Source organism: Oryza glaberrima, chromosome 5, assembly GCF_000147395.1.
Source record: "Oryza glaberrima chromosome 5, OglaRS2, whole genome shotgun sequence".
Taxonomy (NCBI): Eukaryota; Viridiplantae; Streptophyta; class Magnoliopsida; order Poales; family Poaceae; genus Oryza; species Oryza glaberrima.
The window spans coordinates 12,263,041-12,334,360 of NC_068330.1; the positions used below are offsets into that span (position 1 = coordinate 12,263,041).

The window sequence follows — 71,320 nt, forward strand, 5'->3', positions numbered from 1 at the left end:
ACATGTTAGTAGCATAGTACATAGTGGAAGTAGATATTTTATTTGGAAATTATGCATTGCAAGCATAGCTAGTCTTCATTAATTGGGTAATATTGACGGTCGAAATTGGTCGATAACGACCATCAACAGAGGCCACCGAAGGCTTCTTCATGCCTCATCTGGAGGGCACGGTGCTGCCGTCAGCTCCTCCTTGCCTGCTGTCCTGTTGGGTGTCGAGAGAGAGGAGAAGGTGGAAGGTAGAAGGGTATGCATATGATATGTGGGACCACCCGATGTTATAATATTTTTTTAATTGAAATATTGCTGACTAGGCTGCCACGTGGGTAACATGTCAGACTAAAACCTCCTTCTCAATTGAGGGGGTTATTTCGCTGGTTTGAAAACTTGAGGGTGTTAAACGTCTAGTTTTACAGTTTAGAGGGATAATTCGGAGTGACACAAATAATTTAGGAGGGTAATTCGAACTCTTCCTTAAGTAATAAATAGAAAGAATTAAAGGACGTCAGTTCTTCGGCTACACAACGAGATAAACAATTATCTCTCTCCTAGACAATCGAATGAATGTTTTAATTTACATGTGCATTATAAGAACAATCCGATGGTCATGATTTAAATTATGGTATGATTAATACATATTGAGTTTCTTTCATTTATATAGAATAGAAAAAACTTGGTAAACCTAAGTACCCATCTTCCCTATAGTTCACCAATTGCACTCCTATATACAAACCTCATTCATGAAATCCAACGATCCAAAATGAACGAATCCAATGGCTCGCATCGTCCCACGGACCCCCTCACCTCCCTGCACCGCACACACCCCCTCTCTCCCCTCCTCTCTCTCTCTCTCTCTCACCTGGAAATCACTCGTGCATCCCACACCAACCGCGACGCCCCACCATTGCCCTCCCTCCCTCAAAGTGCTCCCGGCTCCCTCATACCCCTTGTCGCCGCATGCCCTCCACACTGCCGCTGGCACTCCCCACCGTGCGCCGCCCCCGGCCTTCCCTGCCACAAAGGCTTGCCCCTCCTCTCCGGCATCATTCATCATCTCCACCTTAGCCGCCAAGCTACCGGTCATCGAGCAGAATGATAGCTTTTTTATGAGAGACACAAAAGAATGGGCGTTTCTCAGTTAACTCAATGTACAAAGCAATCATGTATAGGGAAGTCGTTTCTAAAAAGGACATGATTTAGAAACTCAGAATACAATTTTCTTGTGGTACTCAAAGAGTGGAGTAATTTTAGCAAAGGATAATTTAGCCAAAAGGAAGTAGAAGGGTAGTGTTAAGTGTTGTTTTTGTGATTCTAACGAATCAATTCAGTGCCTTTTCTTTGATTGTATTTTGGCAAGATTCATGTGGAATGCAGTCTATATATCTTTTGGAATTCACCCGCCTAGGAATGTTGCTAGAATGTTCGGGAATTGGCAGAAGGGGGTTCAGCCCAAGTTAAGGGCTCAAATCCTTGTGGGGATGGGAACTTTGTGTTGGGTGGTTTGGTTATGCCGGAATGATGTAGTCTTTGATGGCTCCAATACTAATTTTTTGTTGCAGGTGATTTTCAGGGGGGCCTTTTGGACAAGACAATGGTCTTTCCTACTTAAGGAGGAAGATGGCCAAAAAGTGAGAGAAGGTTGCTTGATGCTGGAGAAGAGAGTTTTTGGCTTTTCTGCAATGAAGGGATTGAACTTAAGAAAACGATTAGGATATTAATACTATCTTGTTTTCTTATGTGGTACGGTTGAAACTTTGTATTAACTTTTTAAGAATTGTTGTTTCTAGAGCCTAAGTGGTTGAAACTTTGTATTAACTTTTTAAGAATTGTTGTTTCTAGAGCCTAAGTGCTCGGGTCTAGTTGCTTCAGATGGTGTTAAACCTTTTGTAAGGGTGTGAGTCTATATACTCTTTATAAGTTTCGTTGAGACTGTGTACATCTTTTTGGATGTAGAGGCCGGTTTAATCCATTATAAAAAAAAAAGAAGCCGGTCGTGATCTGCAGCCGCTGGGCCGCGGGTCGCGATCTGAACAGATCAGTCCGACCGCAATCGCTGTTTCTTTTGCTGCAGAACCTGGAAAGGTCAGGATAGCACCGATATGCACTAGATTTTGACCTATACTTGCCTGCCCTTTTCTGCTCACTAGGGATCATGATATACGATAGGCATTTCAGACCAATACTTGCCACTGTTTTAATTCTCTTTTCTGTTTCCATGATCATCATGTCAAGAGGGGCAAACCTGACAGAAAAATCTCAACTGAAATCATTTGTGAAACCAGTGCAACACTGCAACGATGAGAGTGAGAATTAGTCTGGCAAATGAAAAAAATTACAAATTATGGGTTCCACTCATATATATCTCAGTCAATCACAGCAGTATCTTGGGGAATTTCAACTGAATTCTATTTTGCACAACCACAAACCTATTCACAAACATGATTGGTACTTTTGAGAGAAAAACTGGTGAGAAATCTATCTTCTTGAAAGTTTAGCTAAAGAGTATTCTTAATCAAAACACTAATATAAGAATTAGATTTACTGGACAATTGAGCAGCTGTGAATGGTTGTTTAATGCTATATAAAATTACTAATTGAATTGCAATGTCAATTGGCTGAATTAATTTTCTTCTATAAGATTGGACCAATCTAGAAGGGAATACACTTGCCTAAACTTTTCTGCTAATTGAGGTATAACTGGTACCACGCCTCATATGCAATGAAATGCAAATATTATTAGCTGTATCAATAGGACAAGCAGAAGAATCTAAGATGCAAAAAGGAAATGCAGTATATATCTAAGCTGCAAAATGTTTGTTATTTCTCAACTGTGTATGTATACATTGAAGTCATTTGACTTGTGCTATATCATGGAATAAAAATATATGACAGTATATCTCTATTCATCAAGGAAAGACTCCCCCGCGTCGCTCTCATGGGGGCGGCTCAGGGTGGGGGGGGGGGGGGTCCCTAGCCGCCCGCGCCGCCACACCCTCTTCCCCCTACTCCACCTCGCCGCCACCGGAGCTCGCCGAAGGCAAAGCCGGCGGTGAGCCAGGAATGCGGCGGCGAGGCCCATACGGCTCGGCGGAACCGCCCTCTGCATGAGGAGGACGGAGATGGCCGACGATGGCGCGCCCGGAGGTGGAGTCAGCCGTTTGGCTTGGGGCAGCTGGTCCGGCACCCTTGTGGCCGGATCTGGTCCCCTACCTGCAGGCCAACGCGGTGGGCGACACGACGGAGCCGGATTGGGGCAGCGAGCGGCGGCAAGGGAGGACACGGGTCCCAGCCGGCGAGGCAGCCGCGAGGCGGTGGTGGCCCTCAGCCCGGTGATGGGGCGGCCGGATCCGGTGCCCATTGGCCAGATCCGCCGCCCTCCTGGCCGAATGACGACGGCGAGCTGCCTAGGCGAGGTGGGGACCGGTGTGCCCTCACCAGCGCAGGGAAGGCTGTGGGAGGCCGGCGACGGAGGACGGAGCCGGGCGACGGGCGCGTGACGGAGGCGGGGGGCTGGTGCTGTGACGGAGGCGGGGGGCGGGTGCGCCCACTGGCGGTTGCGGGTGGCCCTTGTGCGCGGAGGCAGTGGCGGCCACCAGCTGCGCCCACCGGCATCTTGGCAGCGACGCAGCGGGGCGCTCATGGTGCCGATGGCTAGCCGAGCCTCGACAGCCGGTCCCATGGCCGCATCGGCCGGTGGTTGGTGCAGCAGTGGATGGCGGCGGCTTGGCGGACTTGTGAGCCTGCCTGAGCTGTGGGTGGTGGGCTAGGCTTGGCGGCTAAAGGGACGATGTGGCGGTCTGGCGACGTTCGTTGTGTGGATGGGTTGTGTGGTTTTGGATGACGCTGGCGAAAGCCTGTGCTGGCCTTTGGTTGGCTTGACGACGGCGGCACCATTAGGTTTCGTTCCCCTCCTTGGAGGCGTTGTTATGGCATCTCCCTCACTACCAAGAACCTTTCCCATGCAAGGATGGTCGTTCGTGGACCCCAGCGTCGAAGCTCTATAAGCCTAGCTTTTCGGCGAGGCCTTCGTCTCCTAGGTTCGGTTCTTGATGTGATGAGTGTCCAACTTTCTTCGTTTTCTTCTAAGTGAAGTCGGAGCTGCTTTGTTGGGGTGCGATGAAGCTAGGCAACGATAACACGTTGCAGTTTTCGAGGGGTGTTGGTGTTAGCTGTGTACAAGAAGTGGTGCTCTGGTAACTTGGGCTGATGTTCAAAGTGGACAATCAATGTCTTGCTTGTTTTCTGTGATGCCTTTGGCAATGATGATGTGATAGCGGTGGAGTCGGAGCTGCTATGTCGCTAGGCGACAAGCCCGGTAACGATAACATTTGCCTCACGAAGCCGAAGCCTTTGTGTCGCTTACAACAAGCTCTTTATCGATAGTTGTTTTGGGCTCCACCATTTTTCCTTTTTCCACGGTGTTGGTAGCTTAAGTTAGTGTTGTGGTTTTTGCGCAGTTTTCCCCTAGTTAACTGTGCATTGTAAGGTTTGGTCTCGTTTTCTCCTTAAAATGAGACACATTCTTCTTTATATAAAACGTCGGCAACGGCCTGACTGTTCGAAAAAAAAAAATATGACAGTACAAATATCTATTGCAACGAAACAATCTCACTATATATGCTTTTGAATCTATTGCAGGTGTATATCTCAACAATTCAACAAGGATGATATAACTGCTTATGAAATTTCTTGCTCCTGCATCCTGTCTCTGATATTCAGTTGTTTATTCTGTCAATTTTTCGGCAGGAATTATCAATTCATCTTAGTGCTTTGCATTGTCAAATGGCAGGTGTCCAAAAGCATCTCAGATAAAATCTTTCAGTCTTGAATTTTTAATTTGTTTTTAAGAGCTTGGCCATATTATGTTATTCTCTTACCTTTGCCTGCAGCGATAAGGAAGCCTATAGTTACTTGGTCTTGGACAGCGGATGATCAATGCAATAGTGGCCAGTGCAGGGTAATCTTTCAATGAATATAATTGCTGGAAACAAACAATATATTTGTCAATATTCGTACTGTTGCCTTAGTGTCTGTATGCATGTTTGTACATTGCTAAAAGACCGATGAGAGGATAATTAGAGGGATTGAGAATAATCAGTAAATACACTTCTCAGTTTCGTGTTTCTCCCGGATAGATATGGGAGCAAGACAACAGGTGATGATGAGAACTGGAACACAAGCTAAGCTACATGTTCAATGATACTCAGGTACCTCGCTCTGCCAACAAGTATGTTCAATCCTTGCCTAGAAATTTCGATTGATCAATTTTGTTTATTTTTAAATAAGTGCTAATGATGTATGCAGGTTTCTGATCTCCGTGTTTCAGCTTACTACTGCAATGGACAATACCGTTGGAACGTCATGAAAAGATTAAGTGGCAAGAAAAGAACAAGCAATGGACAATCTCCATTAATTCCGCATACACTTGGGGAGGCCGGGCGCCTGGACGCTTGCAAAAACTGGTGTCTGTCACTGGTATTCAGAGTAAAAAACTTCACTTTCCGATTGCTTGATAGAAAACTGAAAAACTTAAGTTCATGTTAATATATGAACCCTTAATGACGATAATAAGAGTTGGATTTTTTTTTTAATTTTCTGCCAAACACGACCACCACTCAGATCGATATGGCTCGATTCATACTTCATCTTTTGGTAGGTTTTCAGTTGGTACTGTTTTTCATGTTTTACATGAAATTTATGTACTACGCTAGCATTCCATTGATCGAATTTACTGCCCTGGAACTCCTTATAACTTCTATCAAAACATCTCATTTTACAGGATAGATTCATGCATTTCGAATAGGAAAAGGTACGAATTACCCCCCTGAACTATCACGGTCGACCGAATTACCCTCCTGTCCACAAAACCGGACATTCTTCACCCCCAACTTTGCAAACCAGACAAATAACCCCCCTGGCTCAATCCGCGGTGGTTTTGATCCTACGTGGTATTCCAGTCAGCAATTCATTTATAAAAAAATAGGTGGGCCCCATCTGTCAGTTTCTCTCTCTTTTATCTCTTTCCCAATCTCTCACTCTCTCTCTCTCTCTCTCTTCTCCATCAGCGTTCCATCAGAGGCCGCACCTGTCAGGGCCGACGCCGCCGCCGACGTCCAGACCGGCTGCCGCACCATGCTCGGCCTTATCGTCACCGGGATCGCCGGCGGTGCCCTCGTGTAGGCGGCGCTCACCGAGGCCGCCAAGCCCATCAAGCTCGGCCCCCCGCCACCGCCCTCCGGTGAAGGAGAGGTTCTACCTGCAGCCGCTGCCGCCGGTGGGAGGCGGCGGCGAGGGCGAAGGAGGTGAGGTGGCAGTGGGCGCGAGCGGCTGGCGGCACACGATGAGCCGAGGTCGGCGCCGGGTGCCGGTGCGGAGGTGGGCTCGGGTGGCGGGCGAGGAGCTGAGGCCGGCAGCTAGCGAGCGTGGGCGGCGAGCGGGTGCGGAGGCAGCTGCAGGTGGCGGGTGAGGAACCGACGACGGCAGCCGGGCGGGCAAAGGCGGGCGTGGCGGCGGGCGAGAAGCCGAGGACAGCAGCAGGGATGGCTACGAGCGGCGGGCGGGCAAGGAGTGGCGCCGACGGGCGGCCGGTGGTGGGCGAGGCAAGCGGCTCTTCTACGGTCGCGCCGCCGTGAGGCGCCTACCAATCCCGGACGCCAATGACGAGCACGTCGGACTCCGTCGATGACGACGACGAGAAGCTCTGCCTGGGGGAGTGGTGCTCGTTGCGGTTGTACCTCTACTTGACACTGGCGACGGTGCCCACGGCGAGCATGAGGTCTAGCTCCGCCGCTTCCTATCACACCCTGAAGTTCTTCTCCCAAGCCTAAATTAATTAATAAATGGTCTCAAGAAATTATCTGTGTATTGGCAAGAGAGAAACCCTATTTTAATAAATGCAAATAATAATCAGAAATGGCATGTGCAATTTTTCTTGGGTTCTACATGTCAAAATATGCTAACAAGATTTTCAGTGGAATTTTCAGAGCTCTAGAAATAATTTTAACCAATTTAAAATGAGCACAAGCAATTATTAAATCCCTAGAAATCCCTTTTTTCCTTTTTTTTTCTTTTTCCCCTTTTTCCTTCGAATGGGCCATCGGCCCATTCTCCTCTCCCCTCCCCTCCCCGCGCGCTAGCTGGGCCGGCTCGAGGCCGAGGCCCAGCGAGCGGCCACCGCGCCCCCCTCTCTCCGGGCCACTGACAGGTGGGGCCCACCTGTCGGGCCCATCCCCTACCTACGGCCGGCACCGCCTCGCGCCGCTGCCGCCCGCCTCTCCCGTGCCTCCCGTGTCACGTCGCCCACTTCTCGCACTCGGCTCGCACGTCCCGCAACCGCCACCCCCTCTCCCGCCCGCACGCCCGCGCCGAGATGGCCGGGATTCAATTTTTGAATCCCGCCTTTCTCTCCAACCCACCTCCCCCACGTCGCCGGCCGATTCGCGGCCCTCCCGGCCACGTCTCTCCCCCTCGCACCTATATAAAGCACCCCTGTCCCCTCCTCCACCTTTTTCCTGTTCTTGCCGAGCTCTCCCGTGTACTCCACCGCCCTAGCGCCGCGCACCACCCACCGCCGCCACTTTAGCCACCTCCGGCCACCGCTCGCCGCCGTTAGAGCCGCCAAGCCTCGCCGTCGCCTCCGTCGGCTCCGCAAGCCCACAGGCCACGCCGTCCACTCCTTCCCCGTCGAAATATGCCACCGGGAGCCGTCCTCCATCGCGCGCCGGTGAGCCCCTCCATTGCCGCTGCCTTCAGCCGGCGTTCCCGCCCCTTTTCGCACCATCTCGCCCTTTCTAAATTGCCCCATTTTGTTCCCTAGGTTTCCCCGGAGCCTGTCCCGCCGTCGCCGTCGCCTTCCGCCACTCGCCGTCATCGATCGTCGTCAGTGAGGCCCCTCCCCCTTTTCCCCTTTCTCTCCCGCGCCGCCTAGCGTTGCCGCTTAGCCGCCTAGCCGCCGCCACTAGCGCCGCGCCCGGCCGCGCGCCGCCTCCGCCGTCGGATCTACCCTCGGGTAGATCGGGGCTGTCCGTTACTGCCCGCGTGGCAAGCCCACGTGACCGCCACGTCGGCGCCACGTGTGCGCCACGTGGCGCTCCCCTCTCCCGATTCTGTGGACTCGGTCCACCGTGGACCGGCGTCCCCGAGCCGATGACATGTGGGGCCCGCATGTCGGCGCCCCCTTGTGCTGACATCACTAGGATTAATTATTGCGCAATAAATCAATTAATGTTTTCCTTTTTATAGTAAAAACACAGTGAATCTTCTAAAATTCATAGAAAATTCATCCGTGCTCTGTTTAAGCCCATTCAAGTATCAGTAAGTCAAGAAAAATGCAAATAATCCATTAAAAATGGTTTTGTTCTTTGTTTCAGTTGTCTTTTAGCCTATTTGCATTGTTTGCTTTGTATGTCGCATAGATTCCAGCTCTCCCGACGCTCCGGTGTACTTCGAGATAGTCTTCGAAGTTCCTCCGGCCATAGAGCAAGGCAAGTCATGCTTGTCACTTGAACATATTGATCCCATATTGCAAATGCTTTTTAAATATTGCATTGTTTTATAATGCTACCATGGGATGTTTACCTACTGGATCGCTTAGCCATGCTTAGATCAACTAGTACACAATGGGGGAATTACATTAATGCATACACTTTAGATTCTAGTATTGATGTTGGATTAGTGCCACCACTTTGGTGTTGGTTAATTAAAATATATTAAATGGTGGGCTGTGGGTACATGGTTTTGTTGGTCGCGCCCATGGCAATTAAGGACCGGTTCGCGGGAAACCCTAGAAGAATTCCTTGTACTTACCACAAGCCAGCATGGGCAACTGCTGGGCTTGTAGTGTAGCTTTCCTCTAGCTGACGCATCCAGGCAAGGGTGGGCGTGATGGAGCGGGATGGGCCCTGCGACAGCCTTTGTCACTTCCGGATTCACCTAGGCACGAGAGGAGACTGCCCGCTGCCTTGCGAGGAGTGGGGGTGAAACCTGAGGTGTGGTGTGCTTGGTTAGAGGGGGTTATCTGAAGGGTCCTGTCACGGCCTTTTTCCGGTATGTCGTGGTGGCATGTCAGTGCACGAGAACGTGTCGTGGGGCTGTGTCTTGTGGATACAGTTGTACACCTCTGATCAAAGTAAAACTATTCGAATAGCCGTGCCTGTGGTTATGGGCGGTCAACCAGATTCATCATGATTAGTCTCACCTCTAGCTTAGCTTAATGGAACTGATTAGTTCAGTTGATGGTTTGGGCCTGTCTCAACGTGGTGTAGCGTTGAGCAGTGATTGGTTTAATACTGGTTAATTACTACAACTATTTTACTACTTTCAACTACTGTTTATAAATGCTAGCTTTACGCAAATGAACCCCCTTTAGCCTTCTTTGATTATATCCTGCATCATACCCTCCGTTCTGGTATGACTTGCTGAGTACAGTGGGTAGTACTCAGTCTTGCTCTATCTCCCAACCCTCAGAGTTCAAGTACGCTTCCGATGGTGGTTTCTCCGAGGAGTAGGCTTCGTCTGTGCTGTCGAGGATGCCTGTGGAGTGGTGTTCCCGCTGCAATCCAAGTCAAGGCTTAGCTCTAGTTATCTTTTAATTTCCGCTGTATTTATGTAAGACTTTTATAATGTTTGTAAGACGTGGATCTGTATGTCAACTTTATCGTTTGTGTACACTGGCCGGACCTAGACAGGGGTTTTAATGCACGTTCTGCTTGAAATTCTATTCGGGAATTTCAGGGCGTGACACCGCCTCCTCCTCGTCGTCGATGTCCTCCGCGAACTCCTCCTCAGGGCTCTGTGTACTCGACCGCCGGCACGAGACACGGGCCACGGGCAGACCGCGAGCCACGGGCCGCCGCCTCCAGCGATGCCGCCTCGCCTCGCGCCTCCGCCCCGTCCACCCCCGTGCACCGCCGCCCACCGCCCCCAGGCACCGCCGCCCTCCACCCGTCCGCCGCCGCTCGCCGCCAGCCGTGCCCGCCGCTGCCACTCGCGCCGCCGCCCACATCCTCCCCTACACCACCCCATGACCATGAGAGAGAGAGAGAGAGTGAAGAGAGAGGAAGAGGGGAAGGGCACGTGGTTTCCACATTTTTTAAAAATAGAAAATGCTGACTGGGTTGCCACATGTATGCCACGTAGGACAAAACCGCTCAGAATTGGATCGAGAGGGGTAAGTCATCCGGTATTGAAAGTTCAGGGTGAACAATATCTGGTTTTCGGGTTCATGGGTGTAATTCAGTCGACCATGATAGTTCAGGGGGGTAATTCGTACTTTTTTCTTTCGAATATGTACAAGTCATAGATCCATGTAAATATAAATGTCAATTTTCATGTTGCAGGGGTGGCTCATTACCAGTTGCATTAGATTTTATGTTGTACATAACACTCTAAAATGATGGATCCTTTTCTTTGTGATGCTGATCAGGGATAGCTTAGATCAGAGGGAGGGAAGCATGAGGAGAATGCTTTCATGGCTTCGGCAGCTGTTTGGAGTAGTGCAATTCTTCTCTCACCGCACGACGACAATACTCCTGTTTGAAATACATGAATTTATTAAGGGCATCAATAATTATATGGTTTCAAAAGATAAAAAAGTTGCAGTGTTATGTTAGACGCGTGGCTATGTAATTAACAATATAATTATTCTATATTCTTTTTTCATCAATCTTAAATATATCTTATAATTCTTGATTGTAAATCATGTATTTTTTTATTTGGTTTAACACTAAATATTGTCGTAGCGTTAGCACGGATATATTACTAGTATTTAGAAGTACAAGATTTATCTAAGTAGTACTCCCTCCGTCAAAAAGAAAACTCAATTTCTAGAATTTGAATTTTGTAAAAAAAAATAAACTTCTACCATCCTACCTACCCTTAGTACATAAAACGAGAAGTTTTATCCCTTAAATATTCTTTACCTACCTATCACCATTACTATATTTTCCAATGAGGGTCATTTTAGTTATTTTTACTTCTCATTAAATTTGTCTTAGGATGCTAGGAATGCTCTTTTTATGGGATGGAGGGAGTACATCATAGACTGCGTTCGGCAAGAGGAGCTGGGAACCCACTCTCTCTCTCTCTTTTTCCATACGCCACGCTTTTTAAACTATTAAATGGTGTATTTTTTGAAAAAAAATTCTATATGAAAGTTGCTCAAAAAATCATATGGATCTATTTTTAAAAACAAATTAGCCAATACTTAATTAAGCATGCGCTAATGAACCGTTCCGTTTTCTGTGTGGGAGGGATTAAGTTCTCATCCTTACTGCCGAAAGCAACCTAAAGAACTTGGCCGTGTTCGTTGCGGGAGGTTCACAACCGGAACCGAAACAATACGCACAAAAAACGGAACGGTCCATTAGTGCATGATTAATTAAGTATTAGCTTTTTTTTAAATATGGATCAATATGATTTTTTAAATAACTTTTTACAGAAATTTTTAAAAATGTATCATTTAGTAGTTTAAAAAAAATGCACGTGGAAAAAGAGAGGAGGGGAGTTGGGAACAGGGGAAACCAACGCAGCATTAGGAAACCGGGTAGTAAGACCCTGTTTAGATGGGACAACTTTAAGTCCCTATCACATCGGATGTTTAGACACTAATTATAAATATTAAACATAGACTATTAATAAAACCCATCCATAATCTTGGACTAATTCGCGAGACGAATCTATTAAGTCTAATTAATCCATGATTAGTCTATGTGATGCTACAGTAAACATTCTCTAATTATGGATTAATTAGGCTTAAAAAATTTGTCTCACAAATTAGCTTTCATTTATGTAATTAGTTTTGTAAGTAGTTTATATTTAATACTCTAAATTAGTATCTAAATACATAGACTAAAGGTAAGTCACTCGATCCAAACACCACCTAAGCCTCTAGCTGACTAGCAGCAATAAAACAGCAATAAAGGTCGATGATTGCCGAGCCTGTCCCTTGTTTCAAAATATAAAAGAAATTTTATTTAAATTGGAGTGCAATACAAGCATTTATGTAATGATGGTACACAATACAAGCATTTATATGCACTAATTGCCTTGATTCCCACCACTTCGATGATTCCAGAGCAAATCAGATTCTTCTCAAGAAAATCAATTCAAAAAATAACAACTGAAGTAAAAAAAAAAACAGATTTGAAGGAAGAGATGTCTCACTAACTTTTTTTAAGAAAAAATTATAAACGTATTGGAATTGAATATAGGTCCATGGAGGTGAAACCCTACACCCCTTGTCACTACACTAAATGCATCTCACAACTGAAGTGACTAAAAACATTTTTTTTAACGTGCTAAACAACTTAGATGTCTATGGGTTCACTTATGCGTATGCTTATCAAGCAAATGCTATAAAATAAATCATGATAAGAAACACAAAATCAATATCAAAATTCAATTTAAAAATCAAATTTCGGCTATAAAATAACTCATAATGAGAAATCATAAATCAACATAAAATTTAAATTTTGTTTTTCAAGTATAAGCATCAGTGGAATGCTGGGACCGTTAGAAATTTTTATTTATATTATTTTTTTGGAAAAGAGAGTAGGATATTGTGCCTAGCACTTATCTATTACTTTATGTGGGACCCACTTTTATGGGACCTAAATATCAGTGATGGTGGTGGTGAGGCAGACTCACCACCGCCAGATGGAACATTTACGGCCTCATATTTTCGCTTATGCATGTGCTAATCAGCCAAAATTTGAATTTTCAACTTTAAAATTGATGCCGAATTTAAGGTTTTTCCATCAAAATTTATTTTTTACCCTTTGCTTTTAGATCACTAAAAACACATATATAAAAGTTTTATTCACAAATTACTTTTCGTTTGCAAATATAACGTTTGGCTTCTTACACGAATAAGTGAATCGATAAGGCTATTAAAGAAGTAAAGATGTAGTATATTACTTCCTCCTCCATCCGTCCAAAATAAGTTGCTTTTGTACATAAATTTAATTTAGACCTAGCATATGTTCAAATTCGAGTATTTTTTTTTGAACGACTCGCACGAGACGGTGCGAAGTTCTATTGATATAGCAGGAAAAAATTATAAGATTACAATCCTGAAGGGTCATAACCAGGAGAAAGAAAAAAATATACCACCACCCACACACTGGTAGCGCCAACACACACGACCAGGAGAAGGTTAGCACCAGACCGGCCGCCGCTAGACCAACAAAGGAACACAGACGAGATCACCCTACAACAAGGGAATGCCAAAACGACGTCTTCAAGAAGAAAAGTGACGGAAAACCGCCGCCACCGTCCATCAGGGCTCAAAGGAGCCAAGACTGGGCTTTCGCCCGGCAATCACCCTTGAGGGGTGAGACAGCACGACAACGCCCTCAGGAGGGGGAATTAACCATCGTTGTCGGTCCGGCCAAGACCGGGCTGGGTTTTCACCCGCCACTCACCACCTACGAATCTACGGCTGATGCACCGATGCTCCACCACCACTCAAACTCTGCTGACATGTGGGGCCCCTGCACCGACGCCCCCCGCCGGCCAGCCTTCGTGCGCCGAAGACCGCGCCACACCCACCGGCAGCTCCACCACGCACCGAGGTCGCCTCTTCCACCGCCGGCCGCGTCTCTCGCACGAAGCCGGCCTCGTCCACCAAACGCGCCTCTCGCGCCAATCCGGCCTCCCTCCATCGGCTGCGCCTCTCGTGCCAAGCCGGCCTCCATCTCCGCCGCCCGCGCCTCTCGCGCCGAGCCGGCCTCCGCTGCCATCGGCTACGCCACTCTGCGTCCAGCCGGTCTCTGACCCCTCCTCCAAACGATGTTGTGCCGGCCGATGCAGCCGTCTGCCGCGCCCTCAGCAAGCCGTCCGAGGCCACCATGCCTCCCCCCACCACCGTCACGGTCACCATCACCTCACCGTCGCCGCCGTCACCACACACCCGACTCCTTCCCCGCCTCCACTGCCGCATCCTTCGACGTCGCCGCCGTCTCCTTATTCACGGCCGCCATCGCCGATGTCGCTGTCTCCAGCCACCAATGCCAGCAGCCGCCGTCGCAAACCGCCGCCGCCGCCAACGCAGCCACCCCAACACCGTTGCCAAGCTCTCCGCTGCCGTCGCGACCACCACCAGCTGCCGCGACCGCCCCCAGCCGCCTAGGCGAGGCTGTGGATCCGGCCGCCGATGCCAGTCTCGCCGCCAGATCCTGCCTCCATCGCCAGCCTCGCCGCCATCTCCAACCCCGCCGCCGACGCCCCCAACAAGAGAAGCAGCATGCCGCCAGCACGCATGCCATCCCCGTCGCCGTCTTCCCTGCCACCGTCGTCGCCTTCCCCGGCGCCAGCCGCCACCAACTGCCGCCGCCACCCCGCCACCTTCAATCCCCACCGCCACCACCACCAACTACCGCCGCTACCTCACACCGACCCGCCGCCGGCGGCCTCTCCTCCAGATCCGGCCGCGGCGGCCCGGATCTGGGCGGTCTTCGCCGTCCTGCACGTGGCCCCCCACCGCGACGGGAGAGGGAGACGAAGACGAGGGTGAAGCCCCGGCACCGCTGACCTTGCGGCCGCGCGGCTTTGCCGGCAGCCGCTCGGGCGATGGCGAGGCGGCGGAGGGAGGAGGGGGGAGGAGCGGGTGACGCCGGTGGTTTCCGCCTCCCGTGTCGCCCGTGGGTAGGACGACGCTGGGGCTTGACTCATACACTGAATAAATTCGAGTATAAAAGTGAACTTATTTTAGGATGGATATAACACAAAGTTATTGAGTGGTGTACTTATTTTCTGTTCTAAGCTACAACTTCATTGTTTTTGCTTAACACGAAGTTTCTTTAAAAGTCAAATAAATCTATTTATCATGTTCTCAATAATTGATAATTAATTAATAATGTGCTAACGGTTTAACATGTTTAACGTGCTTAAAAAAATCCAAGTGATGCCTCTGTCCCAACGCCTGTGTTTAATTCGAACCCACGAAATAATAAAAAAATATAGTATTCTATTTATCCTGAAATATACTACTACACTGTTCCATAAAAAGATAAACACTAGGTACGAATCTCTACACACATATGTCTAAATTCGTAGCTAGGATTGAACTCTTTTTACGGAGGGTACTACCTCAGTAAAAAAAATTAAGATGGGACCTAACCTGGTACTGATGTTTTTCAGAGATTGAGTAAATGTAAGCACATAATTCTAGAACGGACATCTAGGGGTGGGTGTTCGGTGGGGACCGAACATTCGGTCCGGTCTATTCGGTCTTTTAAAAGTTCGGACTTTCAAATGCACAAACTGAATTTATCCCCAGAGAAATAGAGACCGGAGATTCAGTTAACCGAAAGTTCGGTTTCGGTCTTGGGGCAAACCGAAGGCAAAAGAGACGTGAGTAGGCAGGCTTCGTCTCCAACAATGGCAGGCAACTGGTAGTGTCGAAACAAGATTTCGGCAATACTTAAAAGGGGTGACTATCAAGCTAGAAAAGTGGATGGGTTTGAAGACAAGGAATTTTATACATGTTTAGGCCTTCTTATTCAAGAAGTAATACCCTACTCCTGTCCGGGGATGATTCCGCCGAGTGTATTATTGATCGTATGATCTGGGGAAAAAAGGTCGTCCCGAGAGGAGCCCGGACCCCTCCTTATATAGGGGAAGGGGTCCGTATTACAAAATACAGTCCATATTCCTAATGGAATATGTGATTACAGATAAAATACAATCGTAACCGACTAGGATCTCGGGTATTTCCTTGACATACAAGTTAGAAACTAACCCGAGTCCTCATAAAGATATTCTATCTATATTTGGTACCATGTATCCAACTAAACTATAACTGCCGTGTAGATATGGGATATCCATATCTCCACAGTAGCCCCCGAGACCTTTGCAGTCGACGAAATAGCTTTCTTAGAAGAAAAAGCAATAATCCGAGTGCTTCAATTCTTCCTGCTCTGGCCTGCCGAGTACTAAAATCAAAAACTGTGAAGGGCAAAAATAAAACATGGTGCATCGAGTAGATACACCTAATAGGTGTAGCCCCCAACTATATGGTTAGTTAAAAAAACTAAACATGTAGTTAAGAACCAAGTGGTTTTACAACCAAACGTCATATAACAAAGCACGCATGGTATTCAGTAAAATACCCAGCCGACTGCTTCTTAGCTTTAATATATCAAGAATAAAAATTATGAAAAGGCCCGAGTGACAAACACTCAAAAGGTCCACAAAAATACATATTTAACTAGAATCCGAGTATGAAACTCTTAAAATGATCCACCAAATATGATAAAAATCATGGTAATTAAGAAGTTTAATAGCCTAGGCTATAACTCTTACCATAATCAAAATAAGCATATAACATGCCAAGAAAATGACTCTTAATAAACTAGTCATCTTGAATCAACCCAAACAGCTTTTGCAGCCTAACAAAGCTTGCAAAAATAGTATAACACCTTTCTGTCGGGCACCTTTTTATTTGCATCGTGGTAATTCCAAAGAATTATCAAACTGCGTTAAAAAGGATTTTAACAGCATCGGGTCACATCATTGTGAGCACATATTGCCAAAGCAAAACGCGCCTAAGTCCCTAGGGATCACAACGGGCCACGCTGGTAATAATATTGGGCTAAAGTACTGTACAGGCCCAGGCCCATTAGCACTCCCGATACCCTAACAAAACACAGAAGTCCAAGCAACAGTTCGACTTCCCCGCCGAAACTCTCGCCATTTGCCCACTCCTTGCTACAGTACAAAGCTGCGCCGACGAAGCTAGGGTTCATCAATCCGCCCCAATCCGTTCTCAGAAATCCACGAAACTTCTCCACGCGCCCACCGCACGGATTCCCCATTCCCCTCCAGCTATTTCTCAGACCGAATCAGATCATTCGACTTGCATCCATGGCGGAAGAGAGAGAAAGTTTCGAGAGTCAGTGGGCGCCCTCTGACGTGACGGAGGAGAATCTGAAGGAAATGGTGGCGCACGGCGTTCTTCCGGCGAAGGAGATCATCGGGTGGCGACCGGCGTTCGGCGAAGCATTCCCAACCCCGGATACACACGAGGTCGTGGTATTTTCTCACTTCTTTTATGGTGGATTTTCTCTTCCAACTTCAAGATTCTTCCGTGGAATTTTGAGCTTCTATGGAATTAGCCTGCATCACCTGAATCCAAACTCCATAGTGCACATTGCCAATTTCATTCATGCCTGCGAAGCTTTTCTGGGCATCAGGCCAAATTTCGCCTTATTCCGCCGAATCTTCTTCCTCAAACCCCAACCGAACAGGAGCAAACCATGCGTGGTTGGGGGCGCTGGCTTCCAACTCAGAGGAACACTAAGCCAAAAGTATTTCTCCATGCCCTTCAAGACCTCAAACAAAGGCTGGCATGCAAACTGGTTTTACGTTCAAAATCCTGAACCCGCACTCCCCGAGTACTCCTGTCTTCCTCCAGTTTACCAGGACACATGGAATTCATTGCCTATGGGAGATGAAGCTGCTCAGGCGGTGGAATTGATGGAACGCATGCTAAAGCTGAAGGAACAAGGTTTGCAGGGAGAACAAATCACTCGACACTTCATCAAAAGTCGGTTAGCCCCAATTAAAGAGAGATCCCGCACGGCTTTTGAATTTGACGGCAAACATGATCCAAATCGGGAAGACCCAGATTCCCTTGACTTTAAGGTCATGAAAGAAAGAATGTACAAGATCTTCTCAAATGCTATTGTCGTCAACTATTCACATCTGTTGCCACTCATGCCATTCAATGCATTCAACCCTCCTCCACCGGTATGTACTCAAACACTTCAACCTTCCTCAAAATATGATCTCGTCTTTTTGTTAAATCAATTGACAGTGGAAGATATTATGTCTAGGAATTTGCTCTGATGAAGTCGGATCCCCCAATCGCTCAGCGCCGATCACCTCGCCGTCAAACTGGTCAGGGGAGCGGGGCACCAAAGATCCGGTCCGAAGCCCAGCCCAACACCTCTAATCCAGCCGGCTAGTCAGATTCCCATAAGAGGAAGTTAGTGCTGAGTGACGACGAAGGCGACGACGCTGAAAAGCCTGGAGATAGAGAAACAACCAGAAAACTACCAAAGCAGGCTATTCCAAAGAAGAAAACATCTAGTCATCCTACGCCAAAGATCAGGAAGTCTTCCAGGTACAAATCATATAATGATCTTCCTTGTATTGATGCACACCCAGCATGGAAATAATACTGATAACAAAAACTTGTAGGAAACCATCTGATTCGGCTAATATGGAAACAAGCTCTTCCAAAGAAACCAGGCCGACTGCCGCGGATCACCCGAGTGACAATCAGCCGGCAACCGATAATGTAAAAATCGGTGATCAACCCCCGACTGGAAACCAATCGGCTGAAGCTGAAGCCGGAGCTAATTAGGAGCCCCCGACTGGAAACCAGTCAGACACAGGGCCAAGCCAAGAGATTCCAAAAGTTGGAGCCCAAGCAGACAGCCCTCGCGGTCAAGACGCCAGCAGTGACCGAAGGTCTGGATCTCCTTCAAAGGCATCTGAGTCCACTCGTCCTCATCCAGAAATCATCACGGGTAAACACTTTGCCTGAAACCACGTTGATCTAACTGACTCTATTTGATTGTTTGACCATTATCCATGGATGCATTAGGACCAATGATTGGTGATGAAGAGGAAATTCTCCGGATACAAGCGGCCGAAGATTCGCGCCCTCCCATTCTGGTCAAGTGGTGGGATGACGACTTGCAACCCCAAGGAATTGTGATAAACCGGCGAAAAGAAGACGAAGAGGTATGCCTACTGAAAAAGGCACTCGGCCAGGCGACTCGCATTGTAAATGTAAGTTCTTTGACGCCTGACCTCAACCATCTTGTTCGCCATTTAGCTCGAGCGCTAATAAAATTGTTTTGCAGAGGATTTACCTTAGGAATGAAGCGAAAACCACAACCCTAGAGAAATTAGTTCCTCATCTTGGAACCCTTGAAGCCGTCAGAGATCAACTGCACGAGGCAAAAGAGCTTGCCAAGAAAGCTGAGCACGATCTAAGAGATCGGATTGCCCAGCTCCAGGAGTCTAACTTCGAACTGAGTGGCTCGTCAAAAGGTATACACAAAATCTGTCTGACTAACTTGCACTGTCATCTTTGTAACTTCAATTAATCGGAGTCAATGTAGTGCAAGCCGCCAAGATATCTCAATTGGAGAAACGAATTCAGAATCTGGAAAAAGATAAAGCAGAGCTGGCGAGTCAGAGGGACTCAGCTTTAAAGGACGTTGAAGGTACCATCAATTGATACTCCAAAAGCCATTGCCTTCTGTATGCTGACTCGTTAATATAAATCTGTTGATGCAGACCGCAAGATCAAGTCGCAAGCCCAATTCGACATCCTGGTCGGCAAAATCAAAAGACTTGAAGGGGCCGACTGTGATAACGACGCAACCCTTGCAAGTATCGGGCCGACTGAATTAAGGCTGCTTCGCGGGCCTCTTCCAGCCGGTGTAGGTCATCCACTCGGTCGTCTCCGTAGCGCTCTTCGCGAAAATTGCGAAAACGCAAAGATTCAAATTCTACTTCACTAGGCAACATTGCTTCCGCTCCATAAACCAGGAAGAATGGCGACTGGCCCGTAGCCCGACTGGGGGTGGTGCGCAAGGACCAAAGTACAGATGGCAGCTATTCCACCCATTTGCTGGCATAGGGATTCAGTCGGTCAAAAACTCGTGCATTTATTCCTTGGAGTACCATGCCATTGGCTCGTTCAACCTGCCCATTGCTCATAGGATGCGCTACGGAGGCATAGCAAATTTTGATGCCGAAGTCTTCACAAAAATCTTTAAATACTCCGCCAGTGAATTGAGTGCCACTATCAGTAATAATCCGATTAGGTACCCCAAACTGATGCACAATGTTGATGAAAAAAATCTCTAGCTTTGTCCGTCGTGATCGTGATGACCGGTTTAGCTTCAATCCACTTGGAGAATTTGTTGATAGCCACAAAAAGATGTGCGTAACCGCCGACTGCCTTTTTGAACGGGCCGACCATGTCAAGCCCCCAAACCGCGAACGGCCAAGACAACGGGATGGTTTGCAACTCCTGAGCCGGTAGATGAGTTTGTCGGGCGAAAAATTGACAACCCTCACATGTTCGCACAATTTTGTCGGCGTCGGACACAACTGTGGGACAGAAAAAACCCTACCGATAAGCCTTGCCAACGATGGTTCGTGCAACAGCGTGATTACCACAAATGCCTGAATGTATGTCCTTTAGCAATTGCCTTCCCTCCTCCAAAGACACACAGCGTTGTAGGATTCCCGATGGACTTTTCTTGTACAGCTCGGTCTCATGAATAATATAAAGCCTGCTACGCCTGGAAATCCGCTCGGCTTCGTCTTTATCTTGAGGGAGTTCTTGAGAGGTCAGAAATCGTATAAGGGGCTCTCTCCAGTCGGTTTCGACCATAGCTATGTCTTGAGTGTCCGCGGCTTCAGCTGTTTCTCTCTTGGGTACGGTTGGCTCATAAAGATGTTCGACGAACACATCAGAAGGGGCCGCTTCGTGTTTGGATCCAAAATTCGCTAGTCTGTCGGCTGCTTCATTATTGTGCCGAAGAACGTGAGTAAGTTCGAGTCCATCGAACTTATCTTCCAACTTTCGTACCTCCTGTCGATAAGCAATCATATTGTCGTCGAGGCAGGACCACTCTTTCATAACTTGGTTAACAACTAACTGTGAATCTCCGCAAACTGTCAGACGCCTGATTCCCAAAGAGATTGCGATCCGTAGCCCGTGAAGGAGCGCCTCATATTCTGCCATGTTGTGAGATGTGGAAAAATGTATCCATAGCACATAGCTTAGTCTTTATCCAGTTGGGGAAATTAAAACAACTCCGGCCCCAGTGCCTGAAAGTCTCTTTGACCCGTCAAAATGCATAGTCCAATACTCCATCTTTTCCTCTGGCGTGTCCTCTTGGCACTCGATCCACTCGGCGACAAAGTCGGCTAAAGCTTGGGATTTGATCGAAGTTCGCGACTTGAACGATATATCCAAGGACATCAGTTCTAAGGCCCATTTTGCGATTCGCCCGTTTGCTTCGCGATTATGGAGTATATCGCCGAGTGGAAACGATGTAACCACCGTGACCGAGTGGCCTTGGAAGTAGTGGGATAATTTCCTGACGGTGATTAGAACACCGTACAACAGCTTCTAAACCTGAGGATATCTCGTCTCGGAGTCGGCCAAAACCTCACTAACGAAGTAGATCGGTCGTTGGACTTTCTGAACATGGCCTTCTTCCTCACGCTCGACAACTAGGACCATGCTCACAACCTGAGAGGTAGCCGATACGTATAGTAATAACGGCTCTTGTGGGTGTGGTGAGGCCAAAACTGGTGGAGTAGTAAGAAGTTTCTTGAAATCTTCAAAGGCTTTCTGTGCTTCGGGTCCCCACTGGAAATTATCTGTTTTCTTTAACAGTTTGAAGAAGGGCATCCCCCGCTCGCCGAGTCGTGAAACAAACCGGCTGAGCGCCGCCATGCATCCGGTCAGTTTTTGAATGTCTTTTTGGGAACTCGGCGGCTTCATGTTGAGGATGGCGTTGACTTTCTCCGGGTTGGCCTGTATGCCTCTGTGAGACACCATAAATCCAAGCAGATTCCCTGACGGTACTCCGAAGGTGCATTTTTTAGGGTTTAGTTTCATCCTGAAAGCGCGGATGCTCGCAAAGGTTTCTTCCAGATCCGTAATCAAATCATCCTTCTGCTTGGTCTTGACGACCACATCATCCACATAGGCTTCAACATTGCGACCAATTTGAGTCGAGAAACATCTCTGGATCATGCGTTGATAAGTTGCTCCCGCGTTCTTCAATCCGATAGGCATGGTGATGTAGCAATAGGCCCCAAAGGGCGTGATGAACGAAGTCTTCAAGCAGTCGGATTCCTTCAATCGAATCTGATGATATCCCGAGTAGCAATCCAAAAAACTGAGCAGCTCGCAGCCGGCGGTCGAGTCGACTACCTGGTCAATGCGAGGCAGCCCGAAAGGATCTTTGGGGCAGGACTTGTTGAGGTCGGTGTAATCGAAACACATGTGCCATTGCCCAGTCTTTTTCTGAACTAGGACGGGGTTAGCCAGCCAGTCAGGATGAAGGACTTCTTTGATGAAGCCTGCTGCTAACAGCTTGGTCAATTCCTCCTTGATTGCGTCCTTCCTGTCTTGTGCAAAGCGGCGGAGTCGTTGTTTGATGGGTTTAGCATCTTCCTTAACGTGCAAAGAGTGCTCAATCACCTCTCTAGGAATACCAGGCATATCAGATGGTTTCCACGCAAAGATATCTTTATTGTTTTGAAGAAAGGTGATGACTGTGCTTTCCTATTTACAATCTAACTCGGCGCCTATTATAGCAGTTTTAGTAGGATCAGAAGGATCTAGGGAATTTTCTTGGTCTTGGCTTCGCTTTCTCCACTCTTTGAGATCTTGGCCATAGGCACTTCTCCTTCGCTTGCCGTGGTTGCAGCCAGTCGGATGTCTTCTCGAGCAATCGCGATCTCGCGGGTTTGAGCCATCTCGCAACTTTCCTTGTTACATGTGACGGCTTGCTTGATGTCGCTCCGTAGGGATATGACTCCCCGAGGACCAGGCATCTTCATCATCATGTAGGTGTAGTACGGGACGGCCATGAATTTGGCTAACGCCGGGCGTCCGAGTATGGCGTGATATGCTGTCTCGAAATCAGCGACTTCGAAGCAGATGTTCTCTGTGCGGAAGTTCTCCCGAGTACCAAAAGTGACCGGAAGAGTGATCTAGCCGAGTGGTGTTGCCGATAGCCCTGGGATGACTCCGTGGAAGGGTGCATTACTCGGCTTAACTCGGTGCGTGGGATCTGCATGTCGTCCAGGGTTTTGGCGAAGAGGATATTGAGTGCGCTGCCACCATCGATGAGAGATCTGCGAAGCTTGACGTTGCGAACCACTGGGTCTAGTACCAGGGGGTACCGCCCCAGGTGGACCACTCGGTCAGGATGATCCGAGCGGTCAAACTTGATTGTTATCTCCGACCACCGAAGATATTGGGGCGTATCGGGCTGAACAGCATTGATCTCCCTTTCATTCAGCTTTTGCTTTCTTTTAGATTCGTAAGCTAGAGGGCCGCCAAAGATATGGTTGAGCTCCTTGTGGTGATCTTGAAAATCTGTCGGGGCGTCATCATCATCATCCTTCTTTTTCGACGTGCTTTGTTCTCCGTCAGGGGTCTTCCGTGCATTCTTGGCATATTGCTCTGCAAACTGCTTGTAGACGAAGCAATCTTTAGCTGTGTGGTTGGAGTTGGGATGATGCGGACATTGGGAGTTCATGATCTTGTCAAAAGTGTTGACGCGCGAACGTTGTCGGGAGGAGTGTGTAGTAGTAGTCGCGACGAGTTCCTCGGGCTTACGCTTGCGGTCCTTGTGATTGTTACTTCCACCCCCTCCTGTAGTCGGCGCGTCTTTCTTTGGCTTCCAAGTAGGACCCGACTGCTTGGATGCGATAATGGCGTCTTCGGCTTTGGCATACTCGTTGGCTTTTTCAAACATCTGTTTGACTGTCTTGGGAGGCTTGCGCCCGAACTTACCGACTAGATCTTCGTGGCGAATTCCTTTGGTGAAAGCGGCGATGATGACGTCGTCGGTAATGTCGGAGATCTTGTTGCACTGTTCAGAGAAGCGTCGGATGTAATCTCGAAGGGATTCTCCAAACTTCTGAATGACGTTGTAGAGATCAAACTGTGTGCCGGGGCGTTCAAAGTTGTCCTGGAAGTTGGCGATGAAGTGGTCACGAAGTTCTGTCCATGATCCAATCGTGCCACGGGGTAATCCATGGAGCCAGGACCGGGCAGAATCAGCTAGGGCCACAGGTAAGTAGTTTGCCATGGTCTTGCTGTCTCCTCCTGTTGCACGGATTGCGAGACCGTAGGTGGTAAGCCAAGACTCCGGATTAGTGGTGCCGTCATACTTCTCGATTCCAGTCGGCTTGAAGCCGGCTGGCCAATCCACTCGACGCAGGTCGTTAGTAAAGGCAGCTACTCCATCCACGTCGTCGTCGTAGCGATCTGGTGAATGGCGGTGACCTCGTGCTGCACGGCGCTGGTTAATCTTATCGCGAAGATCGACAGGACGCTGGAGAGGTGGGGAGCGAGGCCGTTCAACTCGGCGCTCCCTGTGTCGCTCAGGAGGTGAGTGAACAGATCGCTCATCGTGGCCCCTGCTCCTGCGATTGGATCCTGTGCCGGCGATGCTGAGGCTTGGCTGGTGGTAATCATGAGATTGGAGATGGGGAGCCCGGCTGCCAGTCGGCGTGCGGATGCTTCCGGAGTTAACCGGGACCGAAGTGGCGATCATGGTCTTGGTCTGGTTCAAGATGTTGACGACGTGATCAGCTTGATTGAGTGCGTCTTCCTTGAGGAGGGTGTCGAGAAGGGTGATCGCAGCGACAGCGTTCTGTTGAGGGGTGCGAAAGACCGCTGTCCCCTCGACGTCTTGCTGCCCGATGAGATCTCGCGCTCGTCGCCCTGCATCCAAGGCTCGTTGTCGTCGATCCTCGGCCTCCTTTGCAGCCCGTTCGCGTTCTTGTTGCTCTTGTGCTTGGCGCTCCTCTTCCAGTCGGCGTCACTCGGCTTCCTGCTGTACGCGTCGTGCCTCTGTTTCTCGGGCTTGGCGTTGTTCTTCCGTCTCGTTGTCGGCCATAAAGACGCCAAAGTAGAGAGGGGTGTAATTGTCTTCAAAGCTTTCGTCGAAGTCGTCGAGGTCGCAGCTGTCGTAGCGGTAGCCGAATTCGTCGTACTCCACGATCTCTGTTGGTCGTGAGTCGATGCCGGGGGAGCTGAGGTAGCCTTCCAGTTGATCCGTCGAAATCGTGCCGAGTGGCTGGAGTATGATGCCGACTTCCCTGGAGCTAGGCATGATCGGTGTTGAAGCCAACTTCCGCCTAGGCCTACGGGGAGAAGACGCCCTTGTAGTGCAGACTGCAGCCAAATCGTCGAGGAGTTTCATCATGATTGGCGGGTAGGCCCCATCATCTTGATCTGGTGGTGTCGGAGTAGATGGGATCTCGTCCGAGTGGTTTGAAGCCGACTCGAGCGAGATAAGCTTGGAGTAGATCTTGGCCGAGTTCGGAATACCGAACGGGGCTGAGACCTGGTTCTTTCCCGACTGGTTTGGATCCGAGTCGAGGAGAGAGATCTTGCCGAAGTCGTTGGTGATGAAGTCGAGGCTGCCGAACCGAAACGCCTGCTCGGGAGGGAAGACGAAGTTGTCGATGCCGGAGACGGAACCCATCTGATCGGCGAGAAACTTGACACAACCCCTACCTGGCGCGCCAACTATTGAAACAAGATTTCGGCAATACTTAAAGGGGGTGGCTATCAAGCTAGAAAAGTGGATGGGTTTGAAGATAAGGAATTTTATACAGGTTCAGGCCTTCTTATTCAAGAAGTAATACCCTACTCCTGTCCGGGGATGATTCCGCTGAGTGTATTATTGATCGTATGATCTGAGGAAAAAAGGTCGTCCTGAGAGGAGCCCGGACCCCTCCTTATATAGGGAAAGGGGTCCGTATTACAAAATACAGTCCATATCCCTAATGGAATATGTGATTACAGATAAAATACAATCGTAACCGACTAGGATCTCGGGTATTTCCTTGACATATAAGTTAGAAACTAACCCGAGTCCTCATAAAGATATTCTATCTATATTTGGTACCATGTATCCAACTAAACTATAACTGTCGTGTAGATATGGAATATCCATAATCTCCACATGTAGCAAGCGACGGCGCGGCGATGCCCGACGCAGCCCCTCGTGCGGAGCCAAGATGGAGGTGTGGATGTGTAGTGTGGACGGCAGCCAGGGAGAAGTGGAGGCAAGCCGCAAGCAGGCCGAGGTCGGCGGCGCGGCGTGGCACGAAGGAGGCAGGCGGCGCCACGGCGGCGCGTCGCACGTGGCGCGAAGGAGGCAGGCGGCGGCGCGACGCGGAGGAAGGGCTGGCCCCTCCGGTGGCCGGGACGAGGTCCCGTGTGAGTCGAGGCTGGGGAGCATGTGCCGTCGTTGTCGAGGAGTTGCCGAGTTGAGGATAACTGAATAAGATCGAGACTCCCCTTTTTCCTTTCTTTTGTTCACCCGGACATGTTGTGGTGGGGAACTGGAGATTAGTCATGTGGGCCCAATCGAAATGGACGGTGGGCTACTAGGGCAGCCAATGGGCTGGAGGCCTGGAGCAACATGGAAGTTGATACTTTCGGTCTTCGGTTTCTTCAATTTGTAGCCGGTACTGAGAGCAAGTACAGTAAGTCACCTATAACCATATATCAAGAAGAAAAAAAGAAAGAGAAGAAAGTGGGCTATAAATTTATAGCCAGTAACAACACGGACTTTAACACGTTGTGTATGAGGTGGGACCGGATATTAATTGTGTAGGATATTTATGTAGATAACTATTGTATGAATAGGCTATTAGATTAGCTATAGATGATTTGGAGCTAACATTTGGCTATACTATTAAACTTGCTCTAACCGAACCGGTCTCTCCCATCGTGCAACGGAGCAAACGACCGAAGACCGCTACTTTGGTTTTTTCGGTTTCGGTGTCGATTTTTTAGGGTACGGTATTCGGTTCTCGGTTTTTATGCTCACCCCTAGTCGTACGTACGCTAACCGCTGCTAGAGCATCACCAACACATCTTAAAATTTTATTCCCAAATTTTTAGTTATGGGGATGCAAAACATAATTTGAGGTGTTAAAACTTTTCTCACTCCAAGAAATTAGGTAAAATTGGTTTCCTAAAAACTAAAAGGGTGGGCCACGATAAAACCTCCAGGAAAAAAAAATGTTTTGCGGTCCTTCCTCCCGTCAGATCACGTGTGCATCTCTTCCCCGCACGTGAAGCGCCGTGATTAGAAGCCAAAACAAGACCACACATGGATATATTCCGACGAAAAAAAAATTTAGCTTATTATTTAATTTTTTTTAAATGTTGCACGATGTTCCACCAGGTATATCGGAATTGTTTCACTAAGTAGATCGAAAATGTTTCACTCGTTTAAATCAGGTGTTGTTTCACCTTATAAAAAACAATGTTTCAGCAAATAGCGAAAGAATGTTTCAGTTCACTGCAACATTTAATCCATACATAGTGAAACATTGTGTACACTAGGTGAAACATTTTTTGGTGGAACAAAAAATAAACCAAATTCCCTTAATAGGGGGTTTCCAAAATATGTGAGTTTTTTTTGTTGCAATGGAATATTTCATTCACTACAACATTAGATTTATACATAGTGAAACATTGTAAGTACACTAGGTGTAACATTTTTATGGAACAAAAAATAAACCAAATTCCCTTAACAGAGAGTTTCCAAAATATGTGGGTTTTTTTGTTGCAAAAGAATATTTTAATTCACTGCAACATTAGAAATAGTGAAACATTATAAGTAAACTAGGTGAAACATCTTTTGTGAAAAAATGGGAGAGGGAAGTGGGTGGGCCGAGGTACACACGTGGGGACGGCTGTGGAAAAATGAGAGAGGGTAGTGGGTGGGCCGAGGTACACGTGGAGAGGGGCGCGGGGGAGCGTCCGATCTGGCTCCCCCGCGCCGGTCACCCGGCTACAAGTATATTCGGAATTTTAGGAATGAGATTAGAGAATCTGATAAGATCAATTTTTTTCAAAAAATATCTTCAGATTATTGGATAGAGAATAATATACCGATTCTGTTGGACTGTTGGTGATGCTCTGAATCCCCGCCCCGAGTCCTCCTTGACTATCCAAAAGCACCGCCCGCCGCCGTCGCCGCGACGCCGCCTAGAAAAAATGGACGCGCTCGTGGTGCGGCGGCTCGGGGACCCCACGCTGGCCCCCGGCGGCGAGGCCTCCCCGTTCGCGCCGGTCACCGGGGACCACCCGGCGCCGGCGCTCGCGTCGCCGACGTCCGTGCGGGTGCGCGTGGCGGCCACCAGCCTCAACTTCGCCACCTACCTGCAGGTACAGGGCAAGTACCAGGAGCGCCCCGCGCTACCGTTCGTCCCGGGCTCCGACTACGCGGGGTTCGTCGACGCCGTCGGCCCCGCCGTGCGGAGGTTCCGCCCCGGGGACCGCGTCTGCGGCCTCGCCGCCGTCGGCTCCTTCGCGGATCTCATCGTCGCCGACGAGAAGCAGCTGTGAGTTCGGTTTTTCGCCTCTCGCTGCCTCGTATGGTGATCTCCGTTTGGAAGATTAGCTTACTCCAAGTGGCTCTCTCTTTGGAAATCCCCATTTTTGGGTTAATTTATCAGTACATGCCTTAATTAGTGGGATACAGCATCACGAGTTATATTTGGTTTTCTCTTTCAATTGTCCGATGCATTTTCTTGTATGTAGTCGATTAGTTGTTGAAGCATTTCTACATCGGCTTATATCTGTTCGCTCTTCTCATGTCCGATCGTAGAGTTAAACTTTCTGCTAGTTCGGTAGGTGCTATGCAGATTTTATAGCTTATGAGAAGGGTTGTTTGCTTTTGGGAGTAAATGTTTCTTTTTAAAAACTATTTATTCTATGATATGCCTAAATATGGGGATGTGGGAGTGGGAGAGACTATGCTGGTTTTCGATGAAAAAGATGAGAATGTTGCTGTCTGTCTCTCTATAGATAGTTAAGCCTTGATCCCCTAATAAAGAGGTGGAATCTTTCAATTGTCGGGATGCCTTAAAAAAGGCGATGTTAATGTTGTAGTGAGGACTGGATTGTATTTTGTTTTGTTATTTCAGCTTGATTTCACTAGCAAACAAAGCGCACAGTATGTCTCCTGTTTGTTTATCTTAGCAATATGCAATGTATAAATCAACTAATACAATAGCTGCACTTGTGGTGGTTGCAGTTGCAGAGTAAAACAGTTAGCACTGTTGTGAAACAAAATAAAGGAAGCAAATGTTGGTTAGATACTTGTATATATGTGAATTTCTGAATTTTTGTATATGAGGGGCTATCTGTAGTTACCAGAATTTTTTTGTAAGTATAACATGCATTTTAAATCGTTGGATCAGAATCATAATCAGACAGGCGCACATCTCAAAGCTAATGCTTTGTGCAGGTCTGCAGGAAAAAATTGAATTGTACTTGGCCAATAATCAGGGAACTTACACAATAGAGAAACATCTTATTTATTCTGGTATGTTCTATTGAATCAGTGCTATGTTGTTTCGAATCAGATTTTTGGTGCCTGATGGATGTGACCTTGTTGCTGCTGGAGCATTGCCTGTTGCATTTGGTACATCGCATTTGGCCCTTGTACACAGAGCTCAACTAAAGGCTGGCCAGGTGCACCCCTGTGTTAATCTCTTTGTTTATAAAATGCCTATAAGATATCCATTTGGTACTTGTGCATTGTTCATGTTATTGTTATGGACATTCATCATGGATACGGCACAAATCTCCTTTGGAATGGCCATCCACATTCTCGGAGCACTGCATTGAGTAAATCAGCATCTCTCTGCTGCTGCTCCACATCTCTATATCCATAATTACTGTTAGTGTGTTAAGTTATGTGGCAGTGGCATCAGTGTCTTACCTTCGTTTGTGACATATCATGTACACACAATATTATGAGCTAGACCGCATTACCTCAAATGGCTCATTTTGATGGCCATTATTGGTCAAACATAGGCCTTGTATTTTATATTTATGAAATTTATTATGTCAATTTTCTATATAACTTAAATTCTACAGTTTCTATCATAGAGGTGAACTTCTGCAACAGTACCCAAACATCCACACCGTTCTGATAAGGTCAAAATGTTATGGATGCTTATTCGTGGATAAGGAAGGGTCCACAGATTGGGATAAAGGTCCACAGATAGGATACCACTTAACTATTTCCTATCCTTGAAAACTAAAATCATCTAGGGGCATATTTCTAATGCTACAGTGTACAGGCACTGTTCATCTGCAGTACCGTTACCATAGCACCATTTTGTTGGTGTCTCCAATTAAAACCCTTCCATTTAGGACCCACCATCTGATGATCTGATACAGGGGTTTTGATTATTTTATTCTCACATTAATGAAATCTGTCAGTACTGTTCTGTTTTTTAATGGTACTGTAGCAGTAGGACTAGGGAAGCATTTGCCTTCCAAAATAAGAATATCTATACTATATTGATTAATTAATTAGCTTCCTGGCATAGAGAATAATTGTTTGTATCCTATCTATTTGAGATATGGTTTATTCCGAAGGTCAGGATTCTAAGCTTGTTTGGTTGGTGACCTGGGCGTCATGCCTGAGAAAAATATGTGCCTGAGTGTTGCATGAGGTGGGAGTGGTTCATGCCTGAGAGAAACTTGTTTGGTTGGTGACCTGTGCCTGAGAACACTTAAAACTAATATTATCTGGCATTTTTCTCTTTTTAAGCTTGGAGTTTAATCATAAATCCAATATAGATACTTAAGAGATTTAACAAATATTTTTTTTACATAGTCTCATAACATATCTTTAGCTAATCAAGTGGAGAGCAGTTCAGCACGTTTGCCAATCACAAGATAGTGCATGCAAAAGAAAGCAACCAGCTGCAGCGTGAGAGAATTACTTTAATTCAGCAGTTAGTAGAGAAGTACTTCGGCTAATCAAGTGGCCTGGCTCTGCATGCAACTGAGGTCACCAAATTTGGTCTCCTGACTCAGGTTGGTTGAGCTGCCGGAGAGCCCAGGCCTGGAAAGGTATGGAGCGCAGGAGTGGCTCAGGCACTAACCAAACAAGGTGTATTTTTTCTCAGGCTTGTCTCTGGCTAGGCAGATTTGTCTCAGGGTGGCAACCAAACAGCCTAAGGCTGTGTTTGGCACCGCATGTTCCCAACTCCTCTCCCTTCTATTCCGCGCGCACGCTTTTCAAACTGCTAAACGGTGCATTTTTGGCAAAAACTTTTTATAGGAAAGTTGCTTAAAAAAATCATATTGATCCATTTTTGAAAAAAAAAAGCTAAATACTTAATTAATCATGTGCTAATATACCGCTCCGTTTTCCATGCACAGGAGATTGGTTCCCATCTCTTCCAAACGAATTCAGCCTAAATCTTCTAATGGGTGAAGTTACTATTCACTCAAACCTGTTCAGTAATATACCAAATCATCCCTATGAAAGGGATGCATGCACCTCTATTATGATTAAGCAATAAGAAGAAATAAGTTAGGTCTAGTTTGATCAGAAATTCAGAATCCCTCAGCAATCCAGCTTGGCACCAATGAGTGCGATCCCATCTTTGTGCAGGTCTTCATTCTCCATCGGTAAATCAATGTCCATTACAGTTTCCCTTCTTTGATTAAGAGTCAGCTACCAAAGCTCCTAGTAACGATATACATATTAAGATTTCTAGTGAGTGATGCTTGTCTTAGTATTGTAATGCAAAACATAGTTAAGACACATGCATATAGCTTTAGCAAACATAAAGGTTATAATGCTCGGATGTGCTCCCAGTACATTGTCGGATATTGTTAATAAAGGTTGTGATTGCAGGTGCTACTTGTTCTGGGTGCTGCTGGTGGTGTCGGGGCATCTGCTGTACAAATAGGAAAAGTTTGTGGTGCTGTTGTTATTGCAGTTGCTAGGTGATTGGTGTGATGAGATAATTGTTGTACGGTTGCTATTGCATTTCACCAATTTGTGTTCTCTTCCTAAATATCCCCTTTTTTTTTCTTGACTTTAGGGGAACTGAGAAATTGCAGTATCTCAAGACTATAGGAGCTGACCATGTAATTGACTCAAGCAAGGAAAGTATTATGGAAAGTGCCAAATCTTTTTTAAAAGCCAAAGGCCTCAAAGGTGTTGATGTCTTATATGATCCTGTTGGAGGCAAATTAACACAAGATAGCCTAAAACTTCTCAATTGGGGTGCACATATTCTGATAATTGGATTTGCCAGTGGAGATGTACCAATTATTCGAGCAAACATCGCTCTTGTTAAGGTAAACCAATTTTTCTTGTGGAATTTCCAGAATTTTTACTTTTCAACACACAGCTCTATGCCTTATTTGTATGCACTCCATTGTAGAATCAGAATGATTTAATCACTGCTGACTTTTATTCATTTCTCTTAAGAGCATCATAGGGAACTGGATTCACTGTCATGTACCTTGTTTTTGTGCACCGTATAACTATTTTAGACAAGCTTCCATTTGCTTAAGAGGTGGGACTGGTCCTTTCTCAATAAGCGAGAGTCTGATATGAATTCTGATGAATTATTGATTGGGCAAGGTTAGCCTGAATTCATTCTCATTGAAACTAATTTGAGGATTAAGAATCCTATGAATTAAGAAATACTTGAAGCAGACAACAGTAGTGTAAAGATTGCATCTGTGGAATCAGAAAAAATAATATGATCAACCAATCTAAAGTTGAATTTTTAGAAGACTTTGAATTTGCACGATAGCTTTCCAGCTAGAATGTAAAATGGAATTGCTGGGGAATTCAGAATATTTGAAGCACCAGATTGGATGATGTTGATTGCAGATAAAATGTCTTCATACATAACTTTTTTTCAAAAAAAAGAAAACGAGTAACTAATTGCTGCTGTGCTGTTTCAGAATTGGACAATTCATGGTTTGTACTGGGGAAGCTACTTCACTCATCGGCCACCTGTACTCATTGACTCCCTCAATGAACTCTTTTCATGGCTTTCAAAGGGGTTGATAAAAATACAGATTTCCCACACTTACAGGCTCCCTGAGGTAAGCGACAACATTTTAACAAACCTTATTATGATTACAGTTCTTGTAACACTAACCACATGTCACATGAAACGTCGCATGGCCCAATCTATCTTGAAGACGACACATAAGTCTTGAATGCAAAAAACTTACATAAATTTCATTAGAGACAGCTCTGCACAATATTTATATATAACTCCCATGTTCTGAATGGATCTTTCATTTGTAATGTGAGCTTTTCATCAGCTAGGATAGCTTAAAGTTGCTTGGCACTTTTTGCATCATTTGGCTGCCATATTGGTTTTTGAGATTACGATCCAATCTTGTTGATACTTATAAAGTCAAAGTAGTTCCAGTATACTAAAATGTACTTATGAAGCAACTAGGCGTGACTGCCTGAGCATGTCAACACGGACACACGTGGTAATATATGCCAGTGGTGCATCTTATCTAAGAAAATGGTACTGATTTTAGTCAATTTCTGGCTTTGTATGCTGATCAACTGCCCAGATTATACTGTACTGTCAGCCAGTCAGAATAAGGACCAACTACGTGGGTTTTTTACCATTTGTAACTACTGTTCATATCTTCAAGCTTGTAAATGGATTACTGTGTATATTGAAAATTCTCTTATCGTTGTGTTTTGTTGCCTTATCATTTATAAGTGAACTATGTGATGTTAACTTCTCTACAGGCACATCTCGCTTTCGCAGCCCTGAGAGACAGGAAGGCCGTTGGTAAAGTGATGATTGTGATGGGCTCACCAGCAAAATCAAGACTCTAAAGCCCTTCAGGGTTCATCAGGGTTCTATTCAAAACCATACGTCTATGCACATGTCATATGTATAGACCATGACGGTATTATTTAAAGCAGCGGTAGTCCCTTTCAATAATGTGGTTTATAAGTACTGCTAGCTTGCAAACTACCAGAGACATGAATTATTTTATGTATGTAGATTAGTGGAGAATGAATTTGAAAAATAAAATAGAGTTATCTGTAGGTTGGGCCGTCCCCTGTAATGTCTGGCTTCTGCAATGTAACCGACACTGTGTACCAATGCTGCAGGATGTATGAGAAGAGAAAATGTGAGAAATATGTGAAGTTATTAATTGTAGTATAAATTTCAGAAAGCATCAGGTTTGGAGTCACCCGAGAAGACCTCATGCATGTAAGCAAAAAATCACCCTTCGTTGACAGTCCAAGCATGATTGTGTTCTTATTTTCCACGTGCATGTCCAAACTATTAAATGTATGTTTGTTTTAAACAAAATCCTTAAAAGATTGTTCCCTTAAAGAAAATCATATTAATCTATTTATATTTTTTAACTAATTTTAAATTAATCATCCACGAAATTTGCTTCCCCTCGCGGGCCAAGCCCTCGGCAAGGGCTGGGCTGGGCCCATCTATTCCCTCCTCCTTGGGCGCCTCCAATGCAAATCCCCTCATTTTCGCTACGCCGTGACGGGGCGGCCGGTGGCCGGCGGCGGCGGTCGAGGCTGAACTGAACTGAAAAGGTCGGAGGGTTTCACCGGTGCACCGGCGGCGGATAGCTCCACGGTTCGTCGCCGGCGATGATCCGCATTTCCTCCTCGCCGGCTACTGCCTCTGCGTCCTCTTCCTACGGTCCTACCTCGCCTCCAAGCTCCTGCCGAAATGCCGCTCCCTCGCCGCCGTCAAGCAACTCCACGCCCACCTCCTCCACTACGCCCACCGTGCCTCCTTCCCTTACAACCACTTCCTCTCCAAGCTCCTCTCCCTCTTCACCTCCTCCTCTGCCGCCGCTACAACCGACTCCACCGCCGCTGCCTCCGACTACGCTCTCCTGCTCCTCGCATCCCACCCCGCCTCCACCGCCTTCTCCTACAACGTCGCCATCCGCTTCTTCGCTTCCTCCCGTCCCCACACCTCGCTCCGCCTCTTCCTCGAAATGCTCCGCTCCGACCTCCGCCCAGACTCCTACACGCTTCCTTTCCTCCTCCTCGCCGCCGCCCGATGCCCCGCGCCATCTCTCGCCCGTCGCGCACGCGCTGCTTGAGAAGATCGACTTGAATAGCCACGACCACACTGTCCATTCTCTTATCACCATATACTCCTACCTTGATGATCCTGGAGCCGCACGAAAGGTGTTCAACGGAATTCCCAGCCGAGACGTGGTCTCTTGGAACGCTATGATGAAGGCATATGGGCCGGTGGGGATGAACGGTGAGGTAGGCAGGATGTTACGGGACATGGTGAAGGACGGTGCAGTTGTGCCCAATGCCGTGACGTTGGCTGTCGTGCTAGCTGCATGCAGGGATGAGGGAGATTTGGTGCTTGGAAGGTGGGTGGAAGAGTGGTCGAAGTCCGCAGGGATGGAAACGGACTCTCTTGTTGGCTCGGCACTTGTGGGTATGTATGAGAAGTGTGGAGAGATTGCAGAGGCGCGGCGTGTGTTTGACAGCATCATTGACAAGGACGTAGTCGCTTGGAATGCCATGATTACTGGGTAAGAATATAAAACTCTTTGATTATTACCTGAAATAAGCTAATTAGTTTATCCCTTTTGGCTTGTTTATTTATATATTGCATTTAAGATTATGCAGATATGCGCAAAATGGCATGTCAAATGAAGCCATTTCCTTGTTCCACAACATGAAGAAAGCAGGCGTATGTCCAGATAAGATAACATTGGCTGGAGTCCTCTCGGCCTGCTCTGCTGTTGGAGCTCTGGAGCTAGGTTCTGAACTGGACGGTTACGCCTCATGCAGAGGTCTCTACAACAATGTTTACGTCGGGACAGCCTTAGTGGACATGTACGCTAAGTGTGGAGATCTTGACAAAGCCATAGAAGTGTTTAGGAAGATGAGATGCAAGAATGTAGCCTCTTGGAATGCCCTTATCTGTGGCCTTGCCTTTAACGGGCAAGGTGATGAAGCCATTCAGCATTTTGAACTGATGAGGAACGAGGATGGGCTCAAGCCAGATGATATCACTTTCATAGGTGTCCTTTCTGCTTGTGTACATGCTGGGTTAGTGAAAGATGGCAAGCGCTGGTTCAATTCCTTGACATCTGAGTTTCAGATTATTCCTAAGATTGAGCACTACTCATGTATGGTTGATCTATTGGCGCGGAGTGGACATTTGGAGGAAGTGTGGGACTTCATCGAGAAGATCCCTGACAAGGTAGATGCAGTGATGTTGGGGGCTTTGCTTGCAGCTTGTCGAAAATGCAAGAATGTTGAAATTGGTGAGAGGGTCATCAACAGGATCATTCAGCTGGAACCCACAAACTCGTGGAACTATGTGGTGTCGTCCAAGATATACGCCAGCTCAGGTAGATTGGATGACTCAGCAAAGATGAGAGGGCTAATGAGGGAAAGAGGTGTCAACAAAACTCCAGGTTGCAGCTGGGTTGAGATTAGTGGGAAAGTCCTTGAATTCTATGCAGGGGACGAACCACAGCATGGTGCAGATGGTATGTATCAGGTCCTAGACCTACTGGTTGATGAGATGAGGTTGGAAGGATATGTTCCAAATCTTGATGTGGTGTAGCAAATAAGTTTCAGTTGTTGCCGTCTTGCTGAAAGTTGCTTCTGCATTGGTGTTTACGTCTCTGAGGCTGTGACTTTGTGGATATGTGATACAAGTTACTTCATGATACCACCTTCCTAACTGAAATGTTGCTTTGCTACAGAATTGGGATGGGCAAACACAATTTAGAACGGCATCACACTAGAGAAAATTCTTGGCACAATTATTCAGGAAAGTGACTCAAGGTTGCCACCTGGATATATCAACTTGGTCAGGTAATTATTTTGCAGTTCCTTATTTACTTATTCAGGAATATGTCATGTGCCATTCAGTTCTTACTAACAGAAATATTCCAGAAAAGTAGAAAACTAATTTGTTGCACCCTCAAACTCTTCACCACTCGGCACCCTCAAACTCACTGTGGAAGATATTTTGCTTTGTCTGTTATATCAATGTTCAGTTAACATGCAAATCCTAGCTAAATTAGCACCCATGTGCGCAAGTATCTTGTTTTCTCTTCTTATGTTATATGCATCAGTCAAATTCTTCTTAATAAGCATTTGCCTCATGAAGCATCTTGAATTAACATTTTCACTTTGTATAAAGCATGTATGGGTATGCTGCTTCCAGATCTCATATAGGCCCCAATGCAATCGCGACCAACTGTTCCATTGAATCTTGCTTAGAGGTTACACAGGAGATCCAGAATTTGCGATGACGGCTACCTACACCCTACGTGTTGACGAAGCAGGCAAGATTGTTGCTGTTGAAGATCACAGAATTGTATTTGGGATAAGCAATCCATCAATGTACCCTGCAAGCATTGGCTTCCCAAAACCAGAGAACTCTCACGAAGGCGGTAATCTGAAATAGGGGCACTGATCATCCTGCACTACAGATGCAACAATTTTTGCTATGCTGCTTTGCAAGTGGCAAGCAGCAATGTTATCTTTGTTATTGAGGCATTTGCTTCTCCTTCTCTGTGCATGCAGTAGCATCCTCTGTTTAACACGATTGTTTCTCCTCTATTCTGTTTATTAACATGTAAAAATGCTGTTCCTGCTCCTCACTTTTGCATCAGCTGTTTTATACAAACATGTGAAAACTCAGAATTCTGCGTACAATTGAAATAACTAGGAACACTTGCCTAATGCAATTCTAGTCAAATCGTCATATAACAGACCAGATCATTAATCAGAGCATGACCAATGTGACAAGAATCGTCCCTGGAAATTTCTATTTTATAAGAATCTACAGAAGTAGATAAATCATTGACAAATCCTACCCTGCTGTAGCTCGTCAACACTCTGCTGGCCTATGTTTCAGGAAGAAGCTGAGCTTCTGTAGCATAAACATAAGCCCAAGCGTACAATTGAAATAAGGTTGAAACAATTGTTTAAGACAAATCATATCACATTCATATATCATCAGAATAATGTACAGTATACATATGATGGGGCTACTGCCAGCACAAGTTGGCTGCAAATAAAACAATGGCTTCAAGTAAATTACATTAAACAGATTTCTAAGGCTCAAAGCAGGCTTGACAAGCAACCAAAGAATCGAACAGACAGCAGAAACAGACGAGATCATGGTCCTATTCCTACTCTGCTCTAGCTCATCAAAACTCTGCTTTCAGGAAGAAGCCAAGCCTCTGTAGCAGGCCGCCTCCACGGCGACGCAGGCTGTCCCTAGATTTCACCGGGCTGACAATGTACTGCGCCTCGCCGGAGATCCCCAGCTGCTTCATGTCTCTGGGATCGATGATGTCGAAGACCGGCTGCGCCGTCCTCTTCATCTCCTGCAGCTGCTCACGCGCCGCCCTTTCTCTCGAGCTCACGCGCTGCCTTTCTCTCGAGCTCACGCTGGAGTTTCTGCCTCTCCTGGGCCCTTGCAATCAGCTCCTGCTCCTCCATTGGCTTCACTTCAGCTTCGGTGGGATGATCAGCGGTGGTGTCTGGCCTGCTGCTCGCACTGTCGTTTCTTTCCGACGAGGAGGATGAACCGCTGCAAGATGAACTGCTGGAAGAGTCGCTGCTGCTCGAGCGAGGAGTTTCAGGGAACTTGCTGACCGATACAGGGGAGTCGATGCCGCCACAGATGTCGATCAACTCGTCATCCTCCTGTTGCTGCTTCGGGAGCGGCGAGAACTGAGCCTTGTCCACGACCAGGGGAGAGACGCCGCCGCAGATGTCTATGCCCATGTCCGTGATGCAGAGCTGAGATGCAGGAGATGCTGCTGCCCTCTCAGTGATCAGCTTCTTGTCTTGCTCCATGACCTCGTGCTCCACCATTGGCTTCACCTCAGCTTCGGTGGGATGATCTGTGGTGGTGTCTGGCCTGTTGCTCGCACTGTCTGCGTCGGCGTCGGTGTCACTTCCCGACGACAAGGAGGATGAACCGGCGCAGGATGATGATCCAGAAGAGGCGCCACTGCTGGAAGATGAGGAGCCAGAGCCATTGCTAGAGCTGGAGGATGATGAGGAGTCGCTCCTGCTGCTGCTCGAACGAGGAGAATCAGGGAAGTTGTTGACTGATACAGGGGAGACGCCACCATAGATGTCGATCAACTCGTCATCCTCTTGTTGCTTCAGAAGTGGCAAGAGCTGAGCACTGTCCACGATGAGGGGAGAGACGCCGCCGCAGATGTCCATGCCCATGGCCGCACCCTCATCGGCTATCTCACCGTCCTCGAGGAGGTCGCAGATCGACGAGCTGCTGGTGGCGTCGGATGCCTCGATCTTGGGCGGTTCTTGCTCCTCAATAATCTTGGTGGTCTGCTGTTGAGCGAATTCCACGAGCAGGTTCAGCAACTGGAACAAGGCAGCATCCTTTGCGGAGCTAAGATCGACATCCATCTCTTCGCCGTTAGGGTCCACGACGCAGCAGCATTGGCTTCGCATCAGGCCGACGATGTGCGGCGGCAAAGGCGTGTCCGCCGACAGCGAGGCGAGGAGGCCGTAGAGGCGGTCCCTCTGCGCCTTGGGCATGGTCGGCTCGATCACCTCAACCTCCACCTCCACGATCGGGCTCGCGGCCGTCGTCTTCCTCCTCTTCTCGGGGGGAGAGACATCCCCGTCGATCGCGGTGGCGGCCTCCGGTGGGGTCTCCTGGCGGCGCAAGAAACGACCGCTCTTCTTGCCGCGGCTAGGGTGATCGGGGTGCTGCTCCCCCGCCGCCGCGGCGCCGCCATGGGCGCCCTTGGTGCGGGCCGCCATTACCAAGGCCTCCCCCTTGTCGAGGAGGGCGGCGACCACCTGGTGCTCCGAGTGGATCTGCTCCGTCAGGCGGCGCCCACGGGGCGCCATGTCACACAGTGCGTAGGCCGCGTAAGGTCCGCGGCGCGGGGGAGGAGATGAAGATGGGAGGCGCTTCGCGAATCCGCGGGAGATGGAGATGGGAGGGGGAGGCCCGCGCAGGCGCAGATGGATCGAGGTGAGGAGTGAGTGCGATGGAGGATGGGAGAGAAGTGGGGGAAGGACGAGACGAGGAGCGCGGCGGCTATTTATGGTCGGCTATACGTGACAGACTCGGAGTCCGAGTCGGAGTCCCCTGCGCTCGGTTCTTGTGCATTTGATATGCGCTTGAGTTGAGTCAGGGTCGTTGAAGCCAAAAGGTGGTGCCATCCTACTTCGGATACATACACAACACGCCTTTCTTTTTTTTTCTTTTTTTTTAGAACATAAACAACACGCCTGGATGCTTTCGTCTTCGAAAAGGCTGATGTCGAGTGTTCACGCACGTATGGACATCAGCGACAATTCAATCCTGGGTTGGGTCTGGGGTGGGAGGGAGAAGAGAGGAGGTCACGCTAGGCTTAGAGGGATAGATGTAGGAAGTGGTGGATATAGGTGAACGATGCCAAAGCCATGGGGATTGAGAAGAGTGAGATGGACCGGTATTGGTGGCTAGGGCGAACCAAAGCTTGCAGTGAGGAGGTGGTGTCTAAGTGGTGAGAAGCCACCGGCGGGACAAAGGCACCTCGTCGTCACCTGTTTGAGAAAGACAAAGAAAGCAGGGGAAGAGGATGAGGAGGTCAATCGAAGGGCCTCGCTCATGCCTACTAGCTAGCCGGTGAGACCGGGTAGTGGCGAAGGTATAAGAGTAAAGGAATCGAGCAGTGGTGAATGGCGATGCATGAGTCGAGGCAATGGTGGAGTGAGGAGGGATGAGAGAAGTTAGGCTTATGTGGTATCATACAAATCTTAAAGCAATCTAATAGTATGAAATTTGCAAGATTTCCTTGGATGTTTTCTGTCAAATTAGAAATAGAGAGAGTGCCTTTATTTCCTGTTCATATTGCACACAGGTGTCTATACTTTTTTAAAAAGACTTCAATGATAATGGCAATAAATCTGTGACCCCACCTACTCCAATTATAGATTTTACACATTAGCCCTTAAACTTCTTAATATATGCTCAGTCTGGTTTTTAATAAATGATGTCGTTGATTTTTGAACAAATGTTTGACCATTCGTTTTATTCACAAAATTATGTAATTGTATAAGATATAAATCATACTTAAAAGTACTTTAAGTGATAAAACAACTCAAAACAAAATAAACTATAATTACATATTTACATATTGTAGGTAGTACATAAACAACTAGATCTAAATAGATAGATAGCCTCATAAAATTAAATCAACGTGAGTATTCCTCGTAGCAAAAAGGTGGATAACATATTGATGAAAAATATACTTTTATTTATTTTAGGCAATATTATGATTTTTTTTTCATAGCAAAGCTCAGACATTTAGCTACTAGTACTGTAAGAAAAATAATAAAACCCATTTCAAATCAAAGTTGAAAAAACTTGCCCCCTCATAATTCTTTCAAAGAAAAACTCTGCTAGCTGCACTATATTTATGCCTTGTAAGGAGTTCCTATTACAAAATAAATAAGAAATAATGTCTACCACAAACAAAATACAACAAATGTTGGATGAGAAAACATATCGCAGTGTCTGTTCAAAGAAAAAAAAATTCTATGCCATCGAGTTTGCTCATTTCTATGATAAGCTACTGAGTAAGCCCATCTCTACTCAATACCATCGAGTTTGCAAAAAATATTTACTCTATGCATCTATATCAATAAGTTATGGTGCTGTTTGCCCACATTAATATTAATGTTAGATGGATCTCAACGGCTCAAGGGGGCCTTGACCCGCGCCCTGATCGGGGGTGCCCAGCCCAATGGCTGGTGGGCCCCCGTCACACTGCGCCATATAAAAGGGGGTGGAGGACGGGGCGGCACACGGTACGAGGTTCGTCGCCGCCGCCACTCCACCCCACAAAACCCTAACCGATCGAGAGGGGGCATAACCAGTGACGGGAAACGCCACCGCCGTGCCACGCTTCATCGCCGGGACGTCTACGACCACCACTGCCGCAACCGTCATCGCCGTCAACCTCACCGGCGTCGCATCCACGACAACCGCGCGACCACGACGACGATGGCCGGCGCTTCTTCATCCTCCAACACCTCAACCGGTCGGTCTATCTAAACCCTCTCCCGCTTTCAATCTCTATTGTTCAAACATCAATCCCAAATAGAACCACCCGATTAGATCTAACCTGGGTGATCCTAGTACAAAGTCTAACAATGGTATCAGAGCAACCCTAGTGATTAGATCGGTTCGGGGAAAGAAATCCAAAGAAAGAAAAGCACAAGATCCACACGGATCAAAAGATCGAAACCCTAACCCTACCTTGTCGCCAGCCGTCGCCGGCAAAAGGGGGGGAGGGCAAAGGGCACCGCCGAGGAGCCACTCGACGGCCATGCACGCACCCGCCGGTGCACGCGCCGGCGAGGGGGCCCGCGGCGGCGCCGCCATCTCCGTCTTTCGGCCGCCGCTCTCTCTCACATGGTGGGGGTTAGAGACGGTGGGGGGAGCGTAGAAGAAGAGAAAAGAAAAGAGGCGCCAGACATGGCGCGGCGGTGGCAAGGGCCGCCGGCGTCGGCGACGCCGCTCGGCGCGGCCGCGCGCTCGCAAGAGAGAGAAAGAAGAGAAGCTAGGGTTCGGCGCGGCGGCTGGGAGGGGTCGAGGGTTTTGTTTGCCCGATCTCCCCGCCCGGCCGTCCGATCGAACCCTAGCGGATCGGACGGCCGGTGACGGTCGGGCCAAAAACGGCCCAAGAAGGAGAGCGCGCGCGGCGACTTTCCCGGCCCAGGCCCAGGTTGCGGCCTGGGGGACGAGGGAGCGCCCGCACGCGCCAAAAAGCCGTGGGCCGCTGGCAAAAGTTCAAATTAGGTCCCTCGGGGGACCGAAAATGATGAAGAGGGACATTAGCAAATTTTCCTTTTATTTTGTATAATTTTCATGCAAATTTCAATAGAATTTTGAATTGATTTTGCATGTTTTACCTCTATTTAAATTCGAACCAACGGGAGAACTTTTACAGAGAGTAAATTACAGAGTTTTGCTGTTGTTCATATGATTTTTATATAGTTTTTCCGCTGCAAATAGATTAAATTGATGAAAATTAGTGTTTCTAAAATTAAATTTCGAACCAACGAGAGAATTTAATTTTAGGAACATTAATTATGTGCTATGATGTTGTAATTTTCTGACCAACGTTGATAATTGCAATGTCATAGTTATGGTTATATGTGTTATGTCTAATTCTGCCCAACGGTGACATAGGCTTAATGCATAATATTTTAATGTTAATTTTGTTCTCACCGTACATGATTATTTCAGGTGGCTACTACTTGATGGGTTGCATTAAAAATATTCCGACCCTAAAAGGAGATAACTACACAGAATGGAAAAGAAAACTCGACCTTGCTTTCATCTTGGGAGAGGTGGACTGGGTGCTGACTACCCTATGTCTTATAGAACCTGCTGCACTTGTCAGAGGTGAAAATGAGTCAGATGCTAACCGGCAAAAGAGACAAAGGGACAATACTCCTCTCATCATGTCGTATGACATTGAACAAAAGAAATGGTCCTTAGCCAACAAGAAATGTTTGGCTGTGGTAAAGAACACGATTGAGCCAACCATATTGGGCTCAATACCAGAGTGTGACGCTGTCTCAGAGTACCTTGAAAGAATAAAGAGTCAGTTTACTGGCTCTTCAAAGACTAATGCTACACAACTGATCAAGCAGCTGGCTCTTCAAAGACTAATGCTACACAACTGATCAAGCAGCTTGTGACAGAGAGGTACCATGGAGGTGGTGTTAGAGACCACATACTTAGGCCCTCTTTGTTTAGGCTTATAAGCCAACTTATAAGTCCAAAAGTCTAAGCCAAAACAAACAAGCAGCTTTTTTATTTGGCTTTTTTGAAGCCATAAGCCACTCTAACACTATTAAGCCAAAAGCTAGGTTGGAGAAGCTTTTTTGGCTTATATGAGATAGATGTATGACTCCACCACTAAACTTAGGACATTAAATCCACTGGCTTATAAATCATATAAGCCAATAAGCTGACTTAAAAGTCTAGGCCAATAAGCCTAAGCCTAAACAAAGAGGGCCTTAGGATGAACAACATGGCTTCCAAGTTGAAGCCAATGGATTTGGGCATAACAGATGATTTTCTAGTCCATCTGGTTATGGCCTCATTGCCAAAACAGTTTGACAATTTTATTGTCAACTACAACATAAGTCCAGAGAAATGGAAGTTTGAAAAGCTCATCGCTAATTGTGTGCAAGAGGAAGAGAGAATCAAAGAGTCAAATGGTGGTTCAATTAACTATGTTAAAGGTAATAAGAAAAAGAACCACAAGTCTCCCACCTCAAAAGCTAAACAGTCTCAGCTTCTACCTCAACAACAACAGTTCGCTATTGAGAAAGATCAGTGTCTCCACTGCAAGAAGACAGGACATTACAAGAAAGACAGTCCTGACTTCTTGAAAATGATCATGGCAAGGAAAGATGAGAACATTATTACATTTGTAAATGAATCTCATTATGTTGGTTACTCTAGATCTACTTGGTGGATTGATTCTGGAGCAACTATTCATGCTTGTAATTGTTTAAAGGCATTCCGTTCGACGAGGACTACGCAAAGAAGAGAAAGCTCCATTAGAGTTGCCAATGGAGTTGAAGAAAAAGTTGAAGCTGTTGGAGATCTTCCTCTAGAGCTCGCGAATGGCTTCACACTTTTACTTCGAGATGTCTTTTATGTTCCTTCTTTGCAAAGAAACTTAATAAGTGTATCAAAGTTGGATTTTGATGGATATGATTGCCGCTTTGGAAATGGCAAATGTGAACTATGGTATAATAATGCATGTATTGGTCTTGCTGTGTTGCGAGACGAGCTTTATTTGTTATCTCTTTCTGACAATGTGAATGTTGTGTCCTCGTTGACAAAAGAAAACAAGAAAAGAAAGAGAACTCCCGATGTCTCATCGAAATTATGGCACTGTCGTTTGGGCCATATTTCGAGGGGGGAGAATTGAGAGACTCGTTAAGAACGAAATTCTTCCTCCATTGGAGTTCTCAGACTTAGAACAATGCATAGAATGCATTAAAGGAAAATTTGTAAAGAGCATCAAAAAAGATGCAAAACGAAGCGCAGGAATTTTAGAGACCATTCATACAGATATTTGTGGTCAATTTCCTGTGAAAAGTGTGGATGGCTATGACTCGTTCATAACATTCACAGATGATTACTCCCGCTATGGTTATATTTATCCAATTAAAGAGCGATCAGAAGCATTGGATAAATTTAAGATATTCAAAGCTGAAGTTGAAAATCAGCATGATATAAAGATTAAAGTAGTAAGATCTGACCGTGGGGGGAGTACTATGGTCGACATACGCCTTATGGGCAAGTCCATGGACCTTTTGCAAGGTTCTTGTTAGAGAATGGAATAGTAGCCCAGTATTCAACACAGGGCGAACCTCAACAGAATGGGGTAGCTGAAAGGCGCAATTGTACCCTTATGGATATGGTGCGCAGCATGATGAGCTACTCTACACTACCACTGGGTTTATGGATGGAAGCGTTAAAAACCGCCATTCATATTCTCAACAGAGTTCCAAGCAAATCGGTGCCCAAAACACCATATGAGCTATGGATAGGAAGAGTACCCTCGCTAGCTCACCTCCGTGTGTGGGGGTCCTGCAGAGGCTAAAGTATTTAACCCAAATATTGGGAAGTTGGACCCCAAAACAGTCAGCTGCCATTTTATTGGCTATCCTGAAAGATCAAAAGGCTATCGTTTCTACTGTCCAAACAGTTAATACAAAGTTTGTAGAAACGAGACATGCCGTCTTCTTGGAAGACGAAATGATTAGGGGGAGCTCGGTAGTTCAAGAAATTGATCTTGAGGAGAGGCGGGTGTCTGTACCCGCTCCGTCGACTCAGGAACCTTTCTTCTCTCTACCTGCTGATGTTGTGCCTGCAATGCCTGTCATTGAGGTACCAGCACCTGTTGTTACCTCTCCTATGGCAACAATGAATGAAAATGAGGAACCTGTTATACAGGATTCAACAGAAATGGTTGCCACACCAGAGGAGGAGCTGCAACAGCCTCAAACAGATAATGTGCCAGTACAGGAGACTCAACAAGAGCCTCAGGTACAGGATGTGCCAAATGTGGAGGCCCCTAGAAGGTCTGAAAGAGTCAGAAGATCGGCTATCCGTGATGACTATAAAGTTTATAATATAGAAGAGTCGCATATGGAGGATGATCCCACCTCATATGAAGAGGCCATGAGAAGCGCTCGCTCATCGGAATGGTTGGAAGTCATGAAAGATGAAATGAAATCAATGAAACTAAACGATGTTTGGGATTTAGAAGAAATTCCTAAAGGAGCCAAAACAGTAGGTTGTAAATGGGTCTACAAAACCAAATATGACTCTAGAGGGAATATAGAAAAGTTTAAAGCGCGACTTGTGGCAAAAGGCTTCACGCAACAAGAAGGGATTGATTACAATGAGACATTTTCTCCAGTCTCTTGTAAAGATTCGTTCAGGATTATAATTGCACTGGTGGCACATTATGATTTGGAATTACATCATATGGATGTAAAAACGGCATTTCTAAATGGAGATTTGGAGGAAAAAGTATACATGGCGCAACCGAAAGGTTTTGTCATGAAAGGAGACGAAAATATGGGATGCCGTCTAAAGAGATCTATTTATGGATTAAAGCAAGCTTCGAGACAGTGGTACTTGAAGTTTGACGGGACAATAAAGAAATTTGGATTTCAAGAGAATGTCAAGGACAACTGTATTTATTCAAAGTTTAAGAATGGGAGATTCATTTTCCTAATTCTGTATGTGGATGACATTCTACTGGCTAGTAGTGATGTCAGTCTACTGCAGGAAACAAAGAAATTCTTGTCCTCAAACTTTGACATGAAAGACCTCGGTGAGGCTTTATATGTTTTGGGCATAGAGATTCACCGAGATAGAACAAAGTATGCATTGGGACTTTCTCAAAAGGCATATATAGAAAAGGTGTTGAAGAAATTCAACATGTACAGATGCAGTATAGGGCATTGCAATGTCCCAGAAATCAGTATGAGCTCAATGAAATGAAAACAAAGCCATATGCATCAGCTGTAGGAAGCCTACAGTACGCACAAGTGTGCACACGACCTGACTTGGCATTTGTTACCGGGTTACTTGGCAGATTTCAGAGTAATCCAGGCCCAGAGCACTGGAAATTGGTAAAGAAAGTCTTGCGTTATTTGCAAGGAACAAAAGGCCTCATGCTGTCTTACAGAAGATCAGAATCGCTCCAGATAGTGGGGTATTCAAATTCTGACTTTGTAAAAGATAATACAAAGTCAACATCGGGATATGTGTTCATCCTGGCAGGAGGAGCTATTTCATGGAAAAGCTCAAAACAGACTATCACTGCAGGGTCTACTATGTATGCCGAGTTTATAGTATGCTATGAGGCAACGGGGCAGGTGAACTGGCTAAAGTTCATACCCAGTTTAAAGGTTGACAGTATTGAGAAACCACTAAAGTTATACTGCGACAACGAACCCGCAGTAATGTACGCTCACAACAATCAGTCAAGTGGTGCTGCCAAACACATTGACATAAAGTACTATGTTGTGAAGGACAAAGTCTGGGATCAAACAATCAGTCTCGAGCACATTAGAACAGAAAGGATGCTCGCGGATCCGCTCACGAAAGGCCTACCACCCAACATGTTCAAGGAACATGTAGCCAGCATGGGTTTAAGGGGAGCCTTATGAATCCTAGACTACAGGGCCCAAAAGTAAAAGTATCTGTTTCTGAATAGAGATGTGTATAGTGGCTGTCGAATCCATCGGTGATTGACCGTGACGATGAAACATGCTCTATGTGCAAATCTGTGATGGAATAGAAAACTTGACCTTGCTTTCATCTTGGGAGAGGTGGACTGGGTGTTGACCACCCGACTAGATCTAACCTAGGTGATCCTAGTGCAAAGTCTAACAATTAAATGATAAAATTGTCCCTAGTGCCATATTCACATATGGAAGTTTGACTGTGCACTCCTAGCGTATCCCAATTCCCAACAGGAATTTTGTCCATCATGCTGTAGAGGAGCAACCTTGTTCGTTCCAACCCAGAAAAGATTTCACTTCCTACATTCATCCAGGATATACTTTCGAACCATAGGTGGTGTTCCACCGAAGCTAGCAAGAGCACAGCGTCCTGTAAGCTTCGCGCTTGCCACGCAAGATTGCAAGTAGTTGAACTGTCTTCTTGGATCTCGAGGGCCACCACATATTAGTAGGAAGAAAGGCTTCAGATATTGTATTTGGTGGAAGGGGAAGAACGGGCGACCTGTTCTCAATTGGCAGGTTGTGAATGTAGTCCATCTTCCTAGCAGCCGCGCAGAAGTATATTGAACCTACAAACTCAGGCTGAATATCAAACAAGAACCTTGAGATGGTCGTCCATACACCTTTCGAAGATAGGGCGACGTTTTCATAGTAAAAGAATGGTGGTCCAAAAGCTGGTTTCAGGAAGGTTTCTGTGGACTAACCTTAAACTGTCACTGGGCAAGCTGAATCCCACCAATCCACCATAGGATTTGGCAGAGGCATTGGCTCTTCATGGCTGTCACCAAATGGCATTTGATTCCCTTGTGGCCCACTTCCATACCACTCTTTTTCTTGCTTCCATCCATGAATCTTGTATTCTTTCTTCCTCCAAAGGAACTGAACTCTGCATCCTGCAAAATTATAAACATGATGCTAGTGCCATTACATTTAAAGAAATGAAACAATTTCTTGATTCGGATGCATTATAATCACAAGGTACCTCATAGTCAGATAGGTTTGCAGAGTAAACATTTCCTGCAGCCAGATAATATTGAATCAGCCAACATATCTACATATGCATTGAAACCTGCGAAATTTTACCCAACGTAGGCAGTATAAGGTCCCTTCCTGTGAAAGCAGCAAATTCAAGAGGCATACCACATCTAGTAATAGCCATCTTTGCTTCATCTTCTGGAAAACCCATGCTGACTAAGGACTTGATTTTCTCATCGTTCTCTGACAGCTCCTGTAAGAAATCCTGCATAAAAGCACATGAAAAGCAGATTGAAAACATTTGCTAAATCTCACAGATGACTTGCAGTTTGGAATAACAAAAAGTAGTACTCACACAAATATACCTGCTTTTTCCATGCTCGTAAATGTTCTCCTTGTATACCCACTCAGTAACAGATAAAGCCCACCTCCAATTTCCTCTTGCCTCAAGCCCTTCCAGTATTTGTAGTAGATTACCTTCACTATAAATTAGGTCAGATTTTTTTTCATCAATCTAGTAAGCCTCCAATCATGTAAACTTAGATCATATTAGTTCAGTCTGACAGGCAAACATTCTTATGCAATATGGGGAAAAAAAATGCAACACTTCATGCAGGTTCAAATGTGTCTTAGCATAGATTAAGAGGAGAAACCTCAGTCCCCAGACTAATTATTTAATCAATAAGAAAAACTTAATTCGATAATAGCACTAGGATTTAGGATAAGTGAAGTTTACAATGAAGTTAAGTGCATAACCGCATATAGGTGCATACTACACTGCTGTCTCAATGGTAAAATATCCAGGCTTTGTAAAAATTAGACCTTTCTTTTCTACTAATAGTGAATGGCAGAACTCCTGCCTCCTTCCTCGAAAAAATACACTGCTGTCTCAATGGTGAAAGGAACATGTGTATACCAGTCAGAAACAATCCATGCTAAGTCTACGCAAATTCTACCATATCTCATATTCATGAAAATGTGATTATTTAAGTCATAAAGCAACCAGCACTACTTTGTACTCCTACTTGAAAGCAGGACAAAGGCCAAGAATGCCAGAAAAAGCAGTAGCACGAACATACCTGGCACCACAGAGTTGACACCAGTATAAGCTGCAGGAAAGTAGTTGCACGAAGCAGAAGGACATGTAGACAGAAGCAATGAACAATCTACAGAGCCTGGCACCACAGAGTTGAGACCAGTACATGCTGGCTACAAACAAAGACTTGACTTATGCTAGTAACCGTTATCATTTGTCTCCATCTTTGTTGTCCAAAGTTTGAGAACTTGAAACTAAACCTTTATCTACAAATTTCAGGATATCTGAGGAAGTTATTCCATCTTTCGACAGCTCCACAACTGCTTCATTTATTAATCCTACCATTTTCAAATTATTGCCGTAGGTATCTTTTTGGAGAACCTCTTTTAAAAGCTCACATCCCTTCATGGGATGTCCATTTGATATCAAAAAGTTTATAAAATATAAGAGGGAAAAAGTATCCAACTCAAAACCTTTTGTCACCATCTCTTCAAAGTAGGTTAGTGCAGTCTCTATTCGGCCACATTTGCGCAACCCGTTTATAAAAGCAGTATATGCTATATTGTTTGGAGCACAACCTTTCTCCCTCATTTCGCACCACAACTTAATGGCTTCATCAGGTCTTCCAGCACTGCAGAATCCATCTATCAAACTTGTATATGTAATTACTGTTGGTTGCTTTTCTTCATAAACCATTTTATCTAAGTAAGAAATTGCTTTCTCAATCCTGCCAGTCTTGCAACAAACATCAATCATAAGGTTGTAGGTAACAACAGAAGGAAACAGACCCTTCTCTAACATCTCTTCCATAATTTTTTGTGCTTCATCCAATTTACTTGATTTTCGAAACCCATTTATCAAGATATTATGTGCTACCACATCAGGAAGATAATACTTACAGGAAATGTCACGGAAGAGGTGTAACGCATCGTCCACCTCTCCAGTGTTACACATTCCATTCATGGCTGCAGAGTATGTGACAATGTCAGGAAGAAAACCAATTTGAAGCATTCCATCTAAAAATTGCACTGCTTCTGTTACTCTGCCACTGAAGCAAAGCTGTTGCACCATCTCCGTGCAGTTCTTTATCCATGGGGGATGCCCATTTGTCTGCATCTCCCTTAGTAAATCCAGAGCAGCCTTTGGATCTTTTCTCCTACAAATGCCATAGAACAATGAATTATATGTGAACTCTGAGGGTGTCAAACCAAGGTCCTTCATTTGGTTAAATATCCCATATCCTTCTTCTAACCGATCCATATTGCACAACTCATGGATCAAATCATTAAACATCAAAATCTTGCCCTTACAACCAAGGCTAATCATGTCTTTTGTGAGAGCTAAGGCCATATCCAGCTTCTTAACCTTACATAGGCCACAGACAACAATGTTAAAGGAATCAGAATTTGGTTTAGCATCTTCACGGATATGCAACATATGTGCACCACCAGCCACATCATTGTTAACCGCTTGACCACCACATACCATGGAGCGGAGCAACTGATAAGCTGCTTCTACCTCACCACAATGGACAAGCTCTTCTAAAACTACATTGTATAGTGGGACAACACTGCCGGATTTCAAATACTCTGCATTCTCATTAATGAACGGACCAATAACGGCAAAATCCCCTTCTCTACAAAAAGCCTCGATCACCTTCTTGAGTAAGCGGACGTCAGGAGCAACTCCACTGCTCTTCATTTCCTTGAACAACTTCACTGCTCTCGCAATGTCCTTCTGCTGACAGAGCCCCTCAATTAAAACGCTGTACATTGCCAAATCGACAACAAACCCGTAACTGACCATCTTGGCAAACATGTCCATGGCCTTGTCAACCCTGCCTTGCTTGGTGAACCCGTGGACAAGCACGCTCAATGTCTTCTCACTCAACCTCATCCCCAGTGCTTCCATGCTCCCTAGCAGCTCAACCGCACCGTCCACCTTCCCCCACTTGCTGAACGCCACCATCAGCGTCGTAAGCACATGCTCGTCCACCCACCCCAGCTCGCTCATCCTTTGGAACACGTCGTTGGCGTCATCAGGACGACCTGCATTGCAGTAGCACCGCAGGAGTGAGGTGAGCGTGTACTTATCAACGCTCCCGTCGCCGCACCTCGCCACCATCTCCCGGAGCCTTGCCTGGGCATCGTCCGCGCGGCCGGCCTTGGCGAGCGCGTCGAGGAGGCAGTTGTAGGTGTACGAGTTGGGGGTGCAACCGAAGGAGGCCCTCGCGGCGTCGAAGGCGCGGACGGCGGTGTCGGGCAGCCCCGCGGCGCCGAGGCAGCGGAGGAGGAACCCGAGCGCGCCTGGCGTCATGATGCAGCGCGCGGAGATCGCGTCGGCGGCGAGGCGGTCGAGATGCGCGCGCTGGTGGCGGGGGAGGAGGGAGGCCATGGCGTTGAGCGAGTAGCAGGAGTGGCGGAAGCCCGGCTGGTCGGCGGCCCAGCGGAAGAAGTCGAGGGCGTGGCGCCAGGACGGGAGCCGGAGGAGGACGGACTCCGCGGCGGGGGCGGTGAGCTCGGCGGCGAGCCGGCGGAGGCGCGCCGCGTCGCGGGTGGCGCGCGGGCGGGAGAATTCGTCGAGCAGGTGGTGGGCGAGGTAGGAAGGGGATGCGGGCACGGGAGCGCGCGGAGGCGGAGAGGCGGAGGTGGAGAAGGAGAAGGAGCGCGGGGCGCAGAGAGAGCGCGACGAGGGGGAACGGGCTAGGCGGCGGAGCGACATGGAGGAGGGCGCGGAGGCGGCGCACGGCGGAGTGGAAGGCAGGGAGGTGGCCGGAATCCGGAAGGGTAGAGAGAATTCCAAGCAAGCCGGACCAACTGGGCCTGGGCCGACCAGCCTGACTAAAGGCTCTCACAGTGGATTTATTTATTTATTTATTTATTAAAAGATTTATAAACATAAAGTACCGTTCAAAGTTCTGCAAAAATATGCCCCTCCCACCCAACCATAGGGCGAGGACAGAAGGAGCATATTAATGTGAAGTGGCACCTCAGGAGAGGGGCGTGCAATGGCAATTTTCTAGATAATCTCCTCCCGGCGATAAATCGTTCTTCCCTAGGGTGATTTATCGCTGGAAGGGGGTCGCCTACAAAATTACCATGGCGCAACGTTTAGCTATGTATGGGACACACCATAGCAATTGTGTAGTGGCTCCTTTCCAACGATGAATCGCCCTCCTCTAGGGCGATTCATTCTTGGGAAGAAGCCGCCTGCAAAATTACCACGCACACCTCCCATAGGGTACCACGTCGCGTAGATTGTCCTACTGTAGGACGATTTATCTACCCCCGCCCTACGGTAGGGCGGGAAGATATATTTATGTAAAGCTTTGAAATGAGAATATATTTTTGTAAATCTTAAAAATAAATATAAAAATAAAAAATTTTCCTCACAGTGCATCCCACCTATATAAGAGGCCTCAGAGTGTCACGTAGGCTAGAGCTACGAATTCAAAATCTGCGTTGCTCACCGTGCATGTGGCTATAGAAGTGGCTTTAATTTTATAATTCCAGCCCATGATTTTTTTCAGTTCTTATACTTTCTCTAATTTACATAGAGGTACCAATTTTACATTGCACACCCTAAAATCCAAGAAATAATATCAAATCCTCTCACCTACCCTCCCTCTCTCTCTCCTTTATCCCCTCCCTCCCTCTCGGTTCCCACGGAACACATCGGTGCCACTCACTCTTCTACGTCACCGCCCCACCGTCGGCACCGCTCCCCCTCCGCCACACCGCCAGCGCCACTCCCCTTCCCCCCTCCCCCACCCCCACTGCTGGCACAGCTCCCCCTCCACCTCTCCGTCGCTCTTCTTCTCCCCATCTGCGGTGCCGCTCTCCCTCTCCATCTCTGCAGCTCGACCGAGCCGGCGGCGGCTCGACGATGATCACTCCATGCCCCCTCCTTGCCAGATCTAACCTAAGACTTGCTGGATCTAGCCTTGGGAGGAGGCGGTGGTAGCTCGACGGTGGAGACGGTACGACGACGGCCATCCTGCGCCCCCTCCACGGCGGGGGCGGCTCACCCTGAGGGAGGGGGGGGAGATGCTCAATGTTGGTGGCGAGGGGACCATTGCTTCGTATTTGGGGACATGTCCTTTCCAAGGCGGTTTCGCCCCTCTCCTTGTGCATCATGGAGATTCCTCCTGACAAGTTCTGATTAGGTTTGCATGACCAAATGAAGCTCCACGTTCTTCACAGGGACTCACTCCACACCGACGTGGATCGAAATCTCCGAGCTGGCAAGGTGAGGCCGAATGCCATCTCACCGCACTGTGAATGCCCTAATAGCGCCACGCGCCCTACACTCTTCCACCTAAAATCATATTTATTACTCCTTTTGTCCCAAAATAAGTGTACCTAATATAGGATATGACATGTCCTAGTACTACAAATCTGGATAGACAGATATCCAGATTCATATTCATAGTACTAGAGTACTAGGATATGTCATATTCTATACAATGTGTATTTATTTTTGGAACAGAGGAAGTAATACATTTCCTTCTTTACGGTTTATATATAAACCGTTAGATCACACAACACAATGAATCTCAAGCACTGATTGACATTAAAATGCATTCGTGCAGCCAAAGCATTTGCAGAAACTGGTAAAGTTGGAAATGGGAATATCCAGAAGAGTTGAAAATGGGAATATCTGGCAAAGTAGTAGAATTAATCTGAGCCATTTATTTTTTTTAAATCGAAGGGATCAGATCTATTTCTACTACCAACTTATAAATGGTAGTAGAATTGTGCAAGGGTACAATTGTCTAATAAAATAAAAACATCGGGGAAGAAAGTCAGATAGATATTTTTGACGCAGCTAGCTAAAACCTAAACCTGGGTTTTCTTGTTCTCCATGGTGATTCAAGGCGGCGGCACGAGGCTTTTTGTTCCTGGTCGAGGACAGATCAACAATCTTGTGGCCTGCAGGCTACCCATTAGCAGCTCCCGTGTTGGTTTTGATGTGAACATGTATTCATGCATCTTCATCCAAACAAATCATATAGGAATAGTAAAAAACTGAATAGCGCTATTCAAGTGCATGAGTTGCTTGACATATATGGCAAGTGATCCTCTCGCCGCAAATCAAAGGCAAGAGATAAAAGATAATTTCTCGTTCTACGCGAGATCTAATCATGTGAATTTCTCGGGAAAAGAAAAAGAATAGAAAGAACAAATCATACAAAGAAAAATTACCATCATAGCCTAATAAATCAATGGCTAAGATTGTTTCTACTGGTAGTATGGTAGTACTATACTACCAGTAGAGAGCACTGGAGAATCACTCTATTCAGAAAGGCCTTTGGAAACAAACGACGGATGCAATGAAGCAGATCTTCAAGGACTGTGTGGACTCAAAAAATTCCTAAGACTTTTTTCCTTGTGAGATTATTTGATCATATTGTGGAAGGTGGAGCAAAGAAGCTTCAGAATTATCCACTTGATTGGAGTGAAAAGGATAAGGCGAAATACCTCCTTAAGATCATGGCAATGGACATGTCGCATGTACAGAAGCTTCAAGGCATAATGCAACAAGCTTCAAGAGAGAGTAGTAAGGAGTAGTATTTGTCGAAACAAGATTTCGGCAATAATAAAAGGGGTGGCTATCAAGTTAGGAAAGTGGATGGGTTTAGAGACAATGAATTTTATACAGGTTCAGGCCTCCTTATTCAAGAAGTAATACCCTACTCCTGTCCGGGGATGATTCCGCCGAGTGTGTTATTGATTGTATGACTGGGAGAAAAAGAATTGTCCCGAGAGGAACCCGGACCCATCCTTATATAGGGGAAGAGATCCGTATTACAAAGTACAGTCCATATCCTAACGGAACATGGGATTACAGATAAAATACAATCGTAATCGACTAGGATCCCGGGTATTTTCTTGACATACAAGTTTAGAATCTAACCCGAGTCCTCATAAAGATATTATATCTATATTTGGTACCATATATCCAGCTGGAATATAACCGCCATGTAGATATGGGGTAACCATAATCTCCACAGTAGCCCCCGAGACCTTCGCAGTTGACCAAAATAGTCTTCTTGAAACAAAAAACAATAATCCGAGTGCTTCAATTCAACTTGCTCCGGCTTGCCGAGTGCTAAAAGACTGTGAAGGGCGAAAATAAAACATGGTGCATCGAGTAGATGCACCTAATTAGGTGTAGCCCCCGACTATGTGATTAGTTGAAAAACTAAACATATAGTCAAGAACCGAGCGATTTTATATCGAAGCATGTATGGTACTCAATAAAATACCCAGTCGACTGCTTCTCACTTGAATATATCAAGGACAAAAAAATATGAAAAGGGCCAAATGATAAACATTCAAAAGGTCCAAAAATAGATATATTTGGTAGGAATCCGAGTAAGAAACTCTTAAAATGATCCACCAAATATGATAAAGATCATGGTAATTAAGAAGTTCATTAGCCTAGGCTATAACCCTTACCATAATCAAAATAAGCATATAACATGCTAGGAGAATGACTACTAATAAACCAGTCATCTCAAACTGACCCAACAGCTTTCGTAGCCTAAAAAAGCTTACAAAAATGGTATAACACCTTTCTGTCGGGCACCTTTTCATGTGCATCATAATAATTCCAAAGAATTATTAAATCGCGTTAAAAAGGATTTTAATAGCATCGGGCCGTATCATTGTGAGCACATATTGCCAAAGCAAAAAGCGCCTAAGTCCCTAGGGATCACAATGGGCCACGCTGAAAACATAATTGGGCTGAAGTACTGTACAGGCCCAGGCCCATTAGTACTCCCGATACCCTAAAAACACCGAAGTCCAAACGTTGTTTCGTCTTCCCCGCCGAGACTATCGCCATTCCCCACTCCGTGCTACAGTACAGAACTGCGCCGACGAAGCTAGGGTTCATCAATCTGCTCCAACCCACCCTCAAAAACTTCACGAAATTTCTCCCTGCATCCACCGCTCCGATTCCCCATTCCTTTCCAGCCATATCCCGGACCAAATTAAACCATCCAGCTCACACTCATGGCGGAAGAAAGAGAAAGCTTCGAGAGTCAGTGGGCGCCCTCCGATGTGACAGAAGACAATCTGAAGGAGATGGTGGCGCACGGCGTTCTCCCAGCGAAGGAGATCATCGGGTGGCGACCGGCGTTCGGCGAAGCATTCCCGACCCCCGACACACATGAAATCGTGGTATTTGCTCATTTCTTCTATGGCGGATTTTCTCTTCCAACCTCAAGATTCTTCCGGGGGATTCTGAACTTCTACGGGATTAGCTTGCATCACTTGAATCCAAACTCCATAGTGCATATTGCCAATTTTATCCACGCCTGCGAAGCTTTTCTGGGCATTAGGCCTCATTTCGCCTTGTTCCGCCGCATCTTCTTCCTCAAGCCCCAGCCAAACAAAAGCAAACCGTGCGTTGTTGGGGGAGCTGGTTTCCAACTCAGAGGAACCTTGAGCCAAAAATATTTCTCCATGCCCTTCAAAACCTCAAACAAACGCTGGCATGCAAACTGGTTCTATGTTCAGAATCCTGAGCCCGCACTCCCCGAGTACTGCCGTCTTCCTCCTGTTTACTAGGACACATGGAACTCATTGCCCATGGGAGATGAAGCTGCTCAGGCAATGGAATTGATGGAACGCATGCTAAAACTGAAGGAACAAGGTTTGCAGGGAGAACAGATCACTCGGCACTTCATCAAAAGCCGATTAGCTCCAATCAAAGAGAGGTCCCGCACAGCTTTTGAGTTTGACGGCAAGCATGATCCAAATCGGGAAGATCCAGATTCTCTTGACTTTAAGGTCATGAAAGAAAGAATGTACAAGATCTTCTCAAACGCTATTGTTGTCAGCTATTCACATCTGCTGCCCGTTGTACCATTCAATGCATTCAACCCTCCTCCACCGGTACGTATTCATATACTTCAACATTTCTCAAAATATGATCTTGTTTTCTTGTTGAATCAGTTAACAATGAAGGATATTACACCCAGGAATTTGCTTTGATGAAGTCGGATCCCCCAATCGCTCAACTCCGATCTCCCCGTCACCAAACTGGGCAAGGGAGCGGAGGACCAAGAATTCGGTCTGAAACTCAACCAAGTGCTTCTGATCCAGTCGGCCAGTCAGATTCTCGAAAGAGGAAGCTGGTTCTAAGCGACGATGAAGCCGATGATACCATCAGGAGGCCTGAAGACCAAGAGACAACCAAGAAACTACCAAAACAGGCTACTCCAAGGAAGAAAAACATCCAGTCGCCCTGCGCCAAAGATCAGGAAGTCTTCTAGGTGCAACTCATATAACGACCTCTCTTATATTGATGCGCATCCATCGCGACAATAATATTGATAATCAAATTTGCAGGAAACCATCTGATATAGACCCGTCTGGAAAAGACTCTGACCCGACCAACATGGACACAAATTCTTCCAAAGAAACCGGGCCAACTGCAGAGAATCGTCCGAGTGACAAACAACCGGCAACCGACAATGTAGAACCTAGCAACGAGCCCCCAACTGGGAACCAGTCGGCCGAAGCTGAAGTAGGTGCTAACCAGGAGCCCCCGACTGGAAACCAGTCGGATGCAGGGCCAAGCCAAAAGATTCCCGAGGTTGAAGCTCAAACGAACAGTCCTCTCGAGAAGGATGCTGACATTGAATCAGAAACCAGATCTCCTGTGAAGACACCAAAGTCCACTCGTCCCCGACCGGGAATCATCACAGGTAGACACGCTATCTGAAATCATTTTGATCCAACAGACTTTATTTGGCTGCTTCATCTTCACTCATGGATACACCAGGGCCAATGATTGGTGATGAGGAGGAAATTCTCCGGATAGAAGCAGCTGAGGATTCGCGCCCTCCCATTCTAGTCAAGTGGTGGGATGACAACATGCAGCCTCAAGGAATCGTAATAAATAAGCAAAAAGAGGACGAGGAGGTATGCTTGCTGAAAAAGGCGCTCAGCCAAGCCACCCGCATTGTAAATGTAAGCTCTTTGGCGCCTGATCTCAACCATCTCGTTTGCCATTTAATCTAGGTGCTAATTAAACTGTCTTGCAGAGGATTCATCTTAGGAAAGAAGCTAAAACGGCAACCTTAGAGAGGCTAGTCCCTCATCTCGGGACCCTCGAAGCCACCAGGAGTCAGCTGCACGAGACAAAAGAGCTTGACAGGAAAAATGAGCATGATCTGAGGGACCGAATTGCTGAGCTCCAGGAATCCAATTTTGAACTGAGTGGCTCATCAAAAGGTTTGCGCAAACTCTGCCCAACTGATTTGTGCTGTTATCTCTGTAATCCTGATTAACCGAAGTTAATGTAGTGCAAGCTGCCAAGATATCTCAATTGGAGAAGCAGATCTAAACTCTGGAAAATGACAAGGCTGAGCTGGCAAGACAGAGGGATTCGGCTTTAAAAGAGGTTGAAGGTACCAATAATCAACACTTCAAAAGCCATTATCTTCTATATGCTGATTCATTAATGTGAATCTGTTGATGCAGACCGCAAGATCAAGTCTCAAGCACAGTTTGATGTCTTAGTTGACAAGATCAAAAAACTTGAGGGAGCCCGGGATGAGGTTGCTAACGCTGTTGCCCTAATTGTTCAAGTGATGTTCTTCAATAACAACGGCCCGAGTGCACTTGATGCTTCTGAAATTTTCGACAAGCTGAGAGTTGCTCCGGATACATATTTCAAGAACATCAAAGAAGCTGGAAGTATGGGAGCAAGTCTGGCGTTGGCGATGACCAAATCCCTTTATCCAAGAGTTGATATTGATGCCATTGATGGCATTGCAGACGGGACGAGCGAAGAAGCTGCTCTTGACCTAATCAGTGATGCGCAGAAAGCAGCTGACAAAATTGCTGCTGATGTAGTTGAGAGATTCCAAGATGTCGACCTTCGGCCGACTGGGTCTGATAAGTCTGATGATGAAAAAACTGATACTCATTAATGTACCAATGATTTTGACGATTAATGATGATGGAGGCACAATTTGTACAATACTGATGAATTTATGCTGTGCTTAATATCTTAACTTAGTTCCTGATTTCTTAAAAGTTTTTGTCAAACCTTGTTGAGTCTAAAACCCGCAAAAGTTGTTAAAAAACTTTCAGTCCTCATTGACTAAGCCAAGAAATCAAACAGGGTAATGATACATCAAGTAAGCAAATTGAATTGATAAAAATCACACTCCATTATTATTATAGTAGCCCCCTGACTGAAAACTTCAAGAAAAAACTTGAAGTTAGCAGTCAAAGAGGAAAGATCCAAACAAAATGCCTAAGCGTAAAATCGACGAAGGTGTTCAATATTCCAAGAATTGTTGATGAGAGTACAGTCTTCGCGCTTGAGTCGATAAGAACCCGGCCGAGTGACTTCAGCAATTATGAACGGTCCTTCCCATAAGGGAGATAATTTATGCCGATCCTGTGTTGTTTGAATTTTCCGCAGAACCAGGTCACCGACTAAAAAGGCTCGCGATCGAACATTCCGATTATGATAACGGCGCAACCCTTGCAAATATCGAGTCGACTGAATTAAAGCTGCTTCTCGGGCTTCTTCTAGTCGGTTGATGTCGTCTACTCGGCCCTCTTCATAGCCCTTCTCATTGAAGTTCCGAAATCGTAGTGATTCAAATTCCACTTCACTCGGCAACATTGCTTCTGCACCATAAACCAAAAAGAACGGCGACTGGCCAGTAGCCCAACTAGGAGTAGTGCGTAAAGACCAAAGTACGGACGGCAGCTGATCTACCCACTTGCCAGCATTGGGGCGTAGTCGGTCAAAAACTCGTGCTTTGATCCCTTGCAGTATTATGCCGTTAGCGCGCTCGACTTGTCCGTTACTCATAGGGTGTGCCACGGAGGCGTAACAAATTTTAATGCCAAAGTCTTCACAAAAGTCTTTAAATGCTCCGCCAGTTAATACTCGGCTTTAATTCCGTGCGAGGAATCTGCATATCGTCCAGGGTCTTAGCGAAAAGGATGTTGAGTGCGCTGCCACCATCGATGAGAGTCCGTCGGAGCTTGACATTGCGAACCACTGGGTCTAGTACCAGGGGGTACCGCCCCGGGTGGACCACTCAGTCGGGATGATCCGAGCGGTCGAACTTAATTGCTATCTCTGACCACCAAAGATATTGGGGCGTGTTAGGCTGAACCGCATTGATCTCCCGTTCTGTCAGCTTCTGCTTTCTCTTAGAGTCATAAGCCATGGGTCCGCCGAAGATGTGATTAAGTTTTTTGCGATGATCTTGAAAACCAGTCGGGGCATCGTCTTCATCATCTTTCTTCTTTGTTGTGCCTTGATCTCCGTCTGAAGGTTTACATGCGTTCTTGACGTATTGCTCCACGAACTGTTTGTAGACGAAGCAATCTTTGGCCACGTGGTTGGAGTTGGGATGATGCGGACATTGGGAGTTCATTATCTTGTCGAAGGTGTTGATGCGGGGACGTTGTCGGGAAGATGGAGAGGTGGTTGCCACAAGTTCTTCGGGCTTACGCTTGCGATCCTTGTGGTTGTTACCTCCACTCCCTCCTGTAGTCGGCGTGTCCTTCTTTGGCTTCCACGTGGTGCCCGACTGTTTGGACGTGGTGATAGCATCTTCGGCTTTGGCATACTCGTTGGCTTTTTCGAACATCTGCTTAACCGTCCTGGGAGGTTTACGTCCGAACTTGCCGACTAGGTCCTCGTGGCGAATGCCTTTAGTGAAGGCGGCGATGATGACGTCGTCAGTGATGTCGGAGATCTTGTTGCGTAGTTCGGAGAAGCGTCGGATGTAATCTCAAAGGGATTCTCCAGACTTCTGAACGACGTTGTAGAGATCAAACTGTGTGCCGGGGCGTTCGAAGGTGCCCTGGAAGTTGGCGATGAAGTGATCACGAAGTTCCGCCCATGATCCGATCTTGCCACAGGGTAGTTCGTGGAGCCAGGAACGGGCGGAGTCCGCTAGGGCCACAGGTAGATAGTTTGCCATGGCCTTGCTGTCTCCTCCTGATTGCTAGTCCGTAGACGGTGAGCCAAGACTCCGGATTAGTGGTGCCGTCGTACTTCTCGATTCCAGTCGGCTTAAAGCCGGCTGGCCAATCCACTCGACGCAGGTCATTAGTGAAGGCAGCTACTCCATCCACGTCGTCGTCGTAGCGATTTGGTGAATGGCGATGACCTCGTGCTGCACGGCGCTGGTTGATTGTGTCGCGCAGGTCGACGGGACGCTGGTGGGGTGGAGAGCGAGGCCGTTCGACTCGGCGCTCCCTGTAACGTTCGGGAGGCGAGTGAACAGATCGTTCGTCGTGACCCCTGCTCCTGCGACTAGATCCTGTGCCGATGATGCTGAGGCTTGGCTGATGATAATCATGAGATCAGAGGTGAGGGACTCGGCTACCAGTCGGGGTGCGGGTGGTTGCGGAGTTGGCTGGAACCGAGGCAGCGATCATGGTTTTCGTCTGGTTCAAGATGTTGACAACATGATCAACTTGGTTGAGCGCGTCTTCCTTGAGGAGGGTGTCGAGGAGAGTGATTGCTGCAACTGCGTTCTGCTGGGGGGTGCGAAAGACCGCTGTTCCATCGACGTCTTGTTGCCCAATGAGCTCTCTCGCTTGGCGCCCAGATTCCAAGGCGCGTTGCCGTCGATCTTCAGCCTCCTTTGCAATCCGTTCGCGATCTTGTTGCTCACGCTGTAGTCGTTCTCGCTCCTGTCGTTGTCGCTCTTCCTCTAGTCGGCGACGTTCAGCTTCTTGCCGTGCGCGATCTTGGTCCGCTTCTCGGGCTTGGCGCTGTTCCTCCGTTTCGTTGTCAGCCATGAATACGCCGAAGAAGGGGGGCATGTAGTTGTCCTCATAGCTGTCGTCGAAGTTGTCGAGGTCGCCGTGGTCGTAGTGGTAGCCGAAATCGTCGTAGTCGAGGATCTCGGTCGGTCGAGAACTGACGCCGGGAGAGCTAAGGTAACCATCCAACTCTTTCGTTGAGACTGTCCCAAGAGGTTGGAGTATAACACCAACCTCTCTGGATCTAGATTGGATCGGGGCCGAAGCCGGAGCTCGCCTAGATCTTCGAGTGGGAGATGTCTTGGCAGTGAAGACAATGGCCAAATCATCAGGAAGTTTCATCAGGATTGAGGGATAGGACCCGTCGTCTTGATCTGGTCGCGGAAGAGTAGATTGGATCTCGTCCGAGTGGTTTGAAGTCGACTCGGGAGAGATGATCTTGGAGTAGGCCTCGGCCGAGTTCGGAATACCAAACGGCACAGGGACCTAGTCTCTCCCCGACTGGTTTGAATCCGAGTCATGGAGAGAGATCTTGCCGAAGTAATTGGTGATGAAGTTGAGGCTGCCGAACCGGAACGCCTGCCCAGGAGGGAAGACGAAGTCGTCGATGCCAGAAACGGGACCCATCGCACTTAGTCGGCAAAAACTTGACGCTACCCCTACCTGGCGCGCCAACTGTCGAAACAAGATTTCGGTAATAATAAAAGGGGGTGGCTATCAAGCTAGGAAAGTGGATGGGTTTAGAGACAATGAATTTTATACAGGTTCAAGCTTCCTTATTCAAGAAGTAATACCCTACTCCTGTCCGGGGATGATTCCGCCGAGTGTGTTATTGATTGTATGACTGGGAGAAAAAGAATCGTCCCGAGAGGAACCCGGACCCATCCTTATATAGGGGAAGGGATCCGTATTACAAAGTACAGTCCATATCCTAACGGAACATGGGATTACAGATAAAATACAATCGTAACCGACTAGTATCCCGGGTATTTTCTTGACATACAAGTTTAGAATCTAACCCGAGTCCTCATAAAGATATTCTATATATATTTGGTACCATATATCCAGCTGGAATATAACCGCCATGTAGATATGGGGTAACCATAATCTCCACAGTATTACATCAAGTAAATTTAGTATGGTTTAAAAAATAAATCAGCAATTAGAATGTAGTAAGAACTGAAATATATTTTTGGATGTTACCCTCTAATCTATATACTACTATTAGAAGACAGTAGTGGTGGGCCACCACCACCATCACGGACATGTTTTTTTTAAAAGGAACCATCGTGGACATGTGGGCCACAATATTAGGATTTGGGGGAGTCGTCTGTACCATGTAGACTGTAACTCTTTAATTTTCTAAGCATGACAATTTTGTTTTTTCAGAGATGAAAGGTTGCGCTTCAACCAATTAAAAGTATTGTTTTCAAGGACTTAATTTTCCCATTCACAATTATTCGTTGCAACACATAGGCATCTTAATAAAAGATGCAATCCAGCAGCACTAGAAGCAACAAGCAGTCGAAGGAAACATAGAACTAACAGATAAACACACTTAGAAAAGAAGGAAAACAATGGAGAGAGAGGTGGCTTGGGCACGCACAGCAGTGCAGCAGAGGAGAGGGCAGTGGGCGGAAGAATGAAACGCGTAGAGCCAGGTTGACAATTGGAGGAGCCGGAGGGAGAGCCGAGCGCAGTGGAGACAGTGGCACGGGCGGTGGCTCGGAGGAGCAGCGGCGCAGGGTGAGGCCATCGGCTGCCGTCGTTGTTTGAGAGGAGGAGGTGGGTGTCGACCGGGTGAAGGAAGCGCGTGCGTAGGGTTAGCGGGGTGGACGACTGGGTGGGTGAGCGGGCCCCTCCCCACCATCGGGCCTGCTCCCCTTCGCCAGGCCTGCTCTCTGCTGCCGGTCCAGCTTGCCGTTGTCTAGACGGCCTATCATAGATGCCTCCTGCTCCCTCCCTCCCCAAAAAAAAAAAAGAAAACTAGTTGGGCCACCAATGTCGCCTTCTCCTGGCTAGGTCATCGCCGCCACCACCGTAGCTTGGCCTAGGGTTCGGGGATAGGGAAAGGTAGAGAAGGGCACGAGACGAGTAGAGGAAGAGCAGTGACGTAGCGACTGGTGTGGGAGGGAGGGCATTAGGTGGCGGCAAAGTGGACATTAGCCACGGATGGCGGTAGCGGAGCCGGTGCGAGGCGTGCATGGCCAGGATTCTTTAGTTGTCATGATTTATTCGGTTTCCAGGCTCCTGATAGAAAAGATTGTAATTGATAATGTTTAGCGATAGGAAACGTATAGGAGGTTTTGTGCTCATATGGTTTGAGAAAATGATTCGAATTTCTATCTAGAGTACAAATAGATAGAAATTCGACTATTACTTGCATTAATTTATGTACGAGAAAAACAAATTTCGTTTATATTCATGATACAAGCTGACTAATTTTAATTGACAAACTTAGTACAAGACAACAAATCTTTTGAAATTTTTTGAGTTGTCTCTAAACTCTTTTATTTTGCCTCATCTCGAACGAATTCACTTTTGTCCCTCATTTTGGTCCAATTCTATCAATTGAAAATTGATGTTTTTCTGTTGGATGTAAAAGATGAAAAAGGTGGCATGTGTGATGTGGGAAATATTTAATTTGTTACTAGTTAGTCAAGGACCTCGGCCACTTTGGTGGTGAGAAAATAGCAATTAGATCATAGCAGTATTCTCTCTTAGTCTCTTTTTAAACGGAGTGGCACAAAATACAAAATAAGGTTGTACTAATTTCATTGAATATAAAACGTCACCATCTGTACTATAATGTAGTAATTTGAGCAAATACGTTAAATACGGATCATTCGATCATTAGACCCAACGGTCCAGATACATCCCACGATCCTCCGGATGAAATCATTCGTGCAACTCCCCCAAACCCATTCCCGTCATTTGCTCAACCACGATGCACACTCTCCCCCTTCGCCGTGCCCGGCCTCCGCCTACTACCGCGCCTCCTATGCCGCGCCCAATGGCCGATCTCCTGATCCCCTTTGCCGCTTTGCACCCACTGTCAGCCATCCACTCCATCTCGCCATCGTTTGGATCCCCTCCCACACTCTCACGACTGATAGCCCTGCAAGGGACCCATGAGGGAGAAGGGGTGTAGCAACGACATCTCCCATCACCGCCATTTTCGTGCTCGATCGACAGGTGCAGCTCCCTCGCCAGCATGATGCAACGGCATAGGTGAAAACTACAGGCAATGCCCATGCCCATGTCATGGACATCTTTTTACATCCTTTCACATGTCGAGCTCACTCTCACCATCCATTTCTCGATAATTCTGTTGTTTTAACCATAGATTTGGTTTTTTTTGAACGAAAGACATAGCGTGTCTATTCGTTGAATATAGAAGGAGTGTTATTTACAGGTAAAACAAAAACAAGGAGATATTTACAGACAAAGCGGCATTCTATGGCAACATCTTAGCTAGGCGTTTGGCTCCCGCCAGTGCCCAAGATCTGGACTCCTCCTTAATTTTTGCAATAAGATCAGGGGATAGCTCCTTGTTCCTAAAGATTCTCTGGTTCCGCTCTTTTCATATTTCCCAAGAGATTATGAATACTAGGGATCGAATACCTTTTCTGGGGACACCCTAGTGTGTTGCTAGCTTTTCCGACCAGTCGTGGACTGATGTCGCTTGTACCCAGTTAGTTGGCTTCATGTGGTTGCAGGCTATCCAGGTAGTGATCGCTTCTTAAACTCTCCTTGTGAATATGCACTCCGCCATTAGGTGAAGGGCGGTTTCCCCTGTGCAACGGCATAATGGATAGTAACCGTTATTTTGCCATCCTCAAGTTTCTAGTCTGTCTGATGTCCATACCCTGTTTTGAATGATTAGTCACGCGAAGGTTTTGCATTTCCTCGAGGCCTAGTCTTTCTAGATTAAGGTATCGAAGTTTGTTTTGAGTGACCCGAAGGATTGCGCTTTGTAAGCTAAGGAGGCGGTGTATTCCCCATAGCTGGTGAGCTTCCAAGAGATATCGTCGGCCTCGTCTGGTGATAGTGTTATCTGTTGAATTGCCGTCCACATAGTGACCAGTTGGTCGAGCAAATTCGTTGTCACCCCATGTGCAATGGGTAAGTCAAGACCTTCAAGCCACTGCTAGCTCGAGATTGCCTTATTGAGCAAACGGTTCTTTCTCCGGGAGACCGAATACGCCAGGGGTGCAACATCTTTAGGCCGTCGACCATTAATCCAAGCAGCTGTCCTAGAAGCTAATCATGTTCCCGTTGCCGATTTGAATTTTCACGGCTACCGCGAAGAGGAGTTTGTCATTGTTGTTGCACAACGTCTCCATTCCCACCCAAGCATTTTCTAGTGACCTCCACTTGTGCCCTAGCTAGTGAAGGTGTAGGGCCGTCACAAATTTCTCGAGGTTGAGGATCCTCATGCAAGTTTTGATCTAGTTGACCTTGCATTTTCTGCCAGTGATGTCTCGAGATCTGGCCCAGAGGAAACATTTTCGTTGCTTGTCGAGAACTTCCAAGGATTCTTTGTTCACCTTGAGGGCGATGAGAAGGTAGACAGGTTGAGAGGTGAGCATAGATTTAACCAAGGTTGTTCTGCCAGTCAGACCCAGGTTCCTCCCTATCCACCCAGCCAGGCGTCCTACCGACTAATCGAAGAGGGGCTAGAGGTGTACTTTGTGCAATCGACCGAGCATTAGAGGTAGGCCTAAATATTTCAGCGGAAAGGCTGTCCTTGTGACTTGGGATTCCCCCAGGATGGTGTCGATGTCAAGATTGTCACACCTGATTGGTGCCACCAGCGATTTCTGGAAGTTTGTGCGAAGGCTCGTTGCTTCTCCGAACTTCTCGAGAAGGCTCGTGGGAGCATCAATAAATTGTGTTGATAAAAACCACGGCGCATCTGCATAGAGAGAGGTTCAAAGGTATGCATGCATGCCTCTCAAACTGCTGAGAATCTTTAGCTCCGTAGCTTTGCCCATAATTTTTTGGAGTGGGTCAATTGCAAGGATGAAGAGGAGAGGGGACAGTGGATCACCCTGACAGAGTCCACAACCGTGGCGAATCTCCTCCCCTGGGATGCCATTGAGAAGGATCTTTGAATGGGAGGTTACGAGGAGGGCCCCTAGCCAATTTATCCACCGTTGCGGGAAACCCTGATGCTGAAGCAACGCCATTAGGTAATCCCAACGAACGAAGTCGGAAGCTTTGGAGATGTCGAGCTTGAACAGCAGTGTGGGTCGCTTGTTCCTGTGGTAGCTTCGAGCTAGGTTGCGCACATACGCGAAGTTATCGTGGTTGCTCTGTCCACGGATGAAAGCGCTCTGGCTAGTCAAAACCAAGGAGTGCCGCCTTAGGCATAAGGTCAGCAGCTTGGAGAAGATTTGGTTGTTTGTTTTTACAACCTATTATTCATTCGTTTGTCTAAGAATCCTCATTGTCGGTGCCGAGAATGACTAGAAATGCAGGATCACTATTGTTGCCCAAAAGGTGCTCGTTGAATTCGTGCGTAACCCACTGGTTGTCCAAACATTTTATGGTTATCAATTTTTTTTAAATACGTACATTCAGACAAGGATGATACATGTAAAAGAACTGGTCTTTTATTCCCTATATATAGCTAGGTGCTTAATTGCGCAGTATGAATTGCAAAACGATTAAAAGTACAATCTACAATTTCAATGCTATTTCAAATATATGAAAAATAATGGTTTGAAAAGAAAACTGGTGTGTACCTGTGCATTGATAGCTGAGATACCAGAGTCAACGGTCCGTAAGCCAACACCAGAAGTTAAGTATGGGGCAGTAGTTGAACCACAATCCATATCATTCCGGATCCGGCTCCTCTATCTTTAGGTGATAAAGGCATACGAGCATAGTAATATGTGCCTTGTGCTAAAGTGGGAAACAATGATTTTGCAGTTTATTGTGGTAACAATGGCAAACAGTAAAAGTGTTGTATATATGTACCATTCATGTGCTACTGTAGTGGGCTGTAGCCATCGATATCGTTAGTTCGCTGTAAATTTGACAACTGAAAATATTCTAAAGGCACAGCATTGTGCTTCTCTTCTCTTCACTGTGTGAAGTCAGAGGATCTCCTTCCCTGCCGTTACTCTAGAATTTAACATTTCGTATCACAAATAATAGAAACAAGTGTTATGATCACAAAAGAGATTTTTGATCACAGTTAGAAGGATTCAAGTGATACATACCAAGAAATCAAGAACGAGGTCATGATGATCTTGTCGCTAATTACTTTTCCGCAAATCCTATCTACACCGATGAAATGTTTCGTAGGAGATTTAGGATGAGACGGCCGTTGTTTCTGCTTATCGTACATGAACTTAGTGAGTGGTCTCCTTATTTCACCCAACAAGTTGATGCAACTGGTAGGAATAGTCTTTCACCGCTTCAAAAGTGTACAGCAGCTATCAGGATGTTAGGTTATGGAACCGCGGCTGATTAACTTGATGAAGTCTTGAGGATTGCTGCAAGCATTTGTTTGGAATGTTTGGGAAAATTTGCTGAAGGGGTGCTTGAAAAGTTTAGTGACGAATATCTACGCCCGCCAAGAGCCGATGAATTGGAAAAAATCTTACAAGAAAATGAGGCTCATGGTTTTCCTGGAATGTACGGAAGCATCGATTGTATGCATTGGCCATGGAAGAATTGTCCGAAAGGTTGGGCAGGCATGTTCACTGTGGTAACAAAGGCGTTCCTACTATGATTCTTGAAGCAGTGGAAACTAAAGATCTTCGTATATGGCATGCTTTTTTTTGGTACCGACGGGTCTCAAAATGACATCAACGTTCTAAACAAGTCGCCACTGTTTATTCAAGCAATAAAAGAGGAAGCTCCAACGGTACACTACAACGGAAACGGAACACAATATGACATGGGTTACTATCTTGCCGATAGAATATATCCAGAATGGGCAGTATTCGTGAAGACAGTGACGGCCCCTCATTTGGCGGAAGACAAATTATTTGCATTAGAGCAAGAAGGGGCGAGGAAAGATGTCGAGTGCATATTTGGTGTGCTGCAATCACGCTTTGATATTATTCGTCAACCAGCAAGGTTATGGAAGCAGGGGGATGTTATCAACATAATGCAAGCTTATGTTATCCTTCACAATATGATAGTGAAAGATGAGAAGGAAGCAATTAGAGATGACTTGGATTTGAATTATAATCCAAGTGCGACGATAGTGCTCCCGCCTGAAGTGCAAAGAAGCTACAACCCAGATCCATGCTTCGCAGAGGTACTTCGTAGAAATTCTGCTATCAAAGCTCGGCCAACATATAGGAAGCTAAAAAAGATCTAATCGAGCACATATGACAACGCTATGGAAACAAAGAAAATTAGACTAAAGGCATTGTAATATAATTATTATATTTATGGTTCCTAAAATAAAAATTATTGTAATCATGTATATAGTATTAATCAAATATATAGCCACACAATAATATACATAAATGCATTTGCAGTTGATCAAAGCTACATGCAAAGCATTAAACAGCTTACAGACAGACCCTCTGTCTGTGGGTTGTATGAGCTGTCTTTATATCTGTCTGGATGATAACTTCAAGGTTCTTGGAGACGCACCCCTGTCTGTGGGTTGTACATGCCCTTAGGCTTCATATCACATAAAATTTGTATGAGAACACCTACATACTGCCATAGCGCAATCAATACATTGCAGTGCTTTTAGCAATTCAGAAAGTGAGAAATCAACACGAAACAGAAGCAGTGCAGTTCCAAATTGTCTTCAGCTAATATATTGATGATTCAAACAGATGCTAACGATGCAACTTAGATACAAGAGACGTTCATAATCCATAACAACTCCAACTACAACACTGAACCATCAAATATAGCTGATTCTGGTCAATCTTAGCCAAAGGCGTTTGGACATTACTAAGAGCGACGTAGCAAAGAGACAATCCTGGATACAAGACCATATAACTCATTTCGGGTTCCTGAGCACAATGATGACCGAATCCCCACGTAGGAACATCTTGCTAATGAACCTGTCCTTGTTCACTGGAAGAGCCTTCTTCTTGCCTTTACCAGTCTTTGGTACCTGCAGCAAGAGAAACCCATGTTACTGAAAAATAGCAGGACCGGAAAATGGACCAAAGGTTTAGAACTTCAGATAACACCATGTACCTCAGTCCACATCTCCCTAACATTCTCAAGAACCATGTTGCAATGGCGATCAAATGCCCTCACACGACCAAGCAACTTCTTGTTGTTCCGGCAATTGATAAGCACCTAGAAAGAAGAGTAAATAGAATCAGAACAGTGCATATCATACAAAGCATCAACTATAGTCAGAACAACCGTTTATGGTGGGCTAACTATGTAGGCAACTCCTAAAGACAACATTTACACTAACACTACAACAGAAGGACTATGGTCAATTATTCATATACATTCAAAAGGCTTCATTAACATAACGGGCTGTAGGTAACTCCTAAAGACAGCATTTACACTAACACTACAACAGAAGGACTATGGTCAATTATTCATATACATTCAAAAGGCTTCATTAACATAACGGGACTTAGAGAGCATCCTTATTGGCCAACAGAGTTGAGGAAACTACAGTTCATTCACCTATCAGGAAAAGAACACTTCCTTTTTTCAGAAATCCAGAGTTCATTCACCCATCAGGAGAAGGGCACTTCCTTATTTCAGAAGTCATAAGCATGGATTCTGATGTTCCTTATTCCTCCTTCAATAATTCCATGTAAAGATGTATTTTTCTCTTCCATTTTGAATATCGCGGTGTGTTGATGACTTTTAATTACTAATGATGTACATAAATTTTAGCCATGTGCATATGCTTGTGATTACTTCATACATTATTTTCAATAGCTGCACAATGTATGACTAAGCTGTATGATGTTACTGTGTTTTCTTATTTCTACACACATTCAATTTTTACATCGATTAACTTTCACAGTTTGTGTCAAAAGTAGTGATACATTTTCACAAAAATGGTTAAATTTAGCGAACTTATTTTATTTTTGTTTCCAATGATTTTACATGCATGCAGTGCAAAGCTAATAGTATGGAAGCAAATCCTATACAGGACTCCACGATAA

General features: G+C 46.3%; 4 protein-coding genes and 1 pseudogene across 7 annotated transcripts in view; 2 read left to right on the forward strand and 3 right to left on the reverse strand.

Moving 5' to 3' along the window:
• Positions 1-27,695: 27,695 nt before the first annotated feature.
• Positions 27,696-33,745, forward strand: LOC127774457 (uncharacterized). Its single transcript, XM_052300711.1, has 6 exons — positions 27,696-28,149; positions 29,176-29,284; positions 31,473-31,564; positions 31,663-31,921; positions 32,540-32,683; positions 33,357-33,745. Exons 1-6 carry the CDS (start codon positions 27,803-27,805, stop codon positions 33,444-33,446), a joined length of 1,041 nt encoding a protein of 346 aa, XP_052156671.1. The 5' UTR covers positions 27,696-27,802; the 3' UTR covers positions 33,447-33,745.
• LOC127774172 (pentatricopeptide repeat-containing protein At2g34400-like) lies at positions 33,515-36,794 on the forward strand (annotated as a pseudogene).
• Positions 36,795-37,566: 772 nt separating this feature from the next.
• LOC127775136 (lisH domain-containing protein C1711.05-like) lies at positions 37,567-42,164 on the reverse strand. The gene is given in 2 exon segments (XM_052301449.1): positions 37,567-37,996; positions 37,998-42,164. Coding segments are annotated over 2 exon segments (1,686 nt in total). The 5' UTR covers positions 39,483-42,164; the 3' UTR covers positions 37,567-37,795.
• Positions 42,165-46,579: 4,415 nt separating this feature from the next.
• Positions 46,580-52,244, reverse strand: LOC127775134 (putative pentatricopeptide repeat-containing protein At5g08310, mitochondrial). 3 transcript variants are annotated; one of them, XM_052301448.1, is made up of 6 exons: positions 49,472-52,244; positions 48,758-48,869; positions 48,558-48,657; positions 48,400-48,434; positions 48,122-48,310; positions 46,580-47,999 (listed from the first exon to the last, which is right to left on the reverse strand). In XM_052301448.1, exon 1 carries the CDS (start codon positions 52,147-52,149, stop codon positions 49,639-49,641), a length of 2,511 nt encoding a protein of 836 aa, XP_052157408.1. In that variant the 5' UTR covers positions 52,150-52,244; the 3' UTR covers positions 46,580-47,999; positions 48,122-48,310; positions 48,400-48,434; positions 48,558-48,657; positions 48,758-48,869; positions 49,472-49,638. The 3 variants fall into 3 exon arrangements, with proteins under 3 accessions (XP_052157408.1, XP_052157407.1, XP_052157406.1); XM_052301447.1 differs by having other exon boundaries at positions 46,580-47,986; positions 48,758-48,874; XM_052301446.1 differs by having other exon boundaries at positions 48,758-48,874.
• A 17,704-nt stretch (positions 52,245-69,948) lies between these two features.
• LOC127772611 (uncharacterized) overlaps positions 69,949-71,320 on the reverse strand; it is a 2,495-nt gene continuing 1,123 nt past the window's right edge. For both annotated transcript variants that reach the window (XM_052298561.1, XM_052298560.1), the window contains exons 3-4: positions 70,380-70,484; positions 69,949-70,293 (exon numbers count right to left, since the gene is read on the reverse strand). In XM_052298561.1, the coding sequence (XP_052154521.1) occupies positions 70,177-70,293; positions 70,380-70,484 (222 nt within the window). In that variant the 3' untranslated portion in view covers positions 69,949-70,176. The remainder of the gene's footprint in view (positions 70,294-70,379; positions 70,485-71,320) is intronic.

What these genes read in the sequence shown, in the direction of transcription:
- LOC127774457 (XM_052300711.1), top strand. Translation starts at nt 27,803, where the DNA reads ATGGACGCGCTCGTGGTGCGGCGGCTCGGGGACCCCACGCTGGCCCCC. An exon ending in GTTGTTATTGCAGTTGCTAG is followed by an intron (nt 31,565 to 31,662) that starts GTGATTGGTGTG and finishes TCTTGACTTTAG; the next exon opens with GGGAACTGAGAAATTGCAGT. An exon ending in CAAACATCGCTCTTGTTAAG is followed by an intron (nt 31,922 to 32,539) that starts GTAAACCAATTT and finishes GTGCTGTTTCAG; the next exon opens with AATTGGACAATTCATGGTTT.
- LOC127775134 (XM_052301448.1), bottom strand. Translation starts at nt 52,149, where the DNA reads ATGTCGCTCCGCCGCCTAGCCCGTTCCCCCTCGTCGCGCTCTCTCTGC.